Source organism: Triticum aestivum, chromosome 7B (genome assembly GCF_018294505.1).
Source record: "Triticum aestivum cultivar Chinese Spring chromosome 7B, IWGSC CS RefSeq v2.1, whole genome shotgun sequence".
NCBI lineage: Eukaryota > Viridiplantae > Streptophyta > Magnoliopsida > Poales > Poaceae > Triticum > Triticum aestivum.
This window is the reverse complement of record NC_057813.1, coordinates 171,801,265-171,873,353: the sequence shown is the minus strand read 5'-3', so window position 1 is coordinate 171,873,353 and position 72,089 is coordinate 171,801,265. Positions and strand designations below refer to the sequence as shown.

Below are 72,089 nucleotides of genomic sequence, written 5' to 3'. Positions count from 1 at the left end.
TGTGTTAAGGTTTCTGATTCCCTATGCATGCACGAAAGTCAATAATCATGCAATGAAAATTATATCCTACTTGTGGTGCATTATTCTGTGTTAATTATGCTTAATGCTTGCTTATGAGATTATTCATTTCTTGGTTGGTCGCTTCTCAATATTTTTGCTAGCCTTCATTTTGCACCAAGTATGACCTCTACTTGTGCATCCAAAATCCTTTAAACCAGTTTGCCACATGAGTCCACTATATCTACCTATATACAGTATTCTTTTGCCGTTCTAAGCAAATTTGCATGTGCCATCTCTAATTTTCAAAATGAACTTCTCTTTTGTGTGTTTGTTTCGCTCGCGGAACGGTAACAGGTAGCTAATATTTTCCATGTTATATGTGTTATTCTCACGATGAGTGTTTATTCACTTGTCATTGCATGAGAGTAAGGCAAAGGTTTTAGGGATGCCCAGTCCCAAAATGCAAAAATGAATTTACTTTATGTTGTGAAATAATAAATTCCTTGGGAAGTGTTGGTATGGAGGGTACCCATGGATACAACTAGCCATGGAAAGTGAAAGTTATGGTGGAAAAAGGAATAAACTTTATTTTCTGTTTGGGAACCGCCTATGATATATCTAGCATGGAAAGTGTTGGGATGCTCTAAGTCGTTTTCGTTGGTGGGATGGATACACCACCCAAAATGTTTTTATCTCTAATTTTTTGCTTTGAGCTCTGGCACCTCTACAAATCACTACTCCCCTCTGCGAAGGGCCTTTCTTTTACTTTATGCATTTTTTATTTTTGAAATTGAGTGTCCATCCTCTCTTATAGAAGCACCAACTAGGGGACAATATGATCATACTTAAGTATTGGGTGTAACTAATATTCGAGTGTGTTTCATGAATGGATCAATGTTTGAGCATGATGGGCTAGGGATAACTTGTTTTAGCATTGATATTTTGAAAGACATGGTTGCTTGTTGATATGCTTGAGTATATAAATTATTATGTCAAAACTAGACTATTGCTTTGAATCACATAAAATTCCAAATGTCCATGTTATAAAGAAAATAATATGATATGACATGATAAAATGCACTCCGCATCAAAAATTCTATTTTTATCACTTACTAACTCGAGGACGAGCAGGAGTTAAGCTTGGGGATGCTGATGCGTCTCCAATGTATCTATAATTTTTTATTATTCCATGCTATTTTATTATCAATCTTGGATGTTTTATAATCATTATATAGTCATTTTATATCATTTTTTGGTACTAACCTATTAACATAATTGGCGTGGCATTTGAACTCCGTCTGATATTGATTTCCTGCTGTTTTCTGCATGTTTTTTACATCGCAGGAAATCAATATCAGACGGAGTCCAAATGCCATGCCAATTTACGATGATTCTTTATGGACCAAAAGGAATAAGTTGGGCCCTGGTTGCACCTGGGGCGAGTCCCGAGGAGGGGACAACCCACCAGGGCATGCCAGGAGCCTCAGGCGCGCCCTGGTGGGTTGTGCCCACCTCGGGTGCCCCTTGGACCGACTCTTTGTTCTATAAATACCCCAATATTTCAGAAACCCTAGGGGAGTCGACGAAATATTCATCCAGCCGTCGTAGAGTCCAGAACCACCAGATCCAATCTAGACACCATCACGGAGGGGTTCACCACTTCCATTGGTGCCTCTCCGATGATGCGTGAGTAGTTCTTTGTAGACCTTCGGGTCCGTAGTTAGTAGCTAGATGGCTTCCTCTCTCTCTCTCTCTCTCTCTCTCTCTCTCTCTCTCTCGATTATCAATGCAATGGTCTCTTGAAGATCCATATGATGTAAGTCTTTTGGCGGTGTGTTTGTTGGGATCTAATGAACTTCGAGTTTATGATTAGTTATATCTTTTTATATCCATGAAAGTTATTTGAGTCCTTTGATCTCTTATATGTGTGATCTCTTATAGCCTCGTATTTATTCTCTGATATTTGGGTTTTGTTTGGCCAACTTGATCTATTTATCTTGCAATGGGAAGAGGTGCCCGGTAGTGGGTTCGATCTTATGGTGCTTGATCCCAGTGACAGAAAGGGAACTGACGCGTATGTATCGTTGCTACTAAGGATAAAAAGACGGGATCCATATCTGCCGCAATAGATAAATGAATCTTATCTACATCATGTCATCATTCTTATTGCATTACTCCTTTTTTCCATGAACTTAATACACTAGATGCATGCTGGATAGCGGTCGATGTGTGGAGTAATAGTAGTAGATGCAGGCAGGAGTCGGTCTACTAATCTTGGACGTGATGCCTACGTAGTGATCATTGCCTGGATATCGTCATGATTATTTGAAGTTCTATCAATTTCCCAACAGTAATTTGTTCACCCACCGTTTGTTATCTTTCTCGAGAGAAGCCACTAGTGAAACCTACGCCCCCCGGGTCTTCTTTCTCATATATTTGCCTTGCGATCTACTTTATCCTTGCATTTATTTTCAGATCTATTAAACCAAAAATACAAAAATACCTTGCTACAATTTATTTGTTCCGCGATCTATTTATCCCATCTACAAATTTACCTCACGTCCTTTGCCTATCTTGAGGAGCCGTACCCCGAAAGGGATTGACAACACATTTAACACGTCGAGTTGCGAGGTGTTGTTCTTTGTGTGCAGGGGTTGTTTACGTTTTGTTGCTTGGTTCTCCTACTGGTTCGATAACCTTGGTTTCATATCTGAGGGAAATACCTACCACCGCTATGTTGCATCATCCCTTCCTCTTTGAGGAAATACCGATGTAGCTTCAAGCGACATCAATACTCTGGATACCATCAAATCTTTATGTCCAAGGAAGACGAAGAGAAAGCCTCATTCATCACCCCATGTGGCATGTACTGCTTCGTGCGCATGCCTTTTGTGTTGAATAGTGTCGGGTCCACTTTTGCAAGAGCAGTTTAGATTGGTTTTGAATCAAAGTTGCACAGGAACATTGAAGCTTATATGGATGATATTGTGGTCAAGACCAAGGAGAGATCGACCCTCATCCAGGACTTAGAAGAGACATTTGCTAATCTATGCAAGATCAACTTGAAGCTAAACCCGAAGAAGTGTGTGTTTGGCATCCCCTCCGGCAAGTTACTTGGTTTCGTTGTGTCCCATCACGGGATAGAAGCCAATCCCGATAAGATCAAGGCCATCGAGCAGATTTAGGCACCTAAAACATTTAAGGATGTGAGGCGTCTGACAGGGTGCGTTGCCGCGCTTAGCGGGTTCATCTCGAAGTCTGCTGAGTGTGCCCTGCCGTTCTTAAAAATCTAGAAGAAGGCAGGACCCGTGAAGTTGACTCCGGAAGCAGATGCAGCACTGCAGGATTTGAAGACCTACTAGTCTTCTGTGCCCACCTGGGTTGCTCCCAAACCACAAGAGTCGTTGCTGCTATACCTGGCGGCAACTAATCAAGTGGTTAGTGCAAAACCAGTGGCGCAGCGGGAAGTGGAGGAAGCAGTTACCTCGACCAGTGCCCCTTCCGGGGGAGAGGATGAGCACAACCCGACAAGGTTAGATATCCGAGATAGAGACGAGCAAGGCAGCGGAGACAACCCCAAGGACGCGGTAAGGAAAGAAAGTGGTGCAATGCACAGCATATTTCATCAGCTCCCTATTGCAGGGGGCTAGGTCGAGATACTCTGGTGTGCAGAAATTGATCTTTGGCCTCATCATGGCCTCAAGGAAACTGCACCACTACTTCCAAGCCCATGAGTTCACGGTTGTCACCCACTTCCCTTTGCAAAGGATACTCTGAAACCCTGAGGCTACCAGTAGAATAGTGGAGTGGGCATTGGAGTTATCCAGCTTTGATTTGAGATTTGAAAGCACATCAACGATCCAGAGCAGATCATTGGCTGAGTTCATTGCAGAGTGTACACCAACCCCTAACGAGGAAACAATGGAGACAGTTATTCCTGGCAAGGAAGTGCCCCAAGAATGGATCGTGTATTTCGATGGTGCCTTCTCCCTGCAAGGTGCAGGGGTTGGTGTGCTTATCGTTGCTCCCATTGGGGAGCACCTTAAGTATGTAGTCCATATGCACTTTCCCTGGGAGGAGGTTACCAACAATACTACAGAGTATGAAGGGCTCCTTGCTGGGCTCAGGATTGCAATATAGTTGGGGATCAAGAAGCTAATCATCAAAGGAGATTCACAGTTTGTAGTGAGACAGTTTAACAAGGATTATCAAAGTCCATTGATGGAGGCATACGTTGAGGAAGTGAGAAGGCTGGAGGAGCGCTTTGACGGGTTGCAAACAAAGCATGTTCCCCGTGCGGAAAACAGCATAGCTGATCATCTGTCAAAGTGCGCTGCGTAGAAGCTTCCTGTGGGACCAGGAACTTTTGTTCTCCATCTGACTCAGCCCTCCGTATCCCCACTAAGAATGGACAGTAAGAGGAGGAAATTGGACTCCGATAAGCCTCTCCAGGTAGATCCCCTGAAAGCTCCTGGTAGGGACCCTGCCGGAAACAACTCCATTTCAACTATCGGGTTGGACCCTCCTACCGGGCCACTCGTCCCAGCAATCGAGGGGCACACTCCCACGAATGAGGAGGTGTCACTAGTCCTTGTTGCCGAGCCTCAGGATCCAACTTGGGCAAGGCACATAGTCCATTTCCTCCAAACTGGAGAACTTCCCGAAGGGCAAGAAGAAGCGGAAAGAGTAGCCCAAAGGGCCAGTATGTATCTGTTTGTCGATGAGAGACTATACAGAAGGAGGCCCAACGGTGTGAAATTGAAGTGCATTTGCCGGGAAGAAGGAAAGGAACTGCTTGCAGAAATACACAAAGGCATGTGCGGCTCCCACATTGGATCAAGGGCTTTGGTTGGGAAAGCATTCTGGCAAGGATCCTATTGGCCCACAGCCCTCCAAGATGTAGTCGAGCTAGTCACCAAATGTGAAGCCTACCAGTTCCATTCCAAAAACATCCATCTGCCTGCCCAAGCTCTTCAGACAATCCCTTTGTCATGGTCATTTTCGGTCTGGGGGATCGATATCCTCGGCCCTTTCCCCCATGCTGTCGTGGGCTTTGAATTCTTGTTCGTTGCAATCGACAAGTTTACAAAGTGGCCAAAAGTAGAAGCCATGACAAAGGTGACTGCCCAGTCAGCTATCAAATTCTTAAAAGGATTGGTGTGCCACTTTGGGGTCCCTGCCCGGATCATCACTGACAACAACACCCGATTCACGAGCCACGCCTTCATGCAATATGTTCATGCCCTCGGAAGCAAGATCTCATTTGCCTCTGTTGCACATCCCAGAAGCAATGGGCAAGCTGAGAGGGTGAACACTGAAGAGTTGCACGGGCTCAAGACAAGAACATTTGCTAAGATGCAGAAGTGCGTCAGGCGATGGATCGATGAGCTGCCGGTGGTTCTTTGGTCCCTCAGAACGACACCAAATCGAGCTACCAAGCATACTCCCTTCTCCCTAGTCTATGGGGCAAAAGCAGTTATCCCCACGGAACTCATTTACAGATAACTTTGAGTACTTGCCTACGATCAAGTAGCACAGGAATCGCACCGGCGTGATGACATTGTGCTACTCGAGGAGAACCGTCTCTGAGCTGCTACGCGTGTTGCATGCTACCAGCAACCCTGCGTTGCTATCACAACCGTGGGGTTCATGCCTGGTGTTTTGAGGAAGGCAACCTTGTCCTTAGGCGCGTTCAGTCCACCACAAACAAGTTGACGCCAAAGTGGGAAGGCTCTTACCGGGTAGTACGAGTCACCAGACCGGGCGCAGTCCGTCTGGAGACTGGAGATGGCATTCAATTGCAAAACTCATGAAATATTGAGCATCTTCGCAAGTTCTACCCTTAAGGTGCGGCTGTCGGGCCCTGCCCGACATCCACCCTTTTGTACAGGCCTTGCCTCAGTTGGATGTAACCCCTTGTACAAAGCCAGACGCAGACCCTGAGCAACAGAGAAATAAATGAAGCGTTGGGGGAGTCTCGACAAGTTGCATGCATGCATAAGCATATCTGAGCACCGCATGTTCATGTAGATAAGATCGCATTTGGCATCATTTTCAGCTGCATAAACTACAGGCTCCTGTCGCGGACTTGGTCCCCCAAGAGGAGATAAGGAGACAAGCCAACAGTGCGATCTCCGGCAAGCCAAACAGATAAGTTCTTTATCTTATCCATATGTGTTCTCTAAGTAAGGACTTGTGCATAAGGAAACCTCGCTGCCTTTCGAATCTTAGGTGCTCCCATCCCTTGACTCGAATGCTGCTTCGGTCAGGATGGTTGCAGTGGCCTTTGCCGAAAAAGGATTTGCGGGGGTTGGTCCCTCTTCATGATTTGTGCCCGGTAGGCCTAACTCCGCGGCAACAAAACAAAGGGTACCGGTAGGATAGCCTGCCGAGGATTTTTTTTTACTTAAAGTATAGAGGCATCCTGCCTCTTCATGGACATATTACATGCACGAGTCCTCGACAAGGTTTATATTTTCATTAATGTGCTGGACAAACAAGTACAAGCCATACAGGACACAAACATGGATTAAAGAGATTACATAATTTGAACTAAAATTTGGTCAATGCCTAGAGATTTTAGATTGAAAAAAGATAAGTGCCCTGTAATCCTCCCTTCCCGTTCCTCCTCCTCTAGGTACTGCGGTGGGAAGAGAAGTAGGTGCCTCGCCTGGTCTCATCAGGAGCTTGCCGGGCGTAGCCTGAGAATATTGGGAGTTGCAAGGCTGCGAAGGAGAGGGGCGGAAGTGTTGGGCATCGTTGCAGAAATTTAAAAAATTCTACGCATCACCAAGATCAATCTAAGGAGAGACTAGCAACGAGAGAGAGGGAAGTTAATCTTCATACCCTTGAAGATCGCGATGCGGAAGCGTTACAAGAACGTGGTTGGAGGAGTCGTACACGTAGCGATTCAGATCGCGGTCGATTCCGATCTAAGCGCCGAACAACGGCGCCTCCGTGTTCAACACACATGTAGCCCGATGACGTCTCCCATGCCTTGATCCAGCAAGGAGGAGGGAGAGGTTGGGGAAGACAAATCCAGCAGCAGCATGACGGCGAGGTGGTGGTGGAGCAGCGTGGTTTCTAGCAGGGCTTAGCCAAGCACTACAAAGGATGAGGATGTGGAGAGGTAGGGCTGCGTCGAGAGAGAGAGAGACTCGTATCTTTGGCAGCCCAAAAAACCCACTATATATAGGAGGAGGGGAGGTGTTTGCGCCCCCTTTAGGGGTCCCACCGTAGGGGGTGCGGCAACCCTAGATGGGACTGGAGGGGGCAGCCAGGAGGGGGAGAGACGGGGGGCGCGCCCTAGGGTGGGCCTTTAGGCCCATCTGCGCCAAGGATTTCCCCTATCTCCTCCTAGCTACGCCTTGGGCCTTGGTGGGAGGCCCACCAGCCCACTCAGGGGCTGGTCCCTTCCCACTCTTGGCCCATGCAAGCCTCCGGGGCTGGTGGCCCCTCCCGGTAGACCCCCGGAACCCTTTCGGTGGTCCCGGTACATTACGAGTGACGACCAAAATACTTCCGGTGGCCAAAACCTCACTTCCTATATATTATTCTTTACCTCCGGACCATTCCAGAACTCCTCGTGACGTCCGGGATCTCATCCGAAACTCCGAACAACATTCCGTAACCACATACAAACTTTCCCTATAACCCTAGCGTCATCAAACCTTAAGTGTGTAGACCCTACGGGTTCGGGAGGCATGTAGACATGACCGAGACATCTCTCCGGTCAATAACTAACAGCGGGATCTGGATACCCATGTTGGCTCCCATATGTTCCACGATGATCTCATCGGATGAACCATGATGTCAGGGACTCAAGCAATCCCGTATACAATACCCTTTGTCAATCGGTACGTTAATTGCCCGACATTCGATTGTCGGTATCCCAATACCTCGTTCAATCTCGTTACCAGCAAGTCACTTTACTCATTCCATAATGCATGATCCCGTGACTAACTACTTAGTCACATTGAGCTCATTATGATGATGCATTACCAAGTGGACCCAGAGATACCTCTCCATCATACGGAGTGACAAATCCCAGTCTCGATTCGTGCCAACCCAACAGACACTTTTGGAGATGCCTGTAGTGTACCTTTATAGCCACCCAATTACGTTGTGACGTTTGGTACACCCAAAGCATTCCTACGGTGTCCGGGAGTTACACAATCTCATGGTCTAAGGAAATGATACTTGACATTAGAAAAGCTTTTAGCAAATGAACTACACGATCTTGTGCTATGCTTGGGATTGGGTCTTGTCCATCACATCATTCTCCTAATGATGTGATCCCGTTATCAATGGCATCCATTGCCCATTGCTACGTCTTGAGCTTCCGTTGGTTTTCCTCGAAGAGGAAAGGGTGATGCAGCAATAGTAACGTAAGTATTTCCCTCGGTTTTTGAGAACCAAGGTATCAATCCAGTAGGAGGCTCCTCAAAAGTCCCACGCACCTACACAAACAAACAAAGAACTCGCAACCAACGCAATAAAGGGGTTGTCAATCCCTTCACGGCCACTTGCCAAAGTGAGATCTGATAGAGATAGTATGATAAGATAAATATATTTTTGGTATTTTATAATATAGATGCAAAAAGTAAAGAGGCAAATAAAAGTAGATTGAAAGCTTATATGATAAAAGATAGACCCGGGGGCCATAGGTTTCACTAGAGGCTTCTCTCAAGATAGCATAAGAATTACGGTGGGTGAACAAATTACTGTAGAGCAATTGATAGAAAAGCGAATAATTATGAGATTATCTAGGCATGATCATGTATATAGGCATCACGTCCGCGACAAGTAGACAAACTCCTGCCTGCATCTACTACTATTACTCCACACATCGACCGCTATCCAGCATGCATCTAGAGTATTAAGTTCATAAGAACAGAGTAACGCATTAAGAAAGATGACATGATGTAGAGGGATAAACTCAAGCAATATGATATAAACCCCATCTTTTTATCCTCGATGGCAACAATACAATACGTGCCTTGCAAACCTTTTTGTCACTGGGTAAGGACACCGCAAGATTGAACCCAAAGCTAAGCACTTCTCACATGGCAAGAAAGATCAATCTAGTAGGCCAAACCAAACTGATAATTCGAAGAGACTTGCAAAGATAACTCAATCATACATAAAAGAATTCAGAGAAGATTCAAATATTTCTCATAGATAAACTTGATCATAAACCCACAATTCATCGGATCTCGAAAAACACACCGCAAAAAGAGTTTACATCAAATAGATCTCCACAAGAGAGGGGGAGAACATTGTATTGAGATCCAAAAAGAGAGAAGAAGCCAACTAGCTAATAACTATGGACCCGAAGGTCTGTGGTAAACTACTCACAACTCATCGGAGGGGCTATGGTGTTGATGTATAAGCAATTCCCCCTCCGGCGGAGCGCCGGCGAAGGCTCCAAGATGGGATCTCGCAGATACAGAAGGTTACGGCGGTGGAAATTGTGTTTCGGTGGCTCCTTGGATGTTTTCGGGGTACGTAGGTATATATAGGAGGAAGAAGTACGTCGATGGCCGTTCGAGGGGCCCAGGAGACAGGGGGCGCGCCTAGGAGGGGTGGGCGCGCCCTCCTATCTCCTGGTTGCCTCAATTGCTTCTTGACTTGCACTCCAAGTCCTCTGGATCACGTTCATTCCAGAAATCACGCTTCCGAAGGTTTCATTCCGTTTGGACTCTGTTTGATATTCCTTTTCTTCGAAATACTGAAATAGGCAAAAAAACAACAATATGGGTTGGGCCTCCGGTTAGTAGGTTAGTCCCAAAAATGATATAAATGTGTAAAATAAAGCCCATAAACATCCAAAAGGGGTAATATAATAGCATGGAACAATCAAAAATTATAGATAGATACGTTGGAGACGTATCAAGCATCCCCAAGCTTAATCCTGCTCGTCCTCGAGTAGGTAAATGATAAAAACAGAATTTTTGATGTGGAATGCTACCGAGCATAATTCTCAATGTAATTTTCTTTATTGTGGCATGAATGTTCAGATCCAAATGATTCAAAATAAAAGTTCATATTGATAAAAGAAATAGTAACACTTCAAACATACTAATCAAAGCAATCATGTCTTCTCAAAATAACATGGCTAAAGAAAGTTCATCCCTACAAAATCATATAGGTAGGCTATGCTTCATTTTCGTCACACAAAGATGTTCCCAAATTCTACACCCCCGATGACAAGCCAAGCAATTGTTTCGTACTTAAATAATCTCAAACTTTTTCAACCTTCACGCAATACATGAGCGTGAGCCATGGATATAGCACTATGGGTGGAATAGAATATGATGATGGGGATTGTGTGGAGAAGACAAAAAAAGAGAAAGTCTCACATTGACGAGGATAATCAACGGGCTATGGAGATGCCCATCAATTGATGTCAACATGAGGAGTAGGGATTGCCATGCAACGGATGCACTACAGCTATAAATGAATGCTCAACAAAAGAAAACTAGTGGGTGTGCATCCAACTTGCTTGCTCACGAAGACCTAGGGCATTTGAGGAAGCCCATCGTAGGAATATACAAGCCAAGTTCTATAATGAAAAAATTCCACTAGTATATGAAAGTGAAAACATATGAGACTCACTATATGAAAAACATGGTGCTTTGAAGCACAAGATATGAGACTCACTACATGAAGAACATGGTGCTACTTTGAAGCATAAGTGTGGAAAAAGAGATAGCAACATTGCCCCTTTTATTTTTTTTATTTTTTTTCTTTGGCCTTTCTTTTTTTTCTTTTGGCCTTTTTTTTCTTTTTTTCTTTTTGGGCAATGCTCTAATAATGATAATCATCACACTTTTATTAATTACAACATATGAATTAGAACTCGAAACTAGAACAAGATATGACTCTATATGAATGCCTCCGGCGGTGTACCGGGATGGTGCAATGAATCAAGAGTGACATGTATAAAAAATATATGCATGTTGGCTTTGCCACAAATACGATGTCCACTACATGATCATGCAATGGCAATATGACAAAAGTAATGTATGTCATGATAATGATGAACGGAACGGTGGAAAGTTGCATGGCAATATATCTCGGAATGGCTATGGAAATGCGATAATAGGTAGGTATGGTGGCTGTTTTGAGGAAGATATAAGGAGGTTTATGTGTGATAGAGCGTATCATATCACGGGGTTTGGATGCACCGGCGAAGTTTGCACCAACTCTCAAGGTAAGAAAGGGCAATGCACGGTACCGAAGAGGCTAGCAATGGTGGAAAGGTAAAAGTGCGTATAATCCATGGACTCAACATTAGTCAAAAGAACTCATATACTTATTGCAAAAATTTAGAAGTCATCAAAAATCAAGCACTACGCACATGCTCCTAGAGGGATAGATTGGTAGGAAAATACCATCGCTCGTCCCCGACCGCCACTCATAAGGATGCACAAGCCAGGTACACTCCATGTTTCAAATTTGTTACACAACTTTAACCATACGTGCATGCTTCGGGACTTGCTAACTTCAACACAATCATTATTTAAATTCATATTCACCCAACTAGCATGACTTTAATATCACTACCTCCATATCTCAAAACAATTATCAAGTATCAAATTGATCATAGCATCCAATTCACTTCCTATGATAGTTTTTATTATACCCAACTTGGATGCCTACCATTCTAGGACCAATTTATAACCATAGAAAATACCATGCTGTTCTAAAAGACTCTCAAAATAATATAAGTGAAGCATGAGAGACTAGCAATTTCTATAAAATCAAGCCACCGTCATGCTCTAAAAGATATAAGTGAAGCACTAGAGCAAAAACTATCAAGCTCAAAAGATATAAGTGAAGCACATAGCAAATTCTAATAAATTCAAATCAAGTAGGCTTCTCCCAAAAGGTGTGTACATAAAGGATGATTGTGGTAAACTAAAAATCAAAGACTAATATAATACACGACGCTCCAAGCAAAACACATATCATGTGGCGAATAAAAATATAGCTCCAAGTAAAGTTACCAATGAACGAAGACGAAAGAGGGGATACCTTCCCGGGGCATCCCCAAGCTTAGGCTTTTGGCTATTCTTGAATATCTTGGGGTGCTTTGGGCATCCACAAGCTTAGGCTTTTGCCACTCCTTATTCCATAGTCCATCAAAGCTTTACCCAAAACTTGAAAACTTCACAACACAAAACTCAACAGGAAATCTTATAAGCTCCATTAGTGAAAGAAAACAAAACCACCACATAAGGTACTGTAATGAACTCATTCTTTATTTATTTTGGTGTTAAACCTACTGTATTCCAAGTTCTCTATGGTTCATACCACTTAATACTAGCCATAGATGCATCAAAATAAGCAAACAACACACGAAAAACAGAATCTGTCAAAAACAGAACAGTCTGTAGCAATCTGTAACTAACGCAAACTTATGGAACTCTAAATATCCTACCAAAATAATAAGTCCTGTACAATTTGTTTATTGATCAGAAGCAAAAATAATCAATGCAAAATCACGTTTCTGTGATTTATTGAATTTTTTCTCGTGAGCGCAAAGTTTCTGTTTTTCAGCAGAACCAAATAAACTATCATCATAGGTTATCCTATAGGTTCTACTTGGCACAAACACTAATTAAAACATAAAAACACATCTAAACATAAAGTAGATGCAAAATTTATTACTAAACAGGAACAAAAACAAAGAACACAAAGAAAATTGGGTTGCCTCCCAACTAGCGCTATCGTTTAACGCCCCTAGCTAGGCATAAACGCGAAGATAGATCTAAGTAGTGCCATCTTTGGCACTTGATTCATAGGTAGCTCGCATGATAGATTCATAAGGTAATTTCACTTTCTTTCTTGGAAAGTGCTCCATCCTTTCTTTAATGGAAATTGGAATCTAATGTTCCCTTCCTTCATATCAATAATCGCGCCAATCGTTATAAGGAAAGGTCTACCAAGTATAATAGGGCAAGAAAGATTGCAACCTATATCAAGAACGATAAAATCTACGGGCACCAAATTTCTATTTGCAACAATTAGGACATCATTGATCCTTCCCATTGGATTTTTAATGGTGGAATCCGCAAGGTGCAAATTTAAAGAGCAATCATCAAGATCATGGAAACCTAGAATATCACATAAAGTTTTTGGAATCGTGGAAACACTAGCACCCAAATCACACAAAGCAAAACACTCATGATCTTTAATTTTAATCTTTATAGTAGGTTCCCACTCATCATTAAGTTTTCTGGGTATATGTCGTGGATTTGTCACGGCAGATGTCCTAGCGAAAGGACTTAGTCGTGGAACCATCGCTACGAGTTTACTTGAAGGGGTTAAAGCGGACACAAAGACACGAGGGGGTTTATACTAGTTCGGCCCCTTCGATGAAGGTAAAAGCCTACGTCTAGTTGTGATGGAATTGATGTGGACTCGATGGCTAGGGAGCAAAACAAGCTTCGCCTAGGCTCGAGTTGTGTGTTGTCTATCTAGAACCGCCGCCGGGTCGTCCCCTTATATACACGGGTGACGCCCGTCGGTCCGTAGAGTCCCAACCGGTTCATACTCGTATCCCAGTCGGTCTCTCTCTATTCCTAACTTACAATACAAGTTACACCTCAGGTCGGTTTATGGCTACAGATTCTTAAACCGACTATAGGCCTTGGGCCTTCATCTGCTTTATACCACTAACAAAGTTAACCTGGCCCAAGTAGGCCGGTTTACGCCTAGTGGTAATATCCCCAACAGTATAGAAACTTCCAAATTAAGTTTTTCATCAAAAGATTGCATCAAAGCATCAATGATATGTTTGGTAAAAGCTTTACTTTGACTATAAGCATGAGGAGAATTAACAACGGATTGCAACAAGGAAATACAACTTTCTAAACAACAATTATCATAATCAAATTCCTTGAAATCCGAGATAGTGGGTTCAATACTATTTAAAGTCATGACCTCTCCAAACCCACTTTTACCAAATTTAGCATCAAGATCTAAAAACTCTGAATTCTTGGGACACCTTCTAAATAAAGTTGACTCATCTGCAGTCCCATTATTATCAAGATTCATATTGCAAAACAAAGATCTAATAGGAGACACATCAATAACTTTAAGATCTTCATCATTATTTTCATGGAAACTAGAAGAACACGCCTTTACTAAGCAATCTTTCTTAGCACGCAATCTAGCGGTTCTTTCCTTGCACTCATCAATGGAAATTCTCATGGATTTGAGAGACTCATTGATATCATGCTTAGGAGGAGTAGATCTAAGTTTAAGAGAATCAATATCAAGCGAAAGTCTATCAACGTTCCTAGCCAAACCATCAACTTTGAGCAATTTTTCTTCAAGCAAAGCATTAAAATTCTTTTGAGACATCATAAATTCTTTCACACTATTCTCAAAATCAGAGGGTATCTTATTAAAATTATCATAAGAATTATTGGAATTTCCATAATTATTAGAGGAATTACTAGGGAACGGTCTAGAATTAAAGTTTCCTCTATAAGCATTGTTTCCGAAACTATTCCTACCAACAAAATTCACATCCATAGATTCATTATTATTCTCAATCAAAGTAGACAAAGGCATATCATTGGGATTAAGAGGAGTATTTTTAGTAGCAAACAACTTCATAAGTTCATCCATCTTTCCACTCAAAACATTGATTTCTTCTATAGCATGCACTTTTTTACTAGAAGATCTTTCGGTGTGCCATTGAGAATAATTAGCCATAATATTATCAAGAAGTTTTGTAGCATCTCCCAACGTGATTTCCATAAACGTGCCTCCCGTGGCCGAATCTAAAAGATTTCTAGAAGCAAAGTTCAAACCGGCATAAATTTTTTGTATGATCATCCATAAATTCAAACCGTGAGTAGGGCAATTGCGAATCATCAATTTCATTCTTTCCAAAGATTGGGCAACATGCTCATGATCAAGTTGTTTAAAATTCATAATATTGTTCCTAAGAGTGATAATTTTAGCGGGAGGAAAATACTTAGAGATAAAAGCATCTTTGCACTTGTTCCAAGAATCAATACTATTTTTAGGCAAAGACGAAAACTGAACTTTAGCACGATCTCTAAGTGAAAACGGAAATAACTTCAATTTAACAATATCATTATCCGTATCTTTCTTATTTTGCATATCACACAAATCAACAAAGTTGTTTAGATGAGTAGCGGCATCTTCACTAGGAAGGCCGGCGAATTGATCTTTCATAACAAGATTCAGCAAAGCAGTATTGATTTCATAGGACTCAACATCATTAAGAGGAGCAATCAGAGTACTAAGGAAATCATTATTATTGGTATTGGAGAAATCACACAATTTTGTATTATCTTGCGCCATGGCAAAAATTAATCCAACACACAAGCAAACAGAAAAAGGCAAGCGAAAAAAAGAGAGGGAGATTGGGAAAGAGAGGGCAAATAAAACGGCAAGGATGAAGTGGGGGAGAGGAAAATGAGAGGCAAATGGCAAATAATGTAAATGTGAGGGAGATGAGTTTGTGATGGGTACTTGGTATGTCTTGACTTGAGCGAAAACCTCCCTGACAATGGCGCCAAAAATCCTTCTTGCCATGTCTTGAGCTTGCGTTGATTTTCCTTGAAGAGGAAAGGATGATGCAGCAATAGTAGCATAAGTATTTCCCTCAGTTTTTGAGAACCAAGGTATCAATCCAGTAGGAGGCTCCTCAAAAGTCCCACGCACCTACACAAACAAACAAAGAACTCGCAACCAACGCAATAAAGGGGTTGTCAATCCCTTCACAGCCACTTGCGAAAGTGAGATCTGATAGAGATAGTATGATAAGATAAATATATTTTTGGTATTTTATAATATATATGCAAAAAGTAAAGATGCAAATAAAAGTAGATTGAAAGCTTATATGATAAAAGGTAGACCCGGGGGCCATAGGTTTCACTAGAGGCTTCTCTCAAGATAGCATAAGTATTACGGTGGGTGAACAAATTACTGTAGAGCAATTGATAGAAAAGCGAATAATTATGAGACTATCTAGGCATGATCATGTATATAGGCAACCGACTCCTGCCTGCATCTACTACTATTACTCCACACATCAACCGCTATCCAGCATGCATCTAGAGTATTAAGTTCATAAGAACAGAGTAACGCATTAAGAAAGATGACATGATGTAGAGGGATAAACTCAAGCAATATGATATAAACCCCATCTTTTTATCCTCGATGGCAACAATACAATACGTGCCTTGCAACCCTTTCTGTCACTGGGTAAGGACACCGCAAGATTGAACCAAAGCTAAGCACTTCTTCCATGGCAAGAAAGATCAGTCTAGTAGGCCAAACCAAACTGATAATTCAAAGAGACTTGCAGAGATAACTCAATCATACATAAAAGAATTCAGAGAAGATTCAAATATTTCTCATAGATAAACTTGATCATAAACCCATAATTCATCGGATCTCGACAAACACACCACAAAAAGAGTTTACATCAAATAGATCTCCACAAGAGAGGGGGAGAACATTGTATTGAGATCCAAATAGAGAGAAGAAGCCAACTAGCTAATAACTATGGACCCGGAGGTCTGTGGTAAACTACTCACAACTCATCGGAGGGGCTATGGTGTTAATGTAGAAGCCCTCCATGGTCGATTCCCCCTCCGGCGGAGCACCGACAAAGGCTCCAAGATGGGATCTCACGGATACAGAAGGTTACGGCGGTGGAAATTTTGTTTTGGTGGCTCCCTGGATGTTTTCGGGGTACGTAGGTATATATAGGAGGAAGAAGTACGTCAGTGACTGCTCGAGGGGCCCAGGAGACAGGGGCGCGCCCAGGAGGGGTGGGCGCGCCCTCCTATCTCTTGGCCGCCTCGATTGCTTCTTGACTTGCACTCCAAGTCCTCTGGATCACGTTCGTTCCAAAAATCACGCTCCCGAAGGTTTCATTCCGTTTGGACTCTGTTTGATATTCCTTTTCTTCGAAATACTGAAATAGGCAAAAAACAGCAATACGGGTTGGGCTTCCGGTTAGTAGGTTAGTCCCAAAAATGATATAAATGTGTAAAATAAAGCCCGTAAACATCCAAAAGGGGTAATATAATAGCATGGAAGAATCTAGAATTATAGATACGTTGGAGACTTATCACCCATGGTCAGGAAACCATAACCATCTGTTGATCAACGAGCTAGTTAACTAGAGGCTCACTAAGGACATGTTGTGGTCTATGTATTTACATGTATTACGGTTTCCGATCAATACAATTATAGCATGAACAATAGAAAATTATCATGACCAAGGAAATATAATAACCATTTTATTATTGCCTCTAGGGCATATTTCCAACAGTCTCCCACTTGCACAAGAGTCAATAATCCAGTTACATTGTGATGAATCCAACACCCATAGAGTTCTTGTGTTGATCATGTTTTTCTCGTGGAAGAGGTTTAGTCAATGGATCTGCGACATTCAGATCCATATGGACTTTAGAGATATCTATGTCTTCATCTTGAACATTTTCTCGAATGGAGTTGAAGCGACGCTTGATATGCCTGGTCTTCTTGTGAAACCTGGGCTCCTTGGCAAGGGTAATAGCACCAGTGTTGTCACAAAAGAGAGTCATCGAGCCCGACGCATTGGGAATAACTCCTAGGTCGGTAATGAACTCCTTCATCCATATTGCTTCATGTGCTGCCTCTGAGGCTGCCATGTACTCCACTTCACATGTAGATCCCGCCATGACGCTTTGCTTGCAACTGCACCAGCTTACTGCCCCACCATTCAAAATATACACGTATCCGGTTTGTGACTTGGAGTCATCCAGATCTATGTCGAAGCTAGCATCGACATAACCCTTTACGACGAGCTCTTCGTCACCTCCATAAACGAGAAAATATCCTTAGTCCTTTTCAGGTACTTCAGGATATTCTTGACCGCTGTCCAGTGTTCCATGCCGGGATTACTTTGGTATCTCCCTACCAAACTTATGGCAAGGTTTACATCAGGTTTGGTACACAGCATGGCATACATAATAGACCCTATGGCTGAGGCATAGGGGATGACACTCATCTTTTCTCTATCTTCTGTTGTGGTCGGGCTTTGAGCCATGCTCAATCTTACACCTTGCAAAACAGGCAAGAACCCCTTCTTGGACTGATCCATATTGAACTTCTTCAATATCTTATCAAGGTATGTGCTTTGTGAAAGACCTATGAGGCGTCTCGATCTATCTCTATAGATCTTGATGCCTAATATGTAAGCAGCTTCTCCAAGGTCCTTCATTGAAAAACACTTATTCAAGTAGGCCTTTATGCTTTCCAAAAGTTCTATATCATTTCCCATCAATAGTATGTCATCCGCATATAATATGAGAAATGCTACAGAGCTCCCACTCACTTTCTTGTAAATGCAGGCTTCTCCATAAGTCTGCATAAACCCAAATGCTTTGATCATTTCATCAAAGCGAATGTTCCAACTCCGAGATGCTTGCACCAGCCCATAGATGGAGCGATGGAGCTTGCATACCTTGTTAGCATTCTTAGGATCGACAAAACCTTCTGGCTGCATCATATACAATTCTTCCTTCAGCAAGCCGTTAAGGAATGCCGTTTTGACGTCCATTTACCATATCTCATAATCATAGAATGCGGCAATTTCTAACATGATTTAGACGGACTTCAGCTTCGCTACGGGTGAGAAGTTCTCATCGTAGTCAACCTCTTGAACTTGTCGATAACCCATAGCGACAAGCCGAGCTTTATAGATGGTAACATTACCATCCGCGTTCGTCTTCTTCTTAAAGATCCATTTATTTTCTATCGCTCGCCGATCATCGGGCAAGTCTGTCAAAGTCCACACTTTGTTTTCATACATGGATCCTATCTCAGATTGCATGGCTTCAAGCCATTTGTTGGAATATGTGCCCGCCATCGCTTCTTCATAGTTCAAAGTTTCATCGTTATCTAACAACATGATTTCCAGGACAGGGTTGCCATACCATTCTGGTGTCGAACGTATCCTTGTGGATGTGATAGCCTGGCTTATCAGGGATGATAGACTACTCATATCAATAAGGAATTCCTTCTTTTCCGGAAGCCCATTCAGACAGAACTCCAAAGTTAAGCGTGCTCAGCTTGGAGTAATTTCAGGATGGGTGACCGACCGGCAAGTTGCTCCCGGGTGCGCATGAGTGAGGACAAAGTGCGCAGAAAAGACTAGTATTGATCTGTGGGGCCAGTCTAGATCCCGCCAGGAGTAACGACCACCGGCGGGTGTGTTCGGGGCATTACAGTGGACCTACAAAGTTCAGTAGCAACTTGATCCGAAGTACCTTGATCATCATCATTAACTTCCTGTCTAGTCGGTGCAGGCACCCCAGAAACATTTTCCTGAGCTGTGCTACTTTCCGATTCAAGAGGCAGTACTTCATCAAGTTCTACTTTCCTCCCACTTACATCTTTTGAGAGAAACTCTTTCTCCAGAAAGGACCCGTTCTTGGCAACAAAGATCTTGCCTTCGGATCTAAGGTAGAAGGTATACCCAATGGTTTCCTTAAGGTATCCTATGAAGATGCATTTTTCCGACTTGGGTTCGAGCTTTTCAGGTTGAAGTTTCTTGACATAAGCATCGCATCCCCAAACTTTTAGAAACGACATCTTAGGTTTCTTCCCAAACCATAATTGATACAGTGTCATCTCAACGGATTTATACAGTGCCCTATTTAAAGTGAACGTGGTTGTCTCTAAAGCGTATCCCCAAAATTATAGCGGCAAATCGGTAAGAGACATCATAGATCGCACCATATCCAATAGAGTGCGATTACGACATTCAGACACACCATTACGCTGAGATGTTCCAGGCGGCGTGAGTTGTGAAACAATTCTACATTTCCTTAAGTGCGTACCAAACTCGTGACTCAAATATTCTCCCCCACGGTCTGATCGTAAGAACTTTATTTTTCTGTCACGTTGATTCTCCACCTCACTCTGGAATTCCTTGAACTTTTCAAAGGTCTCAGACTTGCATTTCATTAAGTAGACATACCCATATCTACTTAAGTCATCAGTGAGGGTGAGAACATAACGATAGCCACCGCGAGCCTCAACGCTCATTGGACCGCACACATCAGTATGTATGATTTCCAACAAGTTGGTTGCTCGCTCCATTGTTCTGGAGAACGGAGTCTTGGTCATCTTGCCCATGAGGCATGGTTCGCATGTGTCAAATGATTCATAATCAAGAGACTCCAAAAGTCCATCTGTATGGAGCTTCTTCATGCGTTTGACACCAATATGATCAAGGCGGCAGTGCCACAAGTATGTGGGGCTATCATTATTAACCTTACATCTTCAATAAGAATAAACCATTGACCAACAGGGCATGACCATAAAACATATCTCTCAAATAAATAGAACAACCATTATTCTTAGATTTAAATGAGTAGCCATCTCGCATTAAATGAGATCCAGATACAATGTTCATGCTCAAAGCTGACACTAAATAACAATTATTAAGGTTTAAAACTAATCCCGTAGGTAAATGTAGAGGTAGCGTGCCGACGGCGATCACATCGACCTTGGAACCATTCTCGACGCGCATCGTCACCTCGTACTTCGCCAGTCTCCGCTTATTCCGCAGCTCCTGTTTTGAGTTACAAATATGAGCAACCACACCGGTATCAAATAACCAGGAGCTACTACGAGTACTGGTAAGGTACACATCAATAACATGTATATCACATATACCTTTGGTGTTGCCGGCCTTCTTGTCCGCTAAGTACTTGGGGCAGTTCCACTTCCAGTGACCATTTCCCTTGCAATAAAAGCACTGAGTCTCGGGCTTGGGTCCATTGTTTGGCTTCTTGTTCCCGGCAACTGATTTACCGGGTGCGACAACTCCCTTTCCATCCTTCTTGAAGTTCTTTTTACCCTTGCCTTTCTTAAAACTAGTGGTCTTATTCACCATCAACACTTGATGTTCCTTTTTGATTTCCACCTCCGCTGATTTCAACATTGAATATAACTCGGGAATGGACTTCTCCATCCCTTGCATATTGTAGTTCATCACAAAGCTCTTCTAGCTAGGTGGGAGCGACTGGAGGATCCTGTCAATGACCGAGTCATCTGGGAGATTAACTCCCAACTGAGACAAACGGTTGTGTAACCCAGACATAGTGAGTACATGCTCACTGGCAGAACTTTTTTCCTCCATCTTACAACTATAGAACTTGTCGGAGAATTCATATCTCTTGACCCAAGCATGAGCTTGGAAAACCATTTTCAGCTCTTGGAACATCTCATATGCTCCGTGCTGCTCAAAACGCTTTTGGAGCCCCGGTTCTAAGCTATAAAGCATGTCGCGCTGAACCAGGGAGTAATCATCACTAAGCGACTGCCGGGCGTTCATAACGTCTTGAGTTGCTGGGAAAATGGGTGCTTCACCTAGCGGTGCTTCTAGGACATATGCTTTCTTGGCAGCTATGAGGATGATCCTCAAGTTCCGGACCCAGTCCGTATAGTTGCTACCATCGTCTTTTAGCTTGGTTTTCTCTAGGAACGCGTTGAAGTTGAGGCCAACATTAGCATGGGCCATTTGATCTACAAGACATATTGCAAAGATTTTAGACTAAGTTCATGATATTAAGTTCATCTAATCAAATTATTTAATGAAATCCCACTCAGATAGACATCCCTCTAGTCATCTAAGTGATACAGGATCCAAGTCAACTAGGCCGTGTCTGATCATCACGTGAGACGGACTAGTCATCATCCGTGAACATCTTCATGTTGATCGTATCTGCTATACGACTCATGTTCGACCCTTCGGTCTCTTGTGTTCCGAGGCCATGTATGTACATGCTAGGCTCGTCAAGTCAACCTAAGTGTTTTGCATGTGTAAATCTGGCTTACACCTGTTGTATGCGAATGTTAGAATCTATCACACTCGATCATCACATGGTGCTTCGAGACAACGAACTTTCGCAACGGTGCACAGTTAGGGGGAACACTTTCTTGAAATTTTATGAGGGGTCATCTTGTTTATGCTACCGCCGTACTAAGAAAATAAGATGTAAAACATGATAAACATCACATGCAATCAAATAGTGACATGATATGGCCAATATCATTTTGCTCCTTTTGATCTCCATCTTCGTGGTGCCATGATCATCATCATCACCGGCATGACACCATGATCTCCATCATCGTGTCTTCATGAAGTTGTATCGCCAACTGCTACTTCTACTACTATGGCTAACGGTTAGCAATAAAGGAAAGTAATTACATGGCGTTTTCATTGACACACAAGTCATATAATAAATTAAGACAACTCCTATGGCTCCTGCCGGTTGTCATACTCATCGACATGCAAGTCGTGATTCCTATTACAAGAACATGATCAATCTCATACATCACATATATCATTCATCACATCCTTTTGGCCATATCACATCACACGGCATATGCTGCAAGAACAAGTTAGACGTCCTCTAATTATTGTTGCAAGTTTTTACGTGGCTGCTATAGGTTTCTAGAAAGAACGTTTCTTACCTATGCCAAAACCACAACATGATATGCCAATTGCTATTTACCCTTCATAAGGACCCTTTTCATCGAATCCGATCTAACTAAAGTGGGAGAGACAGACACCTGCTAGCCACCTTATGCAACTAGTGCATGTCAGTCGGTGGAACTTGTCTCACGTAAGCGTACATGTAAGGTCGATCCGGGCCGCTTCATCCCACAATGCCGCCGAATCAAGATAAGACTAGTAACGGCAAGCAAATTGACAAAATCGACGCCCACAACAACTTGTGTTCTATTCGTGCATAGAAACTACGTATAGACCTAGCTCATGATGCCACTGTTGGGGATCGTTGCAGAAATTAAAAAAAATTCTACGCATCACCAAGATCAATCTATGGAGAGACTAGCAATGAGAGAGAGGGGAGTGAATTTTCATACCCTTGAAGATCGCGATGCGGAAGTGTTACAAGAACACGGTTGGAGGAGTCGTACACACGGTGATTCAGATCACGGTCGATTCCGATCTAAGCGCCGAACAACAGCGCCTCTGCGTTCAACACACATGTAGCCCGGTGACATCTCCCGCGCCTTGATCCAGCAAGGAGGAGGGAGAGGTTGGGGAAGACAACTCCAGCAGCAGCACGACGGCGTGGTGGTGGTGGAGCAGCGTGGTTTCCAGCAGGGCTTTTCCAAGCACTACAAAGGATGAGGATGTGGAGAGGTAGGGCTGCACCGAGAGAGAGAGAGAGAGAGAGACTCGTATCTTTGGTAGCCCCAAAAAACCACTATATATAGGAGGAGGGGAGGTGGCTGCGCCCCCTCTAGGGTTCCCACCCTAGGGGGTGCGGCAGCCCTAGATGGGACTGGAGGGGCGGCCAGGAGGGGGAGAGAGGGGGGTGCGCCCTAGGGTGGGCCTTTAGGCCCTTCTACGCCTAGGGTTTCCCCTCTCTCCTCCTAGATGTGCCTTGGGCCTGGGTGGGAGGCGCACCGGCCCAATCAGGGGCTGGTCCCTTCCCACTCTTGGCCCATGCAAGCCTCCGGGGCTGGTGGCCCCTCCTTGTGGACCCCCGAAACCCTTCCGGAGGTCCCGGTACATTACTGGTGATGACCAAAATACTTCCGGTGGCCAAAACCTCACTTCCTATATATTATTCTTTACCTCTGGACCATTCCAGAACTCCTCGTGACGTCCAGGATCTCATCCGGGACTCCGAACAACATTCCGTAACCACATACAAACTTTCCCTATAACCCTAGCATCATCGAACCTTAAGTGTGTAGACCCTACGGGTTTGGGAGGCATGTAGACATGACCGAGACATCTCTCCGGTCAATAACCAACAACGGGATCTGGATACCCATATTGGCTCCCACATGTTCCACGATGATCTCATCGGATGAACCGCGATGTCAGGGATTCAAGCAATCCCATATACAATTTCCTTTGTCAATCGGTGCATTACTTGCCCGAGATTCGATCGTCGGTATCCCAATACCTCGTTCAATCTCATTACCGGCAAGTCACTTTACTTGTTCCATAATGCATGATCCCATGACTAACTACTTAGTCACATTGAGCTCATTATGATGATGCATTACTGAGTGGGCCCAGACATACCTCTCCGTCATACGGAGTAACAAATCCCAGTCTCAATTCGTGCCAACCCAACAGCCACTTTCGGAGATGCCTGTAGTGTACCTTTATAGCCACCCAATTATGTTGTGAAGTTTGGTACACCCAAAGCATTCGTATGGTGTCCGGGAGTTACACAATCTCGTGGTCTAAGGAAATGATACTTGACATTAGAAAAGCTTTTAGCAAACGAACTACACGATCTTGTCCTATGCTTAGGATTGGGTCTTGTCCATCACATCATTCTCCTAATGATGTGATCCCGTTATCAATGACATCCAATGCCCATGGTCAGGAAACCATAACCATCTATTGATCAACGAGCTAGTCAACTAGAGGCTCACTAGGGACATGTTATGGTCTATGTATTCACACATGTATTACGTTTTCTGGTCAATACAATTATAGCATGAACAATAGACAATTATCTTGACCAAGGAAATATAATAACCATTTTATTATTGCCTCTAGGGCATATTTCCAATAGGAAGGAGTAGCTTGGCAGTGCCCTGGTCGCCACCTCTAGGACCAGCGAGAAGGCCTAGTGCAAGCATCGGTGGGAAGAACCGCCGGAGCTCAGCTGAAAGACTGTTGGAGGAGGCGAAGGCACCAAGAGCGCGGCCCCCTCCCCAGCAACCTGGAGGCCGGTGATGATAGTGCCGAGGAGGGAGGGGAAGAGCGAAAAGATGAGGCGGTAGGTCGCTAATACGAGACGAAGGCGTTGGTGCCATCGTACTCTGACCTGACGCCCTGCCACCTGCCTTCTCTGTCTTCCCTAGTTCCTTCTTCATCACCACCGCTCTGGGGGAAAGCCGGCCCCTCGGGCCGTTACCTCCCCCGAAGAAGCAACAGGTGATGGCGGCATCTGAGGTGCGTGAGGGGTGTCGCTCCCCTCCTCGGGAGACGGGGAGATATCGCTGTGTTCAATGTTTGCCCTGACTTCACCAAAGGGAGCAATGTTGGGATTGCCATAGACCTCGAGCACCACATTCCTGACGGCACTAGGGACCCCAGGGGCTCCGGCATCATTGGATGACCGGTCCAAGCAAAGGAGACAAGCATTCCTCCATAATGGGAAGGCTTGATATCTCATGCACTATGAGCAGCTCGCCCATCGCATCTTTTCGGAGAGTGGACCAGACTCACTCCACAAGCATCAGCACGGGCATTTGGCATCACCAACCCAAAGCTAGCGCCCGGGGCCTGGCCCGGGACTCTCCCCTTCAGCATAACCACAAGAAAGCAGAGGGTGGAGGAAGAGGTGTATGGATGGGTAGTCCCACTCTTTCCTCACTCCTCCTTTTATAGGCAGGCTGGAGCCGGGGGGCTGATTCCCCAGCAAGTGACCGTCGTCCTCCTCCACCAATTCAAGAAGGTCGGACCCTTGCCTTGATGTTCTCCCGCACCATGCACCTCCGTTACCTACCCCACTCAATGCATGTAGCATATGTGGCTAAGGATAGGGGCGTGGTGGGAAGAGTGAATTGGCAGTTACTCGCTCGTGTGTTAAAGTCATTCACGGGCCATTACAAGAGTGGCCCCACTACGACTGGTGTTATGCGATGCACGGGAGAACCAAAAACTGACATGGGCTCAGGTTAATGAAGAAGTAAAGAAGATCTCAAAGGACGAACAATACTGCCCTCCTACCTACGCACTGGTTAGGGCCTGCCGTGACGACGCCCGGTGGCGCGTTTGGGCCAGGCCCGCGGGCTCATGTTGGTGTAACAAAACCTGGGTCTGTTGCCCAGACTATGCACAGGTCCAAGGATAAGATTGCAGCATCCAAGAAGACCAAGCATAAGAGATCAACTCTTTGAAGGATCAGACTGCAGATCAAGAAGACCAAGTCAAGCTAGAGGAGCAAGATGTCGCTAAGGGAAAAACCTCCGTTGTCGGGCAGGAGAGCCTGGCGAGGGCGAGGTTGCCCTGAAAGCAAGCCTCCAGACCGCCCCGGCAGGGCTTGCCGGGCACATCAAGGGCGGATTATCCCGCCAAAGCTTCACCGCTCTACCTCACCACGACGTAAGTCGTCGATCAGTGCGGTGTCAAGACCCCAAGTGACTAAGTAGCTATTTCCTGCCACATGGCAGCCACTTCCTACAGAAAACACCTCCAAATGACACCCATCCTGAGATATGTCAAGCAAGCAGGCGTGAAGCTGGCAAAACAGCCCAGCAAGGCTTGCTGGGCATGCTGTGATTGTAGGGGAACGTAGCATGCAATTTCAAAAAAATCCTACGCTCACGCAAGATCTATCTAGGAGATGCATAGCAATGAGGGCGAGAGTGTATCTATGTACCCTCATAGACCGTAAGCGGAAGCGTTTGACAATGTGGTTGATGTAGTCGAACTTCTTCTAGCTCTGATCGATCAAGTACTGAACGTACGGCACCTCCGAGTTCTGCACACGTTCAGCTCGGTGACGTCCCTCGCCTTCTTGATCCAACAAGACATCGAGGTGGTAGATGATTTCCATTAGCACGATGGCATGATGACAGTGATAGTGAAGTGATTCTCGCAGGGCTTCGCCTAATCACTACGAAAATATGATCGGGGTTGTAAACGGTGGAGGAGGATGCCACACACGGCTAGGCAATTGTCTGGGGTGTGCTAGGGCGCCCCCCCCCCCCACATATATATATAGGTGGGAGGGAGAGGGGAGGCTGCCAAGGGCACCCCAAGTAGGCCGAATCCTACTTGGGGTCCCTCCCCAATTCTCCCCCTCCCCCTTACCATATTTATCAGAGGGGGAAGTGGGAAGGAAGGGGGAATCCTATTCCCTTTCTTTCCTTTCCTTCTTCCCCTTTCCTTCTCCACTTAGGCCGGCCCATATGGGGGGCGCACCAGCCCCTTGTGGCTGGTGTGTTTCCCCTCTTGGCCCATAAGGCCCATATCTTTTGCCGGGGGTGCCCGGAACCCCTTCCAGTGATCTGATATGTACTTGGTACTCTCCAGAACACTTTCGGTGTCTGAATACCATCGTCCTATATATCAATCTTTACCTATCGGCCATTTCGAGACTCCTCGTCATGTCTGTGATCTCATCCAGGACTCCGAACAACATTCGGTCACCAAGTCACATAACTCATATAATACTATATCGTCATCGAACGTTAAGCGTGCGGACCCTACGGGTTCGAGAACTATGTAGACATGACCGAGACACCTCTCTGGTCAATAATCAACAGCGGAACCTGGATACTCATATTGGCTCTCACATATTCTATGAAGATCTTTATCGGTCGAACCGTTATGATAACATACATTATTCCCTTTGTCCATTAGTATGTTACTTGCCCGAGATTCGATCGTCGGTATCTTCATACCTAGTTCAATCTCATTACCGGGAAGTCCCTTTACTCGTTTCGTAATACAACATCTTGCAACTAACTCATTAGTCACTTTGCTTGCAAGGCTTCTTATGATGTGTATTACCGAGAGGGCCCAAAGATACCTCTCTGATACTTAGAGTGACAAATCCTAATCTCAATCTATGCCAACTCAACAAACACCTTCGGAGATACCTATAGAGCATCTTTAGAATCACCCAGTTACTCCGGTATCCGGGAGTTGCATAATCTCATAGTCGAAGGAACATATACTATGTTGGACATCTTTTATGATTGTGAGCCCCCATTAAATATTATATGCCAAAATTGTTGATGTTGGACAAGGAAGGCAACGTAATGATTTATGTTTGTTCATATTGACATACAAGTTATATTGTCATAGATACTTCAACATGTGGTGCTTGCTCAATATTTTTGCTAGCCAATATTCCGCACTAAGTAGAGATACTACTTGTGCATCCAAAAACCCTAAACCCAAACTCGTGTTTTGAGAGTCCACCATACCTACCTATGGATTGAGTAAGATCCTTCAAGTAAGTTGTCATCGGTGCACTAAGGTAATTAAAATTGCTTCTAAATGTGTTTGATCAATTAGTGTAAGAGAAAATTGAGCGTTGTACGAACTTGTGATGGCAAAGTAATAAAAGCGATAGACTGCATAATAAAGGTTGCTACAATAAGGGGCAATATAATGTGACATTATTTTGCATTAAGGGATTTGGCATACAACCAAAAAACGCATGACAACTTCTGCTTCCCTCTGCGAAGGGCCTATCTTTTACTTTTATGTATTTACTTTTATGCAAGAGTCACCCATTCCTTTTTATTTTCTCTTTTTGCAAGCATCGTGTGGTGAGGAAAGATCTAGGCACATATATCCAGTTAGATATGAGTGAGCATGAGTTATTATTGTTGACATCACCCTTGAGGTGGATATGTTGGGACGCGAATCTATAAGCCCCTATCTTCCTATGTGTCCGGTTGAATTTTTTTTCTCATGGGTATGTTGTGAGTGTTAGCAATCATAGAAGATTAAATGATGGTTGAGTATGTGGACTTGCCAAAAGGCTCCGATACGTGACCCTTCCTGAAAATATGATGAATTGTAGTTGCAAAGTTGACTAAGAACATAGTTTGTTGATTTTTAATAAAGTTTATGCTTTCTACTTCAATGTTGTGATGAATTGTTACTTGTTGATGAGAAGTTATATGGTAAAGTTTTATGATAAAGTTTGTTTTTGTTATGATAATAAGCATCATGCTACTATGCCCGTATTTTGTTTTTATTGACACCTCTCTCTGAAACCATGTGGACATGATTTTTGATATTGGCTTTCGCTTGAGGACAAACGAGTTCTAAGCTTGGGGGAGTTGATACGTTCATTTTGCATCATGTTTTCCTACTATTATTTATAATGTTTTTATGCATAATAATGCTTTATGAAGTAATTATAATGCCTTTCTCTCATAATATGCAAGGTTTACACAAAGAGGGAGAATGCCGGCAGCTGGAATTCTGGACCTGAAAAAGCTATGTCAGAGATACCTATTCTGCACATCTCCAATTGAGCTAAAAATTTACGAAGAATTATTTTGGAATACATAAAAAATAATGGAGCAAATAACTACTGGAGGGGGCCACCTAGTAACCACAAGACACCAAGGCACGCCAGGCCCCCTAGGCGCGCCCTGTTGCGTTGTGGCCAGCCCAGCCCACCTCCGATGCCCATCTTCTGGTACATAAGGTCTTTTGACCTATAAAAAAATAAGGAGAGGACTTTCGGGATGTAGCGCCATTGTCTCAGGGCAGAACTTGAGCAGGAGCACTTTTGCCCTCCGGCGGAGCGATTCCGCCGGGGGAACTTCCCTCCCAGAGGGGGAAATCGAAGCCATCGTCATCACCAACAACCCTATCATCTTTGGGAGGCCAATATTCATCAACATCTTCAACAACACCATCTCCTCTCAAACCCGAGTTCATCTCTTGTGTTCAATCTTTGTACCAGCACCTTAGATTGGTACATGTGGATGACTAGTAGTGTTGATTACATCTTGTAGTTGATTACTATATGGTTTATTTGGTGGAAGATTATATGTTCAGATCCATTATGATATTTAATACCCCTCTGATCTTGAGCATGAATATCATTTGTGAGTAGTTACTTTTGTTCTTGAGGTCACGGGAGAAGTCATGTTGCAAGTAATCATGTGAAGTTGATATGTGTTCGATATTTTGATGATATGTATGTTGTGATTCCCTTAGTGGTGTCATGTGAACGTCGACTACATGGCACTTCACCATCTTTGGGCCTAAGGGAATGTATTGTGGAGTAGTTATTAGATGATGGGTTTCTAGAGTGACAGAAGCTTAAACCCTATTTTATGTGCTACTTCGTAAGGGACTGATTTGGATCCATATGTTTAATGCTATGGTTAGATTTTATCTTAATACTTTTCTCGTAGTTCCAAATGCTTGCGAGGGGGTTAATCATAAGTGGGAGGTTTGTTCAAGTAAGAACAGCACCCAAGCACCAGTCCACCCACATATCAAATTATCAAAGTAGTGAATACGAATCAAACCAACATGATGAAAGTGACTAGATGGAATTCCCGTGTCCCCTCAAGAACGCTTTGCTTATCATAAGAGACCGTTTTGGCATGTCCTTTTCCACAAAAGGATTGGGATACCTTGTTGCACTTCATTTATTGTTACTGTTACTTGCTATTTACAAATTATCTTGCTATCAAACTACTTGTTACCGACATTTTTAGTGCTTGCAGACATTACCTTGCTGAAAACCGCTTGTCATTTACTTCTGCTCCTTGTTGGGTTCGACACTCTTACTTATCGAAAGGACTATGATTGACCCCCTATACTTGTGGATCATCAGCCCATGATGTGCACTACACGCACGACGCGGACAGCTCCAATGGTCGCTGCTAACAGCCTGCTAACCACCTAGCTAGATAACTCAAGCCACACACACACACATGCGCACACACGCATGCCACGAGCACACACATATACACACTCAACGACCTAGGCTCACGGACCCGACCTGGATGCACTAACGCCGCTCTGCACCTCCACGGACTCGACCTAGCGCAACGATGTCGGTCGCCACCGTGCTCTGTCACGGCTTATTTCCAACACTCTAAACTTCTTATAGTTTTACTTTCAATATTTCTCCCACTCAACAGAAGAATCATCTAACTTTTTAAGAGTGGCGTGAGGACCGAACTTCCCTAGGCATGTACGTCTCATTACATCCTTTGGTTTTTTTCTTTCTCTTTAGTTCTCACAATCGACTCATGACTGGTTTTCTTCCGGATCTTACACATTTTAGTCTCAAACATAGTTGAACGCTTCGCTGGAACTTGCAAAAAAAACACTTCTTTAGATATCATATATCTTTTAACCTTTGTTTGTCTCTGAAAGCAATTTTCAGTTCCAAGAATATCAAATAACTATCCCAAATATTTTGAAGCTCGGATTTCTCGAAAGCAAGCAGATCGTAATGTAATTCTTAGCCTTTTGGATTGAAAGATGTAAGTCTCGTCATCCATAGCATTAGCAGGAGAGCATTGCAAGCATGCAGTAGGAAAAATCCTTCTTGGTGCTCTTAGAGGACAATCCTATCAATTGTAAAAGATTCAACCAAATGAATAATAGTCAATCAATTTCAACAGAAAAGATGGAACCATGAGCCATAATTCTACAACTATAACGCAAACTACACATAGACATTGTTCATAATTAATTTGCACTAGTGATTAAACTTAATTAATGCATAACTGTGCTCCCACTCAAATCAATGTCTCTCATAATTGATATTAAGTGACTCAAGACCCTGATTTTATTCACAGTCATTCATGTGGACATCACTGATGACATGAAGTTCAACCGGTAGCCAATCTTTAGCCGATCATATCTCCATATGACTCTTGTTCATCTTTTGATGCTTCATGCTCCGAGCTCAAAATGATTTTTCTAGAACTTCAAGACAACCGAGTGTTATCTGCTTGCTTGGTCTGACCTCACCCGCCTTACACTTCACTAACCGTTTGTACTCATGTGGACATCAAGCACTCCGGCAAGCCACATATTGTAGACGGTTGCAACATTGGGAAGAGCACCTTTTAACTTGATATTTACTATGAGAAATCACCCTAGTAATTGACTACCACGCAATCAAAGGATGAAAACAACAAAGGGATAAACATCTCAGACAATTCATAAAAGCATGATATGGTATAGCCCTGGGCGCCGGGAATCCTTCATGACCATCTTCAATCTTCAGTTGAAGGTCGTGGCGGCCAATATTTCGTTGTTGTGGTAAGCGTTTCAAAAAACATTGTCGTGGCGACAATTTCAGAAAATGTTGTCGTGGTGACCATTTCAAAAAATGTTGTTGTGGCACCAAATTCAGAAATTCTGTCGTGGCACAAAATTATAGCTCCTCGTCCCGTGCCTAGTAAACCTTCTCCATGTCGGGGTCCTCTATGTACATTTGCCATCGTCACCTGCAACCTATAGGCTATCTCTACCATATTTTCATTAACTTGGCAATCTCGTGGCTCCAGCCATCATGTCGTGATGCGTAGGCCACTTAACATTACAACATATAACCATCTCATACATAAACTCATTATCATGATGAAGGCTATACCACATCATATGTGTACTCTGCAAAACCAAGTTAGACGTCCTCTAATCGGTTTTAGCAAATTTTTGTTACGCGGTTAACCAGTTTTAACAAATAATACTAACTACCTACGTCCACGGCATAGGTGATAATTCTTGATGCTAGATTAAGTTTCAGGGTGTGTGAAAGACGAGACTTACTTAAAAATCTTGTCCCCCACACTAAACTTCGTCAAACACACGTGACCCCTAGAAGATTGTTCATCTTCATCGCCCTCTTATGTACGTGATGGTTCACTATTCTTGACTATGGTGAATCCCAACTGCCCAAGGAACTGTTAGCAGATCGTCGACAACCAGAGCCGATTGATTGTCAGAACCTTGTGAAAAGCAACAACATGTCGTTAATGAACTGAACCGAAGAAACACTCGAGGGAAGCATAGCAAGAAACATAACCCTCAAATCCACAAGGGATCTAGATTGCAACTTGCATCTACTTATAGAACCGCTCATGATGCCACTATTGGGAAACATAGTAGAAAACAAAAAAATCACACCTACGCATACCCAAGATCAATACGAAGATGCATAACGGGTTGTGATCATGATCGTTACCATCACCAAGTTGCAGCGGAAGAAGAATGCGTTGGTGTAGATCATACTTGGAGTCCCTCGAACCGTCCATGAATGATCCCGTGAATTGCCCATGAATAGTCCCTCGAACTGAAGACTGAAAGCATGGCCACTCTACTTTGTTGCAAGCGTGCAACCTTCACGATCTGGCAGCGCTTCACCGCCCAGAGCTAATCATTCCCGGAGAATTTAGAGGGAGGATATTAGAACCACATTGGACTTCTAATTATGAGGATTCAAGGACCTAGACCTAGCTCTAATTAGTCAACTAGGACAAACTAGAATTAGAACTAGAAGAACTAGAGGAGGCTCCAAAAACTTGTGCGTACCAATAGAGCAAAAAAACCTAGTATATATAGGTTAGAGGAGAGGGAGATGGCAGCCACCAAGGAGGGAAAGTACCTCATTGGGGCGTCGGCCAAGGGGGAGGACGATTCCTCCTCCCCTATCCTCCTCCCCTGGTCCAATTTGGCCTCCCCCTTCCATAAGGGGCGTTGCGCCTCCTCCAGTAGGGCCAAGTTGGCCCAAGTTTCCTGCTCCGCTTTGGCCTTTTAAGGACCGTTTGTATAAAATTAAATATTAAAGTGTTATAAATATTTTCAAACCCTTTTATATATAATTCAACAGACTCGGAAATTTTTCCACCTATATATTTATCGGTATACCCGGTATTACTCGATAATCTCTGAAACCCTTCCGGTGACTCTGAAACGCTTCCGGATCCTCTTGAAACTATTCCAAATATTAATGAAACAATTCCACAAATATGTTCTCATCACTCCCGTCCTACTAAAACTCACCAAATTGTAATTGCCTTAAGCTTGTGACCCGGTAGGTTCGGTAACTCATAGACATGAACGAAACCCCTTCGTTCAATGGCCGACAACGGAACCGTGGACGTCCATATCTATCCCTATGAGTACACGATGATATTTGAGTGAAACTTTGGTTATCATGTGATGTTCCCTTTGCTTCCAATACTCCACAAAACCCGGGATGCATCGGTATCCTCCTGAGTCATCACATACTCACTATACCGTTATCCTCGTTACACGTTTTGTTCTTCTTTCTCGTTATTGTGTTCCGCCATCCCTGTGACAAATCACCTATGTCTGGCCAGATGATGATGGATACCGTCACACTGAGAGGGCCCTAAGAATATCTCTCCATCGTCAGAGGAGCAAATCCAACTCTCTAGCTATCTAGTCACTTGTCAAATATTCCGATGAACTTGTAAGTTGTTGTTACGATCACCGTGTTACAGGTGACGTTTTAGCAACCCCAAAGTCCATCGTATGGTAAGAAGTGACTACAATACTTTCATGGTCTAAGGAGCAAAATCACATGTTAACACTTCATGTTATTACAATTGATTACAGAAGATATGCTCGCAATTGACAACAAACAAGTTTGGGTCGATTCAATATGATCGTTCTTCCAACGTCATAATCTCAATGTTGTTTTAGGTCTATCATTACACTTAACGATATTCTAAGATCCAGAAAATGTGATCACCAACAACACTCGAGCTAGTCTTAGAGGCGAGACTAGGAATCTTTATTTTATCTGTTTATCATTTCACATGCGCATATGAGTTTTCCACTGAATCGCATATTCCAGGATCATAACAGTTATAGCATGGAATGTAAACACTTAACTATGAATATAGAAATATAACAATACAATATTATTGCCTTTATGGCATATTTCCTACAGTTCAGGTTCTCCGAAGAGATAAAACCATACGTCTTCTCATGATTTATTGCGTCGGAGTGTGTACAAGTACAGGTAAACTTCCACGAGATTGAATATATTGTCTACGAGTCAGGCCCCTTGGTTTTTATAGACACCGGGTGGCCCTAGGGTACATGATCCTAGTCGGCTACGTGTGAAGGAGGTAGATCCTCCCACGAATCCAACGTCTTGGAGTATACGTCAAATCTTCCGGATCTTTCTTGTATACGTCATGGGCTGCCTGATGCGGCCTAGGACGGAACCGACAAGGGGTCCTCAGCCCGGCCCACCGGACCGGGAGTCGACATGTTGGGAGGCCCCTTAGTTGGGACACCGTCACATGAGGAAGACAAATAGATGCAAGAAGATAAGGTTGGGTTTGGGGTCATTCGTGGGACACATGGTTGGTGGGAGGATGGGGTCGAAGATAGTCATGTGCATGCCTCCACACCGTACGATCTGAACCGATCAGGCAACATTAGACGCGGTCGATGAAGAAGAAGTTTCAGTTGGGTGAAGCCAAACGTTTCCTTTTCTTCTTATTCCTACGTTTCGAGTCCATGTATCTTGACAAAGTCTTAACTAGTTTTTTTAGGATCTGAATATCCGGCGAACGTCAGATTTTTAGGTATGGCAAATTATGTTTGTCAAGGATGATAAAGTTTAGTTGGCGAGCATGGCAAATCTACCTCGGTTGATTTTTGACAGAAAATTGCCGTGCTTGCAAATTAATTTTTCCATTATCGTGCCAATATAAATTGTCATAAAAATGTCAGTTTTGCCATGCCTAAAAATTTAACGTCAGATTTTTAGCGTTTCTTTTTTTTAAAGCTTAACTAGACAAGGGAAAAATTTTAGCGTCAGGTAATCAACATTTTGATCAGTGAAGGGGTTCAGATCGCCAAACAAGTCACAAAAAATCTCAGACACTTCAAAGCAAAGCCGAAGACGAGAGAAAGAAATGAAAGCAAAAGATAGGTGGGTCAGTGGGTGAATCAAGTTTATCTAGCGACCGCCCGTCTGCATATGCTTTGCTCACCTCGCCTGCCCGCCTGCTTTGTTCCGGTGCAAGTGCAAGTGCAACGCCCTCCCGAAAGCAAAAGCAAGCGCAGAGCACAATCGCAGAACAAAAGAACAGTTCCTCATGCCGTAGCCAAATCTTCTGATCTGAAATAGATTCTAGACGAGATCCTTGGAAGAACACATACGATCCCCTTTCTCGCGTCCCGAAGCGTTCAAAGATGCCCAGAAATATGCACAAAAGTTGGCACAGCACCGTCACATCTCACATGGCCACCTTTAGCGGCACGCTACTGCTGCTACATAACAAAGCCCTCGGCACTCACCACACGAAGCAGACCAAGTATTTTGCGGTGCAGGAGTCGGAGAGCAACAGCATCCATGGCTTCTCTGCCCCAGCCATCGCCGTACGGCAGCAGCTACTATCCTTCCGCCGGCTCCGTCCGGCACACCGGCAGGCCGGCGCCCGACGAGGGCGGAGGCTCCTTCGGGCCGGTGCTCGTGGTGCTCGCCGTCGTCTCCTTCCTCTCAGCCGCCGCGTGCATCGCCGGCCGGCTGTGCGGCCGGAGGTCGTCGTCGTTCTGGGGAAAGTCGTCTGCAGAGCAGCAGAGCACTGCAGACACGGAGAAGGGATTGGGTACTGCAAAGCACCCGGCGGTCATGAGGCCCCTGCCGAGCACCCGCGCCACGGTGCACGACATGGACGACGACGACGTTTTCGAGATCAAGTTCGCGCAGGTGAAGCCGCCGGCGGAGTGGGAGAAACACGGCGCCGGTGGCGGTGGCGGTGGCAGGGTGCCGGCGCTGCCTCAGCCGCTGCTCTGCGCGCCCCAGCAGTACGCGGCAGCAGGCTTCAGGTGCGCTCCAGCAAACGGCGCCGGTGTAGCAAGACAGGCGCATCCACCGCAGGTCAGGGGTGCTGGAGATTCGTGCACTGCTCCTGCGAGGCCAACAAAGTAGATGATCGCCGCACGATGTTTCTTGATAGTACGTTCCAATATACTACTACTATTAACTACAGCATCCTGTAATAGTCTGTGAACATTGAGTTGTGCTTCTAGTTTCGAAATTCGAGTTCGCGTTTCCAGTTACAGTAGCCATGGATTCGAACGAGGGGAATACGTGGTCCTTGTGATTCTGTAAGACTGAACTATTTGCGAAATATTTATACAAATAAATTAAGAGTTCTTTTTATAATAAATTCTGTAAGACTGTAACTATTTGCCAAATAGTTATACAAATAAATTAAGGTCTTTTTATAACAAATTAAGGTCAAAACTTATACTCCCTCCACTCCACAACGTAGTGCGTACATATATTTTTTGAAAAGTCAAATTGTATTAAGCTTGACCAAGTTTGTGGAGAAAAATATATACATCTAGAATACCAAATATATTTCGTTAGATACATCACAATGTATACTTTCATATTATATCCGTTCTGGTGTTGTAGATATAAATAGTTTTCTTCGTAAATTTGATCAAAGGTTGCGAAGTTTGAATTGTTAAAATGTCTATATGCACTATATTATGAAATGGAGGGGTATTTAGATAGGCACTCATAACACACGGAATAGTATACTTATAATAGGAAAGTGTTAAGAGCATCTCCAGCCGTTGCGCCCCTAAGGAGACATTTTTTCAGCCTCCTGGGGTTGAGCCGGCTATAAATTCGCACTTGGGGCAAAAAAATAGTCGTTCCCCTATCCCGCGCCGCACCACGGCCGTCCTGCCCGCGTCGCGCCCGTCCCACCCGCGCCGCGCCGTCAAGGCCACGGCGTCCTCCACCATCTCCCACTTGCTCCTTCCCGGCGACGGCGTCGTCGAGGCACCTCGCGAGGATGACGGCGTCGCCGAGGCACCGTGCGACGACGACGGTGTCCTCCAGCGCTACGCACGCGCCCTGTGCCAGGTCCGGAAGCCATGGCGTGGCCCTGCGTCGTTCCGCCACCCACGGTCGCGCCCGTCACGCCCACGGCCGCGCCCTTCCCGCCCACGGCCGCGCCCTTCCCGCCCACGGCCGTGCCACCCATGCGGTGGCGGCCTCCCGGTCGATGCGCACCTGGACGTGGCGCACAGGCTCGTCCGCGGCGAGCTCCGGCCACACCCGCACCCTGGAGCACGTCCTGGAGCGCGCGCGCGGCCGCGGATGCGCGCCGGTGTGCCGCACCCGGCCAAGCCCTCACGCCATGCCTCGCTGCGGCTGTCGGCGCCCAATACGACGCATAGTCGACGAGGACCCAGTCCGGCTTCGCCTCCTCCTGGAGCAGCAGCGAGAGCTCGCGCTGGAAGGCGGCGGCGTAGGCGCGGCGCAGGTACGAGGAGACGGACGGTGGAGCTGGCTGGCGGGGCGGCGCGGGAGGCCTGGCGCGGCGACGAGCTGGCTGGCGGGGCGGCCAGGACCGGAGCTGCGACGCGGGAGGCCGGGCGTGGAGACGACGCTGCGGGCCGGAGCTGCAGCGGGGAGGCACCAGGGCGGGGCTGGGCTTCGAGCTGGCACAGGGAGAGAGAAAAGCGGACGGGAAGAGGGAAGGCGGGGGCGAAGAAAGCGACGTGAAGAGAGAGATGTGGCTGCAGGTGGGCCACACTAGGCAAAAAAGTAGCGCTCGCGTCCCAGCTGTCTCTCGAAGGGCTGGGTTTGGGATGGAATCGCTGACTGTGTTTTTTATCAAATCCGGCAAAAAGTAGGCTTTTAAGGGTGTGGCCAGGATGTTTTTTATGCGTCGATGCCGATAAAATGGCCTAGAGGGCGTTTCTAAGGCTCGGCCTCCGGGGAGGTCCTAGTCGTATGCTACCATATCCTGGATCCGTATCAAGTGGATGGCGATTTCTTTAGATAGCTGGCATTTTTGTGTGCTACATGGTAACTTTCTTTTGACCATGGAAATTCTTATAAATTTTCCATGACAGCTTAGTTGAAATTGCATGATAATTTGAGCGTTCGCTGGGAAATCGCTCCCGGGGAACGTTCCCCGGGTATTGGCATTTTTATAATAATACTATTACAGATTCTTTTTTAGATGAACCGAAGATAACTCGGATGGATAGATTCTTGTGGTGAAATCAACCCACCAAGTGTTAAGGCCTAGGCTGGGCGCTGGTGCTTTGCATTTTTCTGAAATTATTTCAAACCTTTTGGTGATGTTCGTTTAGTGGGAGGAGATGCTCTCATAGACTACGAGACACGAGTTTTTATAGGGGTAGGGTGTGTGCACGTGTCTTCACGGGATGAGTGTATGTGCGTGTATGTATCTGTATTTGTAGTACGTTAAAAAATAAGAAAAAAAGCTTTTTTTGAGGGATTAAATAAGAAAAAAAAGTATGTGACATATCTCCCTCCTTAATGAATTGGCGGCCCTACTTCTTTTAGCCCACGGCACTACCTCTCGACGCGGCCCTTTTCGGACCTGGATTGGGCCCAAAGCAAATGGCCGCTGAAGCAAGATCACATTTCTGAAATCTTCTTTTTCTCATCAAAAAATAAAAAACTGAAATATTCTCCTGTCCTCTCTCTTCCCCTTGCCGACGATGCTGCTGATGAGGTCCGCCGCCGCCCCCTGCTCCTTCACCTTGCTCCTCCGCCGCCTCACCTCCTCCTCCTCGGCTTCATACGCCATCCGCCGTCAGGCCACCCTGGCCCTCTCTTCCCTATCCTCCCCCTCCTCCTCTGCTAGATTCACCACCTGGTCCCCTCCCCATCTTTCCGGCAGCACCCGGACCGGGCGCTTCTCGGCCTGGGCGTCGGCGCCGGGACCGGCGGGACCCACAGGCTCCACCATCACGCAGTCTATGGAGACCAAGGTACTTCTTGGCACCCCGTTGGCGCCTCTTGCTTCTAATCTTGGTTTCTCGACGGGTGGAGCCGATGAAATTCTCTTAAGATGTAAATCCTCTGGTTGCTTACATGTGTTTGTTATACTTTTTCTTTGGCAGATCAAGGAGCAGCTGGAGGCGGACACTGTCACCGTCGTCGACGCCTCAGGGGATGGCCGCCACATCTGGTAACAAAATTGACCCTGACATCGGTTCTATGATTGACTAGATGTCAAGAACGCTTGCTATTTCGTGGGCGTAATTTAGGTCATCGGGCTATCCCTGGAGAACACACACTCCATGGTCCAGACTTGTAACTGTACTCAAGCAGTAGATGGAATTAATCTGTGGTCTCTTGATCACCTCTTGGTTGCGAGTGGCATTTGCGTATGGAGCATCGGTATTATGGTGATATTGTCGGGTTACTATAGGAGTTATGTGCGGAGTTATATGAATACGTAAGGGACTAGCTCATTCATTTTTTAGATTCAGTTACATTATTAGACTAGGAAGCTCTGTTTTCGAGTCGCTCGACTAGTCGTCGACTAGTCTATGAGTCGCACTGGCAGGGTCGACTCAGCCTGGCGACTCGACTCATGGGATGAGTCGAGCGACTCGAGCGACTAGTCTCGGCTAGTCGTGTTTTCTGGGTCGAACGACTCGATTTTTTTGGGCCCCACCTGTCATATGCTTTTTTACTGTATCGATCCATCCCCCCTGGAAACCTAGATCTAACCTGTTCACCTCCCCCCGACCCAACCCTCTCCTTGGCAGCCGCCGCCGCCCATGGTTGCTGGCTTGCTGCTCCTCCCCTGGTTGCTGCTGCTGGTCTGCTCCTCCCCTGGTTGCTGCTGTTGCTGGTCTGCTCCTCCCCTCCTCCCCTGGTTGCTGCTGCTGGTCTAATCCTCCCCTCATCCCCTGGTTGCTGCTGGTGGTGGTCTGCTCCTCCCCTGGAGGTGCATGAACAAGGGTGGTTGTGCATGATGAAGACTTGAGGGCTGAATTGGAACCACTCAAGAACAAGGCTGGTTTTATTGTACCTACTTTCTACTGCTTAATTCATGTCGACTCGTCGCATGTCGACTCATCGACCATGAGTCTAGACTAGTCACGACTAGTCTAGAGTCGCTCCCCCCGAGCGACTCGTCGACTCATCGACTCAAAAACCTTGCTAGGAAGGATGCATAAAATGGATGCAAGGCACTAATGCAGCAATTAATAAGTTAATGTTCTTAAAATCCTTTAGATACATGATAAACTTTTGAGAAAAGAGGCCGACTCTGAGTTATAGCGCACTGGATGGTTAGATACTCTGAATCTGCTCTGTTAGCGACAGTGGTAGTGCCAGAGCCAGGTTCTCGGGTGCGATAGCAAGGCGAAGGGCTAGCGCCATAGCGGGGCGTCAACAGTGGCACAGCTAGCTACCTATTAGCAATGACAACTGCAGTGGTGCTAGCAGTTGTGTTGTTAGCAAGGATGGATATAATGTTCCTTTGCTATAAAAGAGTTAGTTACTGGTACAGTCCATGATCCGGACATGTTAAGTAGGGCAGGACTTGTGCGGACTCAGACACCATATTGAGCAATTATGTAAAGAAAAAAGCCCACAAGCTTGGCATGGTATTTTCATGCCAATGACAATCTGAGAAGAAAGCTAACTGACAGTGTATTCCATGAGCAATGAAGCTATCGCAGGAGAGGTCACGGACTCAGGGGGTGCAATTCCTGCGAGGCCGCTTATAGATATTGGAGGGCTATGTTGATCAATTCAAAAAGATAGGAGTTGATTTTGTGTTAACATGATATGGATAGTTCATTGAGCATCATCACATTCATGGTTTATTGCAGTGGGAGAGGCAACAGCATTCAGCATACTGACATGCTACCTGTTCCCGTTGAAAAAATTGATGTACGCAAAATTGATGCTCAATGAGTTTGGCATCTGAATGCAACATAAATTTTAGACGGTGAAACTAAATTCCAAGGCACTGGTCGTTATCAGAAATATTAACTGAACAGTAATTAGGTTAGATTGATCAAATATCATGTATGCACCCTTAAGTGAATCAGTGTGACAGACATCTCTCAGATTCATATTACTCCCATCTCTCTACTATTTCATGCATCATGGATTGTGGAAAATTCTAGAAATTGAACACTGAAAAGAGATAAAAATGGCATGTTATGACCGGTTTTCAATATAACCGGAGGAGGCCCGCTGGGCAGTAAATTAGGGGCTTGGCCCACAAGTTATCTTAGGCTAGTCGTTTTCAAGTTATAAATATTAGATTGTAAGATACCCTTTGGGATTAAGCAATAAAGATAGTTCTATCATATTGCCCAGCTCCAGAGGAGCCGGAAACCCTAGCCGCACCCTGCCCTAGCCGCCGCCGCCCTTCTTCTCCCTCGCGACGGCGCCAACACGCCGGAGCTGCCGCCCTCGCCCCCAACCCTCGCTGTTCTGCCCGTATAACCTACGGAGTAGAGCCGGTAGGAACCCTAGTCCTACCAATTTGGTATCAGGTACCCGGGTTTCGACCATGTCTTCGCCACCTCCAAATCCACCACCGCCGCCACCACCGCCGCTGCCCGTCAACTCCACCACCGCCGCTGCCGCCAACTCCTCCACCGCCGCCGCCTCCGCGCCGGGCGTCACGGCCTCGCTCTCGCGGGCGCCACGGCGTCGCTCTCGGCGCCGACCCTCCCGGCACCCGGCACCGCGCCGGGCCACGGGCGGCCACCAGCCCCCGTCCAACATACGCCGCCGCCGTCACCTCCCCCGCAGACGCAACAGTTCACACCGGAGGCAATGGCCGGCGTCCTCACCGACCTCGTCGCCGCGGTCCAGGGCATCCGCCTCTACCTGGCAAGTCCGTACGGGCCGCCTCCACCACTCCATCCAGCCATGGCCGCGGGTCAGCAGGCGCTGCCGTGGTACTCGGTACCGGGGGCCATCACCGGAGGCTACCCGGCGCTCCCCGCCCCGGCGGCCGCACCGCCGCCTTGGCCACAATGGCCGCCGCAGCTCGCGACGGCAACCGCGCCACTCGCCGCCACCACGGGGCCGCAGTGGCCCACCTGGACCGCGCCGGCCGCGCCGTCTCCCGCCGCGCCATCCCTTCCAGCAGCCCCGGAGCAGGTTCCTCCACCGCCCCCTCCCAGCCCTAACCTGGGCCGGTCGTCGCCGAGCGGGCTTCCGATCCAGGAGGTCCACTTCCCGTCGTCACCATCGCCACTCCCCGACTGGCTTCACGGGCTGCCCTCGGCCTACCCGGAGGCCCGTCTGCCGTCCGGTTTTCCGTTGTAGCCCGAGGCGTCGGGCGCCACCGGGAACTACGCCGGGCCTTCCACCATGGACCGCGCACCATCATCCGCCCTCCGCACCGCCGAGGCAGTGGGCCAGGGCGCGCCACACCAGCAGCCGCCCCGGTTCGCCAAGATCGACTTCGCCACATACGACGGCTCCGACGACCCGCTTAACTGGCTCAACCAGTGTGACCAGTTCTTCCGCGGACAGCGCACGCCCGCGTCGGAGCGCACTTGGCTGGCTTCCTACCATCTCCGCGGGGCTGCCCAGACATGGTACTACGCCCTCGAGCAGGACGAGGGCGGCATGCCCTCGTGGGATCGTTTCCGAGAGCTGTGCCTTCTTCGTTTCGGGCCACCGGTCCGCGGGAGCCGCTTGGCCGAGTTGGGCCGCCTGCCGTTCACCTCCACAGTGCAGGACTTCACCGACCGCTTCCAGGCCCTGGCGTGCCACGCGCCCGGTGTGACGGCCTTACAGCGGGCGGAGCTTTTCATCGGCGGCCTTCCCGACCACATCCGCGTGGACGTCAAGATGAAGGGGCCCCAAGACCTTCAGACGGCCATGTACTATGCCCGGGCGTTCGAGCAGCGCGCCCAGGCCTTGACGCGTCCATCCGCGCCACGTGGGGGCCGACAGCCTCCCCGGCCGTCTCCGGCAGCATCGACGTCGTCCACAGCCGCCCCGGCACCCACCCCGGCACCGACGCGGCCGTTCAGGCGCCTCACTCAGGCGGAACAGCTGGAACGCCCGCGCCTGGGCTTGTGCTTCAACTGTGATGCGCCCTATGCATCGGGCCATGTCTGTCCCCGCCTCTTCTACTTGGAGACGACAGACGAGACTGAAGATGAGACACTGGAGGATGGCCTCGGCGCTCCAGCCCTTGCAGAGCCCGCAGCGGCACCCGCGCCCGCCCCGGCCACCGCCCTCGTGGTGTTCCTACACGCGCTGGCTGGCATCCGTGATGAACAGACGATGCTCTTACCGGTCATGATCCAGGGCGAGCGCCTGGTGGCCCTAGTGGACACAGGGTCCACGCATAACTTCCTACCGGAGACCACCATGCGGCGCCTTGCATTACAGCCAACTGGCGGTGAGCAGTTGTGAGTCACAGTCGCTAATGGCGACCGTCTCCACTGCCACGAGCTCGCCCGCGACGTGCCCATCACTATCGGTGATGAGCACTTCACCATCACCTGCGCCGGCAACGACTTGGGCTGCTTCGACTTCATCCTCGGCGTTGACTTCTCACGCACTCTTGGTCCTATTCTCTGGGATTTCGACGCGCTGACGATGACCTTCTGGCGGTTGGGCCGCCGCATTCGGTGGGACGACATTGGGGGTGCCGCACCCACACCACCACTCCAGCTGGCCGCGACCACCGCCACGGCCGAGCACCCACTCTTGGAGAGCCTCCTACAGCAGCACGATGACATCTTCACCGAGCCACAGGGGCTGCCGCCCGCCCGCACGTATGATCACCGTATACATCTTCCGCCAGGCTCCGCGCCGGTGGCGGTCCGCCCTTACCACTATCCGCAGTTGCAAAAGGATGAGTTGGAGCGGTAGTGTGCGCTCATGCTCGCGGCAGGCATCATCCGGCTCTCCACCTTGCCGTTTACCGCGCCGGTGCTTCTCGTCTGCAAGTCAGACGGCACCTGGCGTTTCTGCATCGACTATCGTGCCCTTAATGCTGTCACACTTAAGGACAAGTTCCCTATTTCGGTGGTCGACGAGCTCCTCGATGAGCTACACGGGGCGCGCTTCTTCACCAAGCTCGACCTCCGGTTCGGGTACCACCAGGTGCGCATGCACCCGGATGACATCGCCAAGACGGCGTTTCGGACTCACCACGGCCACTTCGAGTTCTTGGTGATGCCCTTTGGCCTCACCAACGCACCAACCTTCCAGGCTCTGATGAACGACGTCCTCCGGCCCTACTTATGCCGGTTTGTGCTCGTTTTCTTTGATGATATTCTGATCTACAGTGCGTCTTGGGCAGAGCATCTACAGCGCGTCGCCATCGTCTTCAACGAGCTTCGGGCGCACCATCTCCATCTTAAGCGCTCGAAGTGCTCGTTCGTGACGCCTTCGGTGGCCTACTTGGGCCACGTCATCTCGGCCGACGGGGTCACTATGGACGCCGACAAGGTGGCTGCCGTCGCTGCCTGGCCGACGCCCCAGTCTCCGCGGGCTCTTCGCGGGTTTCTCGGCCTTGCGGGCTACTACCGGAAGTTCATCCGGGAGTTCGGCGTCATCGCTTTGCCATTCACGCGGTTGTTGCGCCGCGACGCCTTCGCCTGGGTCAAGGAAGCGACGACAGCTTTCGAGGCCCTCAAGGGGGCCCTCACGACGGGGCCTGTTCTTCAAATGCCGGATTTCGACCGCCTGTTCGTGGTGGACTGTGACGCCTCGGGTGTGGGGTTCGGCGCCGTGCTCCATCAGGGCGATGGCCCTCTCGCCTTCTTCAGTCGGCCTTTCGCCCCACGCCATCTCAAGCTCGCGGGTACGAGCGGGAGCTCATTGGCTTGGTGCAGGCGGTGCGCCATTGGCGGCCCTATCTGTGGGGCCGGTCTTTCCAGATTCGCACCGACCACTACAGCCTGAAGTTCTTGCTGGATCAGAGGCTCTCGACCATGCCACAACACCAGTGGATTAGCAAGCTCTTCGGCTTCGATTTCTCCGTCGAGTACCGCCCGGGTCGTCTTAACACCGTGGCCGATGCTTTATCCTGCCGCGATGCCGACCTCGACTCCGTCACCGGCAACTCCGAGGGGACGGCGCTCTGCATCCGCTCAGGGCCGACTTTCGGCCTCTTCGACGACATTCGCCGGGCCACGGCGACCGCAGCCGACGCGGTTCTCCTACAGCAGCAGCTCGCGGCCGGCGACCTGGAGGAGCCATGGTGCCTTTCCGACGGTCTGCTCGTCCATGGGCGCCGTGTCTTCGTGCCAACACATGATGATCTCCGTCACCAGGTCTTGCTGCTAGCCCACTTGGCTGGCCATGAGGGTGTGCAGAAAACCCTCCATCATCTCCGCGCCGACTTCTACATTCCTGGTGATCGTGCCCTGGTTCGCGATTGGGTGCGCTCTTGTGCGACATGCCAGTGCAACAAGACGGAGACGCTACGACCAGCTGGTCTTCTTCAGCCCCTGCATGTGCCGTCTCAGGTCTGGGCCGATATCTCCATGGACTTCATTGAGGGGCTGCCCAAGGTGGGAGGCAAGTCGGTCATTCTCACGGTGGTCGACCGCTTTTCGAAGTATGCTCACTTCATCGCACTGGGGCATCCCTACACTGCCGCGTCCATGGCCCGTGCCTTCTTCGACGGTATTGTCCGTCTGCACGGGTTCCCTTCTTCGACCGTCAGTGATCGCGACATGGTGTTCACGGGCCATGTCTGGCGCGACCTCTTCAGGATGGCGGGAGTAAAGCTCTGCTTCAGCACGGCCTTCCACCCCCAGACGGACGGCCAATCTGAGGTGGTTAACAAGGTGATTGCCATGTATTTACGCTGTGTTACAGGTGATCGGCCTCGCGCTTGGGTGGATTGGCTCGCATGGGCGGAGTACTGCTACAACACATCCTACCACTCCGCCCTGCGTGCGACACCATTTGAGGTGGTTTACGGGCGGCCACCTCCGCCTATCTTGCCGGTGGACCCGGCTACGGCTCGGACGGAGGCCGCAGGCGACCTTATTCGCACCCGTGACGAGATGCTTGTTGAGGTCCGTCAGCGTCTCCTTCAGGCTCAGCAGTTGGCGAAGCATTACTACGACGACCACCATTGCGAGGCGGAGTTCGCGGTGGGTGATTGGGTGTGGCTGCGTCTTCTCCACCGCTCTACGCAGTCACTCGACCCGCGCGCGAAGCGCAAGCTCGGTCCTCGCTACGCGGGACCCTTCGCCATCTTGGAGCGCATCGGCCAGGTGGCCTATCGCCTTCAGCTTCCGGCCGGCGCTTGCATCCACGATGTGTTTCATGTGGGGCTGCTCAAGCTTTTTCGTGGAGAGCCACCGGCGGCTCCACCCGCGCTTCCTCCGACCGCCAACGGACGTCTTCTGGAGCCAGAGAAGGTGTTGAAGGCGCAACTTCGTCGCAGGGTGTGGTTCGTCTTGATCCAGTGGCGGGTCTTCCAGTGGAGGAGGCTACTTGGGAGCCACGTGATGATTTCCGCCACCACTATCCAGACTTTCAGCTCGAGGACGAGCTGTTTGTGCAGGCGGGGAGAGATGTTATGACCGGTTTACAATATAACCGGAGGAGGCCTGCTGGGCAGTAAATTAGGGGCTTGGCCCACAAGTTATCTTAGGCTAGTCGTTTTCAAGTTATAAATATTAGATTGTAAGATACCCTTTGGGATTAAGCAATAAAGATAATTCTATCATTGCCCGTCTCCAGAGGAGCCGGAAACCCTAGCCGCACCCTGCCCTAGCTGCCGCCGCCCTTCTTCCCCCTCGCGACGGCGCCAACACGCCGGAGCCGCCGCCCTCGTCCCCAACCCCCGCTGTTCTGCCCGTATAACCTACGGAGTAGAGCCGGTAGGAACCCTAGTCCTACCATGGCAATACAACTTAATTGCCATGATTGACATCAGAAGTTATCAACCTTCATATTCTGCATCAAACCTTCTCTTATGAATCCGTTAAAATGGTTTTCAGGCATTTTTCATACCCGTGTGTAGGCATTTTTTACCATTTTCAGCTAGTCCAGTAATGTTGAAGATTGTCTTCAACTGCATATGGGTCCCTCTTTTTCTCAACATGAACTTAGTTATTCTACAATCACGGAAAGCCAGGATAGTCTGCTGATAGCACCAACAGTTTTCTGTTCATGAGTTCACAGAAATAACATTATAATTAGATCTGTAGGGTGCTTATGTTTAAAATATACTGTATTTGAGGCAACATTATGTGGGATTCTTTCATTAACTGATGCTTGATTGGTCCTACTATTTTCCTTTGGTTATATTTCTGAAACTAGACTTGTCCCTTTTATTGGCCTCAGCATAGACGTGGTTTCGAAGGCGTTCGAGGGGAAATCCGCTGTGAACAGGCAGAGAATGGTTTACAAGGTTATATGGGAGGAGCTTCAGAGCACCGTGCATGCTGTGGACCAAATGACCACCAAGACTCCAGGTGAGGCGGCTGGCAACTAGTAATCGAGATCTGCATGGCAAAAATTAAATTTGGAACGCGGATAAACTGTTGTACACCAAGACCGGGCCACTGCCAGGACCGACATGAAGACATTCTTTTGTAGGACACACTTTTCATGTACACGTCAACTGATGGATCAATAATTTGGGGTGTGATTGGCATTACTTCCGTAAGAAATATATTTTTTGGCTATAATTAGCATTTTGTTTTTTATATGGCAGCTACTTGTCCAGAGGATTCAAGAGTTAGAATTTCTGGTTCGATCTTTATATGCTTTTCATGTGACTCTGATCCACCTGAGGTGTATCGTTGCCGGCTTTATGCAATCATGAGGCGAAAATAGGAATAGAGGTTGAGGGAGAATGCCAAATATATGTAGAAAATTGATTGAAACTACCAAATTGAGATAATTGCGGTGTACTCCCTCCGTTCCAAATTACTCGTCGTGGTTTTAGTTGAGTACCTGGTGGCATTCCCCTAGATACCATGTCTCGGCAATAAGGTAATTTACGACTTCATTTTATTTTCAAGCAACCAGCAGGGCTCCGCCTTTTCATTGAGCAAGCAAGAGAATTGAAAACGGACATCTTTGCTTAAGTTATGCACCAGGACGTGCGAGGGTTATCTTGGCTTTGGAGCTTCTCCAAATCTTCTGGTGCATGAGCGAGTGTTGTGTGGTGCGTTCTCTCTGTTCAAAATTGTTGAGTGTGAACATTTGTCTCACGATATAGCTATATAGATATCGACAATCCAACACTTTGTACACACACCAGCAAACAAGCCGACATCGGTACATTACAGTTACCGGGCGACCATCCTTCCTTGATCGGAAGTTCCCAAGCAAACATTTTTTTGGACTTAATAAGTTCACAACGGAGCGCACAGGGAAGCGAAACAACTATGCTCCCACGTTCATCTTGTCGTCATGTGCTTCATTTGCGGCTTCAACTTTTGGAATAACCTCCACGCTCCCCATCTGCACATCTGAAACTGAATCACCGTGGGTGCCAGCAGGCGCAGCTGGCAAGGGAGCAGCCGGCTTGTCAGATGGCCCTCCTTGATCTGGGTTGCGGACCACGGTCACCTCGGCAGTGTTCACATCCATCATCTTGTGTGCCTTTTGGGGTTTCTGCTCAACTGGGCTAACATTCTGAGCATCTGCAGATGCCGCCGCTCTAGATGCGTGCAAGATCTGGAGCCTGAAATCAGTTTCTGGTCGACGGCATACCTTCCTCAGAGGAACAATCTCCTGTCACGTCAAAAGAAATGTAAAATCTAATTATTTGTCTGAAACATCATACTCGTCACTCTGCTTTCCGTTTCATTTGACTACATAGTAAGATATATAATTAGCCTAGAAAAAAAAACAGAGTATCTTGCACTAATCTTCCCCATCATTTCTTCCTTGAACATTTAGATTTTTTTGTTTGGCTGCCAAAGAAATTGCATGTTGGAAATGAAATCACAAGGAAATTCCAAAGTAGGTTTTGTTGCCTACAGAAACTGGGGTGAGTTTTAATGGGTCGAGACCATGGCAAGCTACCAACTATTCATGTCCAGGCACGTTATGAAGAAGAAAACCATGGCCAACTACATATAAAAATCAGAGGGTGGAGGCCTGATTTTTACCAGCTCAGGTTGTACGTGTCATCAAATCTTAGTGGAATCGAGGATAAAGTCCAAAATCAAATTCTATGTGCAGGCAAATAGCCCTGGAACCAGAATCGTAACTCCAGGAACCTAGCCCCACATCTGACATCCAAAACAGTGCAACACTGGAACCAGAGTAAATGCCTGAACGCTCAACAAAGTTAGACAGAAGGAGAATTACCTCAGAGTGATCATGATCATAACGAACAAGAAACCTGCAGCGGCACCCTCTTACATCATGCCTGCGCCTTTGAGCATCAAGAACACGAGCGTCAAAATAGAGGGCCTGCTCTTTGCCTTCCTGTTCAATTCAGCACAGAAATATTTATTCATGTCAGAAATCAACTCGGATAAACGGTAACACTACATTACAAGACAACTAAATCAAATCAAAATAGACTGACCCTTTGTTCAACTTTACTCACAATGTTACTTACCCACTGACCAAAGTTCCTTACTTCAGACCTTCAACAATACTCCAATTTTGAGTACAATACTGTCTTGAACTAGCAGTGAACTCAGGCACATTTAATCTCAACACCCTGATTTATCGTTCCAGGTGTTTGTCCAACTACCAACACAATGATTTTTTAGGCAGCCTTTATTTGATGGAAGTTGATTTATCCATTTTATAAATGACCAGAGAGAGGTTACAGCCTCCATTTTGCAAGAGAAGCTTTCAGGGCTCACTTCAATAATAAAGTAATAAGAATATTCATTGGATAAATTCACACCCAATTTAGATTAAAAATCAGTTCTTGTACTCAGAAGTATGACTAGTAATAAAATGCAGCGATTTTACAGTCCTTTTGCCATTCACACCTCAACTAATAAATTGTAAAATCAATGCTGCCAGTTGGACCAAGTGGCATCACAATGAAATTCTATTATGAAATATGATTACCAAGAATATGGAAAGCCACAGGAAACAGATGTTGTACTTAAATGTCCTATTCATTGCAACTACAGCGCTGCATATATCATATAAAATACATGCAGCACTGGAACTTATAATTCTTAAAGATTAAAGTAAAGGCATTTAATAAGTATGCATATACTGTCAATCACAACACTTGAAAGCGCAGACTGGAATTACAACTTTTATAGTCTACACAAACAAGAAATAGAGCCTATGAATTGCAGAACCTTGAGTGTCAACAAGGTTGAAATATATAATCAATTACTCTTAAAAAGGACCAAACAAGTGACTTGGCTTAATAAGCAACAGTAATCTGTTTGCCATGTGCACCGCAGTCAAAACAGAAACTTTGGAAGACCCAAGACTTTTGGCAGGCGAAACCCGACCGACATACCCATCACTCTATCAGAGGCCAACAAGTAACAGAAATAAAATAATCGCGGAACATTAATAAGTTAACAAGCAAAACTTTCAAGTGCTAAGTCAGGTGAACAGAAGTCCTTTAAGATGATGACTACCTGAAAACAAAGAATGAGATCCCCAGGAAGCACAGCAACACATTCTGCAGCTTCACATGGAAGAGAACGCAGCCTCACACATTTACGAACATTAATCCATTCATCCTCCTCGGGCCCAAATCCAGAAAATCGAACTTTTACTTCCTGAAACACAAAAAATTAATAAGTGCAAGCACAGTTGGCGTAACGCACAGGTAGTAAACCCACTGTGGAGAATGATTAAACACTAGAGGAATATGGGCATTATATAATTGTCGAAAAATGAGCAAGTCTGGTTTTCAACCCTCAACTGTGAAAAACACAAATCACCACTAAGACTGGTTTTGACAGTAATCTTTGCCGCGTTGGCAGCCAAATCCTCGATCTTTGTGAATCTTAAGTGCCAGCTTGACAAGCCACATCAAGTCGTCAACAGTTTGTTTCTCTCTTCTCAAACCATACTCAAATCAGCTCACAAGCCCCGCAGCAACTGAGCCACATGTATCACTTAGAACTCAACAGCTTGTGCAACACTGCACTAACCCTTGGGTGCCCATCAAACATGTTTGCCTTCCGCGCTTGCTACATACACTACACCTACAGTGGTTCACATCACACTTCAACCACACACAGTTCCCGCAAGGTGATGTAAAGACTAATTTGGATGCAAAGTTATTTCCATACTATGGCTGTGCTTCTTCCTTTGGTGTGTGTGGAGTCAACTAAAAGTCTAATTGTCTAAAACAATACTACAGCTGCTGCTGCTGTGATTCTCCATTAAGCAAATACTAGAACTATGGCAAATCGTCAAGCTTGGGCAAATAAATCAAGAAACAAAGCTTTGGCAGCTAGTACAGTGGTGGTGGATGACTAGTAGTTAGCACAGAGTTGGATGAATCAGTTAGTTAATTTGGAAATTGACCCAGCATGGAAGCCTATGCTTTGCAGTTCGCATGCGTATGAGTCTGGACAAGATTCTGGAGTAGGTGTGCTTGTTTCTCGAGGCCACACCCTGCAGCACAGTGCAGGAGGGCTCTTTGGCTCAGAGATGCCCCTGCTTTTTGCTGGCTGTGTGGAAGAGAAGCAGCCAGGGTTTGATTATGAATGGACCCTGCAGGGACAATGATAAAGTCCTGTGGAGCTGTCATCACAGTCACATTATTGATGCTCGGATCATGACATCACGATCAAGGCAAGCAATGCGCAATTGGATGGCGCACACTGTGTCGCGTGTAAGGATGTTATATTGCACGTTTGCACCATATCAAATCTCCAATATTTTCCCTATGCTGACTATAGATCATGGGATTGGCATAATGGGTGAGTGGGGATCCATGGTGGCAATGGCGCAATGCAGCTGAATTCGCTTGCTACATGACCAAACTGACATGAAAACTGCCACTGTAGTCTGATACGCTTCAGTTCCTACAGTTCAAGGGTGTAAATAGCATTGTGGTCCAGCATTTAAAATCGCTTCTCATGATAACTGAAGGGGGTGCATTAACTTGTTCATTTTAAAAACTCTACACTGCTATGTAATCTTTAAAAGAAACATTCAATCTTTGTATTTTGTTTTACATGTCAAAACACAGAAATGGTGAAAAGTAAATGTTATACCATCTAGTATCAGCTTCCCGTATAAGCCTAAAGTAGTAAATACACAAGATTCTTGGAGTTGTGTTAACTGATCAGTACTTTATTAGTACCATCTTGTAAAAGTGTAGAGAAGGATGGCGTGATACTGCGCCAACTCACAGGACTTCTACAACACAAAGTTAGATAAGACAGGTCTTCGAAATGTTTTTACACCAACACTGTTCCGGCTATAAGTGTTGGGGCAATCTAGATCACAAACCCATCCAACTCTAGATAGATGAGAACCGGAATCATCTCTAGTTTTAGTGCTGGCGAAGTGCTTGAATAAAGAATGGTAGAAATGAATTTAGTAAATCAATCATATTTAATAAAAAGTTCTATTGTTATTACCGGATCCCCTGTTTCAAAGAGCCTGTGGGACAGAAAGGCAGCAACATCGTACCTGTAACAACAAAGATTGGTCATGCATATAAGACTAAAAGGTTTATGCAAGTAAACTGGATCAACTTTTAACACACACAGAAACCAACCCACACGCGAACAAAAATAAATCAACATATACGCAAAAATAGGCCATATGTGACATCAAAAGATACAAAAGATGAAAGAATGAAATATGTATATCTGCATACCACGCGCCATCTCTAGCTGACTTTGCTTCAAACTCGGCCTGGCCACCATCCGAAGCACTCTTTCCTGATTGGTAACGACAATATCAATAATCCATAATCAACATGATACATGGTTCATGGCAGGGTCGGTTACAAACGAAAATCTTCTAAACGATAATAAATACTAAAATCGTTATAGCAGCCAGCACCCAAACACTAAGCCCTAGAGATTCAGAGGCACCCTGCACCCAACATAAGCAGCACAGCACTCGTGCATAAATTCTGCACCACCAAAGCAATAGTACCAATATACTACCATCATTATCATCCTAACCACCAGCGGAATTACATGCTATGGAAATGAACAGCATAAGTAAATATGGAGTTATGGGCGTTCAAGCAGCCACCTGAGTGGGATCCGGGGTACGAAGAGGACGACCCCTGAGCCCTGAAGGAGGCCGGGTGGTGTTCCTCGGCCCCCGTGGGCAGCATCTTCCCCTGCGGCGGCGGCGCGCCCCTGGGGGTCCTGGCCCGCTGCGAGTACCTCCGGTTCTGGAACCAGTTCCAGACCTGCGCCGACCCACAAAATCCAACATAGATAGATCAGAATAAGACGGGCCCGTCTCGTATCTCCAGGGAGGGGAAATAGGGGGGAATTAAATTCGAGTTCCGCGGAGGGGGAAACCTAGTACGTACCTGCTTGTACTGGACGGGGATCTTGCCGGCGCGGGCGGCGGAGGCGGTGAACTTCTCGGCGAGGCCCTGGATGACGTTGCGCTGCGGGATGGCGTTGTTGAGGTGGCGGAGGTGCTCCTCCATCTCCGCCACCTCCGCGTGCGTGAACCGGAACGCGGGCCCCCCGCTGCTCGGCGGCCGCCCCATCCTCCTCCTCCGGCGCTGCTGCGAGTGCCGCGGTGACCGGTGAGGAGGCTCGACGGATAGATCGTCGGAGTAGGGACACTTTGGGGGGGATGCGTTACCGGTTCAGACAGGCAGACGCTGATCCGCCACGGGATCTCGCCTCTGTGTCTCCTCCGGCTGTACCGTGTGCCGCTGCCTGTGTTGCATGCCTTTTCTGCGGGATCCGAGCCGGATTGCCTAGCCAAACTCCACGACCGAACTTTTTTTTAGGGGACGACCGAACATCTATTTTGTGTGGATTCGTCTGATCACTTTTTATTTTCTTGTTAGCACATCTTGTGTTTGTGTTGGCGGTGCGTCTAATTGGCCGACACATTTGGTTTACCCGGCGGTCAAATGTACACACTTTTTTAAATGCATACGTCTAACTAAAAAAACATTGCATATAATTCACAACCAAATAAGCACATAGTACTACAATAATAAATAGTTTACAACCGAATAAAAATCACAAACTTTATAATTAAAATTTAATTGTAGCAAATACATCGAAGGAAAATGAACCGATACATGTGGTAGTTACCAAGGTGAGTCCATATGTGCTCAACCAAATTATTTTGGAGTTGAATGTGATTTTGTCAATCATACATTTCATGAAATTGGATAAACTATAGAAACATCGCCGGTTCTTGGTGCTCAGGCACAACATTTTACATGCCTTTTGTACGACCCCTACCAATCAAATAGGCAGTTCTTTCACTTCCAGTGCGTACAATCTATATTACCAAGCATTCATGGAAAGCCTCTATTTGCATTGATCGCCAATAGTCAGGTTGTATCTACGACATTTGGCACTCAAGTACTCAGGGCCAAACACTGCCTTGCAGAACCTATACATTGATGTGAGGCATGTGGACTCACTCATGCGTACATACTCATCCACAAGATCACCGGGAATTCCGTATGCAAGCATACGAATAGCCTGAGTGCATTTCTGGTAAGAAGAGAAGCCAGCCTTTTCAAGGGCATCCTCCTTTCACTCAAAGTAATCATCATATGCTACCACTCTGTTGTAGGGTGGAGACCCTAAGTAGAGATCTTTCACGAATTGGAGGGGGGGGGGGTCCACGAAGAACGCTAAGAACAAGAGGGGAAATCACAAAAGTAACACTCAAGAACAAGTCCAATCACACATCCACTAGACCAACAAACACATGAGATTCACAAGGCACAAGAACAATCAAAGGGAAAATAAGGTACATGATAAAAGTTCATCCCAAATCCTATGAAGGAGATGAGGTCTTGATGATCTAGATAGATCCTTCCCACAAGGAGGTCTTGAATCCCTAAGGATCTTCTTCAATGGAGGTCTTGAACTCCAACGGAGTGTTCTCTCACTCTCAAGAGGAATCCCACAAGGGGAGGTACATGAGCTAAATTCTAATGTCTAGATCTATTCTTAGCTAAGCTTAAATGGAGGAGATGGAGGAGTATATATAGTCCTAGGGGTTGAAGGGGTGAGCAGGGGTGAAACGGTTATTACAAGGACAAAGCTCGCAGCTACACATAGGCCCCCCCGTGTGCACGGGGTAAGTGGAGCCTGTCCGCATGGGGTCTCCAGCGACCTGGCGCATTAGTCCGTGCACACGGGGCCTGTGAGGCCCATGGAGACGGGGTCTCGCGGCACGGTACACGCCTGCGTGCAAAGGGTCTTCAGGACCGTGCAACCTGGGAGGCCCGTGGGCACGGGGTCACCTGGGAGCTTCTGCCTTCTTCTTTGACGGTTCCTTCTCCGCTTCTAGGATTCCCACTTGGATGGCGTAGTTGTTCTCTTGTGCTTGGACTCCTCATCGACGAATGTGTAGCTACGCTCACACCTATGTATGCACACGAGAGAGGGGTCAAGTAGTATACCATCATTGAAGGGTACAAGTGGTCATGTGTAAAGGAGATGATTCACCTTTGTATGCATGAAGTAGATGTCGCACGTGTCCCTTGCCAAACAGACTCTTGACATGGTGATGTCCATAGGATGCTCTGCATAACACTCCCTCTCGAATACGGTTGAACACATGTCTCATCATCCGGAAGCGACGCCGGAAAAGATGGGGTTTGAAGAGCGGGGGCGTGCATTGAAAGTAATCGGCGAAAAGTAGGCAATGGCCAGTCTCTCTGTTGCGATTCAACTTCGGAGCATGACCCTGGATTGATCCCCTGAACCTCGGTCGCTGCCTAACAATGTGGTCATTGATGACCAATGCCGCAACCACAAACTCCTCATCGTCCGATGAACAAATGCGGTTGTTGAAAAAAAATACCCGTCGCCACTATCCATGTTACCCCGCGAGCAAAGTGTCGAACACCTTGCGATCATGGTGGAGATGCGCCCAGTGGAGATCACCCTAGCCTCCCCGTATAGGCAGCAGGCCCATCGAAGCGGAGACAAGGACAACATGTTGGGAATCGTTGCATGGAAACAAAAAAAATCTACGCACATGCAATGATCTATCCATGGAGATGCATAGCAACGAGGGGGGGGGGAGTGTGTCTACGTACCCTTGTAGACCGTAAGAGGAAGCGTTTCATAACGTGGTTGATGTAGTCGAACTTCTTCGTGCTTCAACCGATCAAGTACCGAACGCACGACACCTCCGCGTTCTACACATGTTCAACTCGGTGACGTCCCTTGCCTTCTCGATCCAGCAAGATGTCGAGGTAATAGATGAGTTCCATCAGCACGACGGCGTGGTGACGGTGATGGTGAAGTGATTTCTGCAGGGCTTCGCCTAAGCAGTACAAAAATATGACCAGGGGTGTAAACGGTGGAGGAGGGCGCCGCACACGGTTAGGCAATTGTCTGGGGTGTGCTAGGAGTCCCCCCTCCTCATGTACATAGGTGGTAGGGAGATGGGAGAGGCCAAGGGGCGCCCCATGCAGGTCTGAATCCTACTTGGGCTCCTTCCCTTGGCCGCACCCCCCTACCATATTTGTTGGAGGGGGGAGGAAAGACGTACGGGGGGAGAGGGAAGGAAGGGGGAATCCTATTCCACTCTTTCCTTTCCCCTCCCCTATTTCCTTCTCCTCCAAGGCCGGCCCATATGGGGGGCGCACCATCCCCTTGTGGCTGGTGTGTTTCCCCTCTTGGCCCATAAGGCCTATATCTTTTGCCGGGGGTGCCCGGAACCCCTTCCGGTGACCCGATAAGTACCCGGTACCCCCCGAAACACTTCCGGTGTCCGAATACCATCGTCCTATATATCAATATTTACCTCTTGACCATTTCGAGGCTCCTCGTCATGTCCGTGATCTCATCCCGGACTCCAAACAACATTCAGTCACCAAATCACATAACTCATATAATACTATATCGTCATCGAACGTTAAGCGTGCGGACCCTACGGGTTCGAGAACTGTGTAGACATGACTGAGACACCTCTTCGGTCAATAACCAATAGCGGAACATAGATGCCCGTATTGGCTCCTACATATTCTATGAAGATCTTTATCAATCGAATAGTTATGACAACATACGTAATTCCCTTTGTCCATCGGTATGTTACTTGCCCGAGATTCGATCGTCGGTATCTTCATACCTAGTTCAATCTCGTTACCAGCAAGTCTCTTTACTCGTTCAGTAATACATCACCTCATGACTAACTCCTTAGTCGTTTGCTTGCAAGCTTATGACGTGTATTACCGAGAGGGCCCAGAGATACCTCTCCGATACTCAAAGTGACAAATCCTAATCTTGATCTATGCCAACTCAACAAACACCTTCGGAGATACCTGTAGAGCATCTTTATAATCACCCAATTACGTTGTGACGTTTGATAGCATATAAGGCATTCCTCCAGTATCCGAGAGTTGCATAATGTCATAGTCGAAGGAATATGTATTTGACATGAAGAAAGCAATAGCAATAAAACTGAACGATCATTATGCTAAGCTAACGGATGGGTATTGTCCATCACATCATTCTCCTAATGACGTGATCTCGTTATCGAATGACAACTCATGTCCATGGTTAGGAAACCTTAACCATCTTTTATCAACGAGCTAGTCTAGTAGAGGCTCACTAGGGACACATTGTTTGTTTATGTATTCACACATGTATTAAGGTTTCCGATCAATAAAATTCTAGCATGAATAATAAACCTTTACCATGAATAAGGAAATATAAAATAACAACTTTATTATTTTCTCTAGGGCATATTTCCTCCAGTCTCCCACTTGCACTAGAGTCAATATTCTGGATTACACAGAACAATACATCAGGTCTGGTACACAGCATAGCATACATGATAGATCCTATGGCTGAGGCATAGGGAATGACTTTCATTTTCTCTCTATCTTCTGCAGTGGTCGGGCTTTGAGTCTGACTCAACTTCACACCTTGTAATACAGGCAAGAACCCTTTCTTCGACTGATCCATTTTGAACTTCTTCAAAACTTTGTCAAGGTATGTTCTTTGTGAAAGTCCTATTAAGCGTTTTGATCTATCTCTATCGATCTTGATGCCCAATATATAAGCAGCTTCACCGAGGTCTTTCATTGAAAAACTCTTATTCAAGTATCCTTTTATGCTATCTAGAAATTCTATATCATTTCCAATCAACAATATGTCATCTACATAATAATATCAGAAATGCTACAGAGCTCCCACTCACTTTCTTGTAAATACAGGCTTCACCGAAAGTCTGTATAAAACCATATGCTTTGATCACCTCATCAAAGCATATATTCCAACTTCGAGATGCTTGCAGCAATCCATAGATGGATCCCTGGAGCTTGCACACTTTGTTAGCACCTTTAGGATCGACAACACCTTCTGGTTGCATCATATACACCTCTTATTTAAGAAATCAATTGAGGAATGCAGTTTTAACGTCCATTTGCCAGATTTCATAATCATAAAATGTGGCAATTGCTAACATGATTCGAACAGACTTAAGCATCGCTACAGGTGAGAAGGTCTCATCGTAGTCAACCCCTTGAACTTGTCAAAAACCTTTTGCGATAAGTCGAGCTTTGTAGACAGTAACATTACCATCAGCATTAGTCTTCTTCTTGAAGATCCATTTATTCTCTATGGCTTGCCGATCATTAGGCAAGTCCACCAAAGTCCATACTTTGTTCTCATACATGGATCCTATCTCAGATTTCATGGCCCCAAGCCATTTGTCCGGATCTGGGCTCATCATAGCTTCTTCATAATTTTTAGGTTCACCATGGTCTAGTAACATGACTTCCAGAACAGGATTACCATACCACTCTGGTGCGGAACATGCTCTGTTCGACCTACGAGGTCCAGTAGTAACTTGATCTGAAGTTTCATGATCATCATCATTAACTTCCTCTCCAGTTGGTGTAGGCATCACGGTAACAGATTTCTCTGATGTGCTACGTTCCAAATTGAGAAAAGGTACAATTACCTCATCAAGTTCTACTTTCCTCCCACTCACTTCTTTCGAGAGAAACTCCTTCTCTAGAAAGGTTCCTGGTACGTCTCCAACGTATCTATAATTTTTGATTGTTCCATGCTATTATATTATCCATCTTGGATGTTTTATATGCATTTATATGCTATTTTATATTATTTTTAGGACTAACCTACTAACCTAGAGCACAGCGCCAGTTTCTTTTTTTTCCTTGTTTTTGAGTTTTACAGAAAAGGAATATCAAACGGAGTCCAAACGAGCTGAAAATTTACGGTGATTTTTTATGGACCTGAAAGCACAAGTGCTCCCTAGGTGGTTTTGGTAATTAATGTCAACATATCTCTTGTTGGACTAACACTCTTATCTAGTATGTTTCAGATAAGTTCAACAATGGAGTGGCATGGACTAAAGGATGTGGAACCCTTTCAAGATGCTAAGGACAAAGGATTGGCTCAAGCTTCAAGCTCAAGACTCTTCATTTTATATTTTAGTGATCCAAGATCACATTGAGTCTATAGGAAAAGCCAATACTATCAAGAAGGGATGAGGTGTTGCTTAATGAGTTTCTTGCTCCACAGTGCTTAGTGATATGCTCCAAAACCCTCAACTACTTTCCCACTTCCACATATGTCCTAAACCAAAAGTCTAACTCGGCCCCACTGATTCTTTCTATCCGGCGCCACCGAGTTTAGATGTCATAGCCACTGCCACAAACCCTAGGCAAATCGGTCTCACCGATAGGGATCTCGGTCTCACCGAGATTACGTTATGCCCTAACCCTAACCATATCGGTTCCACCGAGTTGCATATTGGTCCCACCGAAAACCCTAATGGTCACATTGTTTACTGAATCGGTCCGACCGAGTTTGTTGATTCGGTCCCACCAAGATTGGTAAATTGTGTATAACGGTTAGATTTTGTGTGGAGGCTATATATAACCCTCCACCTCCTCTTCATTCGTAGAGAGAGCCATCAGAACAAACCTACACTTCCAACTTACCATTTCTGAGAGAGAACTACCTACTCATGTGTTGAGGCCAAGATATTCAATTCCTACCATATGAATCTTGATCTCTAGCGTTCCCCAAGTTGCTTTCCACTCAAATCTTCTTTCCACCAGATCAAAATCCTATGAGAGAGAGTTGAGTGTTGGGGAGACTATCATTTGAAGCACAAGAGCAAGGAGTTCATCATCAACGCACCATTTGTTACTTCTTGGAGAGTGGTGTCTCCTAGATTGTCTAGGTCTCACTTGGGAGCCTCCGACAAGATTGTGGAGTTGAACCAAGGAGTTTGTAAGGGAAAGGAGATCGCCTACTTCGTGAAGATCTACCGCTAGTGAGGCAAGTCCTTCGTGGGCGACATCCATGGTGGGATAGACAAGGTTGCTTCTTCGTGGACCCTTCTTGGGTGGAGCCCTTCATGGACTCGCGCAACCGTTACCCTTCGTGGGTTGAAGTCTCCATCAACGTGTATGTACGATAGCACCACCTATCGGAACCACGACAAAAACATCCGTGTCTCCAATTGCGTTTGAATCCTCCAAAACCCTTCCCTTTACATTCTTGCAAGTTGCATGCTTTACTTTCCGCTGCTCATATACTCTTTGCATGCTTGCTTGTTATGTATTGTGAATGTTAACCTTGTGCCTAAACTCCACTTAAACCTAAAGAAGTTAAATGCAACTTTGGTACTTAGTGTCTAATCACCCCCCTCTAGACACCTCTTCTCAAGGTCCTACAAGTGGTATCAGAGCATTGGTCTCCATTGCTTTGGTTTAAACACCATTGGAGGAAGATGGATGAGTCTGCTATTGGGAGTCTTAGACATAGAGTGCCTATTCTTGATGGAGAGTACTTTCATGAGTGAAAAAATGATATGCTTGTAATTTTCAATCAGTATCATTTGAACAAGTACATTGCTAGCCCGTGTGCACCTCATGTTGATCCTATGCATCCTACCCTTGATGAATCAATTGACATGATTAGGAATCTTAGAACTGTTAATCTTATCACTAGAGGCTTGCCTAGAAACTTAATTAGAAACTTGCCTACTCTTGAGTGTGCCTACAATATATGGAAATTCCTTGAGGAACGCTTTCCAAATTATTCCTTGAAAAATCTAGATGAAATTCTCCATAAGTCTATTGCCTTGAGTAAGATGAATACTAGTGATCCTATGTTTGGTGATCGTCTATTTGAACTTACAAACCTTATGCGTGCCAAAGGAGATGTTGGAATTATTGGTGATATTATTTCCGAAGCTATAAAAATTCATAAGCAAGATCATTGTCAAACTCTAACAAATTACCCTCTCCAGGACTTGATCCACCACATGACGATGTTGAACATGGATACTATGATGAGGATGATGATAGTGACTTTGTTCTTGATGATGCAATGAGACATTTTGGTCTTATGGCAAATCTTCGGGGATATATGGCAGGAGGAAAGGAATGGGTTCTTGACAGTGGATGTACCGATCACATGACCGGAGATAAAGACATGTTTCGTGAGTTTGCTGAAAATGATAGTCCTCGAAAGTATGTCACTTTCGGTGACAACTCAAAGGGTAAGGTGGTTGGCCTCGGTAAGGTGGCCATCTCACATGATAGTTCCATTCAAAATGTTATGCTCGTTGAATCTCTTGGCTACAACTTACTTTCAGTATCTAGACTTGCTGATTTCGGTTTCAATGTCCTATTTACTGAAGTAGATTGCCAAGTGTTTCGAAGAGATAATCATAAAATGGTCTTTACCGGTATACGTAGAGGTGATCTTTACATTGTTGATTTCTCTAAAAAGGCTCAACCTAAAACTTGCTTCATTGCTAAATCCTCAAAAGGTTGGTTATGGCATAGACGACTAGGTCACGTTGGCATGAGAAACCTTGACAAGCTTATTAAAGGGAATCACATCCTTGGTGTTAACGATGTCATATTTGATAAGGATAGACTTTGCAGTGCTTGTCAAGCAGGTAAACAGGTTGGAGGAAGGCATCCCGTGAAGAACATCATGACCACAAGGAGGCCACTTGAGCTACTTCACATGGATCTCTTTGGTCCCAACGCTTACAAAAGTCTCGGTGGAAATTCTTTTGGTCTAGTTATAGTTGATGATTTTTCAAGATTTACGTGGGTGTTCTTTCTCGATGACAAATCGCAGGTCCAAAAGATCTTCAAAAACTTCGCCAGGAAGGCCCAAAATCAATTTGAAGTGAAGATCAAGAAGGTTCGCAGCGACAATAGAATGGAGTTCAAGAACGCAAATGTGGACACCTTTCTCGACGAAGAAGGGATTTCACACGAGTTCTCGACTATGTACACACCTCAACAAAATGGAGTTGTTGAGAGGAAGAACCGGACCCTCATCAAAATGGCAAGAACGATGCTTGATGAGTACAAGACGCCGAAGCACTTTTGGGCAGAAGTAGTTGAGACAGCTTGTCATGCAACAAATCGCTTATATCTTCACAAGCTACTCGGCAAGACGGCATACGAGCTTCTCACCGGTAACAAAACCCAAGTTGGATACTTTCGAGTATTCGGCTCAAAGTTCTACATTCTTGATAAGCATCGTCGCTCTAAATTTGCTCCTAAGTCTCATGAAGGTTTCCTACTAGGTTATGGCTCAAACTCTCACACTTACCGTGTCTACAACAATTTCACCCGAAAGGTTGAAGAGACGGTAGACGTGAAGTTTGATGAATCTAACGGCTCGCAAGTAGAGCAATTGCCAATTGATGTAGGAGAGAAAGATCCCTCGGAAGCAATCCAAGACTTGTCTATTGGCAAGGTCCGTCCAACGGAGGTGAAGGAGAGTACCTCGTCCGTCCAAGTGGAAGCTTCTACTTCATGACAAGGTGAACCAAGAGTTGATATGGAAGCATCCACAAGTGGGACACACCAAGATGAAGAAAACGAGGAAGTACATCAAGAACGTCAACAACCTCCTTCTCCACCACGACAAGAGAACGACAACGCCCATAATGAAGAAGGCCAAGAAGAAGAAGAACAAGATGAAGAAGATGTTCAACCAAGACCCAAGAAAAAGCTTTCACGAGTTCGAGCAAGAATTGCTAAAGACCATCTCGTCGAGCAAATCTACAATGATATTCAAACCGGGAGAATCACTCGCTCTAAAACTCGTTTAGCTAACTTTTGTGAAAACTATTCTTTCATCTCTAGCATTGAACCCATGAAGGTCGAAGAAGCATCGGAAGATCCGGATTGGATAAATGCTATGCATGAAGAGCTACACAACTTTGAGAGAAATCAAGTTTGGACATTGGTTGAGAAGCCCGACAACAACCACAACATCATCGGTACCAAATGGGTGTTTCGCAACAAGCAAGATGAAGATGGACAAGTAGTTCGCAACAAAGCACGTCTCATCGCCCAAGGCTACACACAAGTCGAAGGTATGGACTATGGTGAGACTTATGCTCCCGTTGCTAGACTTGAGTCCATTCGCATCTTACTTGCCTATGCTAATCACCATGATATCACCTTATACCAAATGGACATTAAAAGTGCTTTTCTAAATGGTGAAATAGAGGAGGAAGTTTATGTTAAACAACCTCCTGGCTTTATCAATCCTAAGAAACCCAATCATGTCTATAAACTTCGCAAAGCTCTTTATGGTCTTAAACAAGCTCCTAGAGCTTGGTGTAAATGCTTGACCAAGTTTCTTCTTGAAAAAGGATTTGAAATTGGGAAAATTGATTCTACACTTTTTACTAAAAGGGTTAATGGAGAATTATTTGTATGCCAAATTTATGTTGATGATATTATATTTGGATCAACTAACCCTCATTTTAGTGAGAAGTTTGGAAAGCTAATGTCGGAAAAGTTTGAGATGTCAATGATGAGTGAACTCAAATTCTTTCTTGGTTTGCAAATCAAGCAAACTAAGGAAGGTACTTTTGTCTCTCAAACGAAGTACACTAAGGACTTATTCAAGAAGTTCAATATGCAAGAGTGGAAAGGTATGTCTACACCCATGCCTACTAGTGGACATCTTGATTTGACCAAAGATGGTGAACCGGTTGATCAAAAGGTTTATCGCTCTATGATTGGTTCATTGTTATATCTATGTGCTTCATGTCCCGATATTATGCTAAGTGTGTGCATGTGTGCAAGATATCAAGCTGCTCCTAAAGAATGTCATCTTAAGGCCGTGAAAAGGATAGTGAGATATTATTCATACGCTAAATTTTGGCATTTGGTATCCTAAGAGGGCCTCTTTTGATCTTGTTGGCTGCTCTGACTCGGACTATGCCGGAGACAAGGTTGATAGGAAGTCCACTTCGGGTACTTGTCAATTTCTTGGTAGATCCCTTGTGTCTTGGTCTTCCAAGAAACAAAACTCGGTATCCTTATCTATCGCCGAAGCGGAGTACATTGCCACTGGTTCATGTTGTGCTCAATTACTTTGGATGACCCAAACTCTTAAAGATTATGGGATATATGTGAAACATGTTCCATTGCTTTGTGACAATGAAAGTGCTATCAAAATTGGTCATAATCCCGTGCAACATTCTCGAACTAAGAATATTGAGGTTCGTCATCATTTCATTCGAGATCATGTTGCTAAGGGTGACATTGATCTTAAGCATGTTCGCACCGAAAAGCAATTAGCAGATATTTTCACTAAACCTCTTGATGAGAAAGTGTTTTGCAGGTTGAGAGGAGAATTGAACATCATTGATGCTTCAAACTTGGAGTAGAAACTCCATCGGATACATGCAAGACATGAGCTTATGACTAATCCTTGATATTTCTCTTATGATGATAATCTTATGTCTAGGACATATTTGCATCTTGCATGTTATCTAACCCCTGTAGGTACTTGGTTGAATCAAATCCCATGAGATTGTAACCTACTCACATCTTGAGCAATCTCTACATCACCAAGTCTCTACACTATGGTGGTTGAAGACAAGGAAGCACGAAACCAGTCAACCATATCCTTTGACAAATTCTGTGTTAAGCTTCATGATTGTCATTTTGGATACACAAGTGCCCTTCCTTGCAAAAACTAACCCATGTAGGTAGATGAACTCAAATTTCAAGTGGTGCTCCCAACTCTTGATGAGCTACATCAATCTTGAGCAACCCACACAAGTTCAACTACATGATCAGCACCACCACCCAAGGTATGTTATTCCATCTTAGAGAAGCTTTACTCCGAGCCATGAGCTAAAGCAACTCGACAAGATGTGAATACATCAAGATGCTTAAATGAAAAAAGGTAACCCCATTTTGAGCCTAAACGATGAGTATGACCTATGATCAAGTGATCTCACTTGACTCCTAAGTCAATATACTCTAACATAGGTGACTTTGTCGCCGACCATCTCTAGATGAAGTTCTCTTGTGTTCTATTCTGTGCTTTTGAATTTGTCTCATGCATATTTGTTTCCCCTTTCAAAAAAAACTTCATCTAGATTTCTCTTTCTTTTCTTTTGTTTGCTCATTTCCTGCATCCAATTCATTGCATATCATTCAGTAAATTCCTTGCAAATCTTTGTGAGATCTTACTAGTCTAGTGAGCTGAGGTGACAAGTGTTTTCTCTGCGATGAACTCAGTCTCACCGGTTTGTTATTTTCGGACCAACCGAATCCTTTCGGTGCAACCGAAGCATACCACTCGGTGCCACCGATTTCACAACAGGAAAAACATTTTGCTACTTATTCATCTTTATCTATTGATCCAGCTCCACTCAATGAATCTTGTCCTCTACAAGCATCACATTTTTATCAGTGCTTTGTGTTGTGACTCAAGGATCAAACCCATTCACGACAAATTCCAGAAGGCCCTTCTTGGAAATTGATGTCAACGGGGAGAGAGAGATCACATCAAAGCTTATCACTCAGAGAGAAGCTTATCACTTTCAAAAGGGAGAGAGTATCACTTCCATAGGGGGAGAAAGAGATCTCTAGGGGGAGAGAATACTCAAGTAGAAAGTATTTCTTAAGGATCCCAGATGCTTGGTGTTCAAGAGGAGAGATGCCACATGTCTTCTTGAGGGGAAAGACATGTTCATATGTACTTATTTGCATTAGCTCTGTTCATTCGTATCTTTTAGCTCTGATTTTCTGTTCCCTATCTTTTCCCAGTATCCCATGCTAGATTCAGGGGGAGCAAGACATCTAAGGGAAAGAAATCATTTAAATTCATTGCATATCTTTACCTTTGGGGACATGTCTAATCCAATGTGGTACTTAGTACTCACTCTCTACATGTCATCCCAGTCTTGGTATTCTTGTGGTTTCTTCTGTTTGCTTTGGCTAGTAGATGTACCTGTGTTATCTAACCTTGTTTACGCAGGTTCATTCCATCCTAAGCCAACTCAAGACTACAAGGTAAGTATATGCATCACAATCATGTGTATGAGGAATTCTTGCTGATGTACATACTGTTTGCAAGAAGGACTCATGATCATGAAGGTATTTTCTTTAATATTCTTTGCTCTGATGCATATGGCCAAGATACATGTAACACATTACTTACTCTGTCATGGTTATGCTCTCAAATGCTTCTATATTCAATATTCACATGATTGCATACATGTAGGGGGAGCCTATGCTTGTTACATGTCTTTCCAAAGCTTTACTTGCTATTCTCTATATATTTATCTAAAGCTTTGATGTATGTTGTCATCAATTATCAAAAAGGGGGAGATTGAAAGCACAAGTGCCCCCTAGGTGGTTTTGGTAATTAATGTCAACATATCTCTTGTTGGACTAACACTTTTATCTAGTATGTTTCAGATAAGTTCAACAATGGAGTGGCATGGACTAAAGGATGTGGAACCCTTTCAAGATGCTAAGGACAAAGGATTGGCTCAAGCTTCAAGCTCAAGACTCTTCATTTTATATTTTAGTGATCCAAGATCACATCGAGTCTATAGGAAAAGCCAATACTATCAAGAAGGGATGAGGTGTTGCTTAATGAGTTTCTTGCTCCATACTGCTTAGTGATATGCTCCAAAACCCTCAACTACTTTCCCACTTCCACATATGTCCTAAACCAAAAGTCTAACTCCGGCTCCACCGATTTTTTCTATCCGGCGCCACCGAGTTTAGATGTCATAGCCACTGCCACAAACCCTAGGCAAATCGGTCTCACCGATAGGGATCCCGGTCTCACCGAGATTACGTTATGCCCTAACCCTAACCATATCAGTTCCACCGAGTTGCATATCGGTCCCACCGAAAACCCTAACGGTCACATTGTTTATTGAATCGGTCCGACCGAGTTTGTTGATTTGGTCCCACCGAGATTGGTAAATTGTGTGTAACGGTTAGATTTTGTGTGGAGGCTATATATACCCCTCCACCTCCTCTTCATTCATAGAGAAAGATATCAGAACAAACCTACACATCCAACTTACCATTTCTGAGAGAGAACTACCTACTCATGTGTTGAGGCCAAGATATTCCATTCCTACCATATGAATCTTGATCTCTAGCCTTCCCCAAGTTGCTTTCCACTCAAATCTTCTTTCCACCAGATCCAAACCCTATGAGAGAGAGTTGAGTGTTGGGGAGACTATCATTTGAAGCACAAGAGCAAGGAGTTCATCATCAACGCACCATTTGTTACTTCTTGGAGAGTGGTGTCTCCTAGATTGGCTAGGTGTCACTTGGGAGCCTCCGACAAGATTGTGGAGTTGAACCAAGGAGTTTGTAAGGGCAAGGAGATCGCCTACTTCACGAAGATCTACCGCTAGTGAGGCAAGTCCTTCGTGGGGGACGGCCATGGTGGGATAGACAAGGTTGCTTCTTCGTGGACCCTTCTTGGGTGGAGCCCTTCGTGGACTCGCGTAACCGTTACCCTTCGTGGGTTGAAGTCGCCATCAACGTGGATGTACGATAGCACCACCTATCAGAACCATGACAAAAACATCCGTGTCTCCAATTGCGTTTGAATCCTCCAAAACCCTTCCCTTTACATTCTTGCAAGTTGCATGCTTTACTTTCCACTGCTCATATACTCTTCGCACGCTTGCTTGTTATGTATTGTGAATGTTAACCTTGTGCCTAAACTCCACTTAAACCTAAAGAAGTTAAAAACTGCAACTTTGGTACTTAGTATCTAATCACCCCCCTCTAGACACCTCTTCTCAAGGTCCTACAGGACTAGAAGAAGCCCCCGAAGCAAAAGAGTTGGGCCAGAAGAGTCCCGAGTCATCCACAAGGGTGGAGGGCGCCCCCCTGTCTTGTCGGTGACTCGTGGACCCCCCCTGACGTGAAACTGGCACCAAAAATTCCTCTAAATCCAGAAACCCCTAAAAAGAAATCTAGATCAGGAGTTCCGCTGCCGCAAGCCTCTATAGCCACGAAAACCAATCGGGAGCCTGATCCGGCACCCTGCCGGACGGGGAATCCATCACCGGTGGCCATCTCCATCATCCCGACACTCTCCATGATGAGGAGGGAGTAGTTCACCCTCGGGGCTGAGGGTATGTACCAGTAGCTATGTGTTTGATCTCTCTCTCTCTCTCTCTCTCTCTTGTGTTCTTGATTTGGCGCGATCTTGATGTACCACAAGCTTTGCTACTATAGTTGGATGTTATGATATTTCTCCCCCTCTACCTTCTTGTAATGGATTGAGTTTTTGCTTTGAAGTTATCTTATCGGATTGAGTCTTTAAGGATTTGAGAACACTTGATGTATATCTTGCATGTGCTTATTTGTGGTGACAATGGGATATTCACATGATCCACTTGATGTATGTTTTGGTGATCTACTTGCGGGTTGTTTGGTATTGTGAACTTATGCATAGGGGTTGGCACACGTTTTCGTCTTGACTCTCCGGTAGAAACTTTGGGGCACTCTTTGAAATTCTTTGTGTTGGTTTGAATAGATAAATCTGCGATTATGTGATGCATATCGTATAATCAAATCCGCGGATACTTGTGGTGACATTGGAGTATCCAGGTGACATTAGGGATTTGGTTGATGTGTGTCTTAAGGTGTTATTTTAGTATGAACTTTACGGCTGTTTGTGACACTTATAGGAATAGCCCAATAGATCGATTAGAAGGAATAACTTTGAGGTGGTTTCGTACCCTACAATAGTCTCTTCGTTTGTTCTCCGCTATAGTGACTTTGGAGTGACTCTTTGTTGCATGTTGAGGGATTGTTATATGATCCAATTATGTTATCATTGTTGAGAGAACTTGCACTAGTGAAAGTATGAACCCTAGGCCTTGTTTCCAAGCATTGCAATACCATTTCCGCTCACTTTTACCACCTGCTACCTTGCTGTTTTTATATTTTCAGATTACAAAAAGCTATATCTACTATCCATATTACGCTTGTATCACCATCTCTTTGCTGAACTAGTGCACCTATACAATTTACCATTGTATTGGGTGTGTTGGGGACACAAGAGACTCTTTGTTATTCGGTTGCAGGGTTGTTTGAGAGAGACCATCTTCATCCTACGCCTCCCACAGATTGATAAACCTTAGGTCATCCACTTGAGGGAAAGTTTCTACTATCCTACAAAACTCTGCGCTTGGAGGCCCAACACAAGTCTACAAGAAGAAGGTTGCGTAGTAGACATCACAAAGCCACCGTTCATAATTCTTTCATACATGTCACTCATGAGTCACTGCACATCCCGGTATACCGTCGGAGGCATTCATATAGAGCCATATTTTGTTCTAGTATCAAGTTGTAATTTTTGAGTTGTAAGTAAATAAAAGTGTGATGATCTTCATTATTATAGCATTGTCCCATGTGAGGAAATAAAAAAAGGAGGCCAAAGAAGCCAAACATAAAAAAAGAGAGGCCAAAGAAGCCATTCAAAAAAAAGAAAAAAATGAGAGAAAAGAGAGAAGGGGCAATGTTACTATCCTTTTTCCACACTTGTGCTTCAAAGTAGCAGCATGATCTTCATGATAGAGAGTCTCCTATTTTGTCACTTTCATATACTAGTGGAAATTTTTCATTATAGAACTTGGATTGTATATTCCAACGATGGGCTTCCTCAAATGCCCTAGGTCTTCATGAGCAAGCAAGTTGGATGCACGCCCACTTAGTTTCTTTTTGAGCTTTCATACGCTTATAGCTCGCATCCGTTGCATGGCAATCCCTACTCACTCACATTGATATCTATTGACGGGCATCTCCATAGCACGTTAATACGCCTTGTTGATGTGAGACTATCTCTGTCTTTTTGTCTGCTCCACAACCACCATATTCTATTCCACCTATAGTACTATGTCCATGGCTCACGCTCATGTATTGCGTGAAAGTTGAAAAGGTTTGAGAATACTAAAGTATGAAACAATTGCTTGGATGAAACCGAGGTTGTGCATGATTTGAATATTTTGTGTGATGAAGATGGAGCATAGCCATACTATATGATTTTGTAGGGATGGCTTGCTTTGGCCATGTTATTTGGAGAAGACATGATTGCTTTATTAGTATGCTTGAAGTATTATCATTTTTATGTCAATATTAAACTTTTGTTTTGAATCTTATGGATCTGAACATTCATGCCACAATGACGAAAATTACATGGATAAATATGTTAGGTAGCATTCCATATCAAAAATTCTATTTTTATCATTTACCTACTCGAGGACGAGCAGGAATTAAGCTTGGGGATGCTTGATACCTCCAACGTATCTATAATTTTTGTTTGTTCCATGCAATTATATTATCCATCTTGGATGTTTTATATGCATTTATATGCTATTTTATATTATTTTTGGGGACTAACCTTGCTACCTCTTGAGCTTGCGTTGGTTTTCCCTTGAAGAGGAAAGGGTGATGCAGCAAAGTAGCGTAAGTATTTCCCTCGGTTTTGAGAACCAAGGTATCAATCCAGTAGGAGACAACGCGCAAGTCAACGAATACCTGCACAAACAATCAACAACTTGCACCCAACGCGATAAAGGGGTTCTCAATCCCTTCACGGTCACTTGTAAAGGTGAGATCTGATAGGGATAGATAAATAGTAAAGTAAAATATTTTTTGGTATTTTTGGTTTATAGATCGGAAAGTAAAAGATTGCAAAATAGTAGATCGGAAACTAGCAAGATGTAAACAAAATACAATATAATGGAAAAGAGACCCGTGGCCATAGGTTTCACTAGTGGCTTCTCTCAAGATAGCAAATATTATGGTGGGTGAACGAATTACCGCCGAGCAATTGATAGAAAAGCGCATAGTTATGACGATATCTAATGCAATGATTGTCGGTGTCAAAACCGGCGGATCTCGGGTAGGGGGTCCCGATTTGTGCGTCTTAGGCTGATGGTAACAGGAAGCAAGGGACACAATGTCTACCCAGGTTCGGGCCCTCTCGATGGAGGTAAAACCCTACTTCCTGCTTGATTAATATTGAAGATATGAGTAGTACAAGAGTAGATCTACCACAAGATCGTAGAGGCTAAACCCTAAGAGCTAGCCTATGATGGTATGATTGTAATTGTGATCGGCCTTCTAAGGACCATCCTCTCCAGTTTATATAGACACCGGAGAGGGCTAGGGTTTACATGGAGTCGGTTACAAGGAAGGAAATACAATATCCGGATCGCCAAGCTTGTCTTTCACGCAAAGGAGAGTCCCATCCGGACACGGGCCGAAGTCTTGAGTCTTGTATCTTCATGCTTCAATAGTCCGGACGATGTATACAGTTCGGCTGTCCGGATACCCCCTTATCCAGGACTCCCTCAGTAGCCCCTGAACCA

At 45.6% G+C, this 72,089-nt stretch overlaps 2 protein-coding genes across 4 annotated transcripts; one reads left to right on the top strand and one right to left on the bottom strand.

Moving 5' to 3' along the window:
* Positions 1-38,994: 38,994 nt before the first annotated feature.
* Positions 38,995-48,072, top strand: LOC123161310 (protein BOLA4, chloroplastic/mitochondrial). The gene is made up of 3 exons (XM_044579151.1): positions 38,995-39,325; positions 39,458-39,525; positions 47,652-48,072. Exons 1-3 carry the CDS (start codon positions 39,053-39,055, stop codon positions 47,800-47,802), a joined length of 492 nt encoding a protein of 163 aa, XP_044435086.1. The 5' UTR covers positions 38,995-39,052; the 3' UTR covers positions 47,803-48,072.
* A 432-nt stretch (positions 48,073-48,504) lies between these two features.
* On the bottom strand, positions 48,505-54,182 carry LOC123161309 (protein SAWADEE HOMEODOMAIN HOMOLOG 2). 3 transcript variants are annotated; one of them, XM_044579149.1, is made up of 8 exons: positions 54,057-54,182; positions 53,773-53,976; positions 53,484-53,646; positions 53,098-53,161; positions 52,856-52,907; positions 50,891-51,034; positions 49,635-49,754; positions 48,505-49,052 (listed from the first exon to the last, which is right to left on the bottom strand). In XM_044579149.1, the coding sequence occupies exons 2-8, from the start codon at positions 53,956-53,958 to the stop codon at positions 48,702-48,704; spliced, it is 1,080 nt and encodes a 359-aa protein (XP_044435084.1). In that variant the 5' UTR covers positions 53,959-53,976; positions 54,057-54,182; the 3' UTR covers positions 48,505-48,701. The 3 variants fall into 3 exon arrangements, with proteins under 3 accessions (XP_044435084.1, XP_044435085.1, XP_044435082.1); XM_044579150.1 differs by having other exon boundaries at positions 48,505-49,049; positions 53,773-54,160; XM_044579147.1 differs by having other exon boundaries at positions 53,773-54,151.
* Positions 54,183-72,089: the final 17,907 nt, after the last annotated feature.

Excerpts from the sequence above, each read along its gene's own strand:
- LOC123161310 (XM_044579151.1), top strand. The coding sequence starts at position 39,053 with ATGCTGCTGATGAGGTCCGCCGCCGCCCCCTGCTCCTTCACCTTGCTC. Across the intron at positions 39,326-39,457 it reads CGCAGTCTATGGAGACCAAG|ATCAAGGAGCAGCTGGAGGC; the intron begins GTACTTCTTGGC and ends TTTCTTTGGCAG. Across the intron at positions 39,526-47,651 it reads GGGGATGGCCGCCACATCTG|CATAGACGTGGTTTCGAAGG; the intron begins GTAACAAAATTG and ends TATTGGCCTCAG.
- LOC123161309 (XM_044579149.1), bottom strand. The coding sequence starts at position 53,958 with ATGGGGCGGCCGCCGAGCAGCGGGGGGCCCGCGTTCCGGTTCACGCAC. Across the intron at positions 53,647-53,772 it reads TCCCCGTCCAGTACAAGCAG|GTCTGGAACTGGTTCCAGAA; the intron begins GTACGTACTAGG and ends GGGTCGGCGCAG. Across the intron at positions 51,035-52,855 it reads TCTTTGAAACAGGGGATCCG|GAAGTAAAAGTTCGATTTTC; the intron begins GTAATAACAATA and ends TTTGTGTTTCAG.